This window comes from Canis aureus, chromosome Y, assembly GCF_053574225.1.
Source record: "Canis aureus isolate CA01 chromosome Y, VMU_Caureus_v.1.0, whole genome shotgun sequence".
In the NCBI taxonomy this organism is placed as follows: Eukaryota; Metazoa; Chordata; class Mammalia; order Carnivora; family Canidae; genus Canis; species Canis aureus.
Window position 1 is genome coordinate 2,836,439 of NC_135650.1, and position 72,089 is coordinate 2,908,527.

Consider the following 72,089-nt stretch of genomic DNA (forward strand, 5'->3'; position numbering starts at 1 on the left):
AGGGATCCCATGGGGGGAGTTTCTTAAGCTATCTTTTCATTCCAATAAGGGACTTTCTGTCACGGACGTTTTGCAGTGTTTTTTTTTGTTTTTGTTTTTGTTTTTTTTTGTTTTTTTTTTTTTAACTGACTTGGGCTACAGGCCTTATCTAGGGGCTTAAGATGGCTGCCAGAGGTCTTATCTCTCTCGGCCTCTACAGAAGCCTAATGTGGGACTTGATCCCAGGACTAGGAGATCACACCCTGCACCGAAGGCAGCCGCTTAACCGCTGACCCACACAGGTGTCCCTATACCAGAATATTTTTTAAAGGTTTTATTTATTTATCCATGGGACACACAGAGAGAGACAGAGAGAGACAGAGACAGAGAGATAGAAAGGCAGAGACACAGGCAGAGAGAGAAGCAGGGTCTATGCAGGGAGTCCAACTTGGCACTCGATCTCAGGTCTCCAGAATCAATCACACCCTGGGCCAGAGGCGACACCAAACCACTGAGCCACCTGGGTTGCCCCAAAGTATTTTTAGCTGTACATTTATCAATAGGTTGTTTGACCACATGGTATGGTCCTTACTTTGGACTGAGGAATCTTTGATTACCCAAATGTTACCCTGTGGGTGAGAACTGTGTTCTTCTTTTACTACCATATATACTGCTCTGGCCTTGCCCATTGCACAGACTTATCCTTATGTACATCAGATAGTCTCACCATCCACAGTGCAAATAGCAGTAAACTTTGAGATCAGGTCCTGTCCTATGACAACTAAGTGCTAAGTGTATTTCTTTTCTTCAGTTGGGGAAATATACAGGGTCCAGAACATTGGGCTCTACAAAGGAGGTAGGTCCTCAGGTTGTTCTACTACTACCTGAGATATGATTTGAAGTTTTAGGTTCTTGAATGAATGGCTTAGAAAGAATTCTTGTGGAGTTATTTTTGGGCAAAATGGTAATTTTATTATACAACAGGGACAATATCCTTGGGGCAGAAGAGCTGCACCTGGAAGTATGCCAGGTGGCTGATATCATATTTTACCTGTTGTGGAGGGTGAGGTGGTAGATATAATGTAGGTTTCTAAGGAAGTTCTGCAGGCTGAAAGCAGGGTCTTATGGGACATTGAAGATTTGGCTATTGTCAAGATAAGGTCACTTCTAGTGTTTAATGAAATATAAACATAAATCATTAAGGCACCATGAACTCCTTGAGGAATGTTATGTTCTGCATGTCGCAGGTATGTATCAGTGAGTTGCAAGCTGTAAGGAGATTTCATTTAGACTACATTTCTTTTGCCTTTTGTTCTCATCCACACTATTTGGGTTGCTGCCCAAATCTCTACTCTGGGAGCTGCATTTCTGAGACCCCAAATATGATTGTGATTTTATTTTGGCTTTGCCTCTTCTCTGAGTGGATAGGATATATATACAAGGGGCCACCTCTATGCCCTTCATACATTTTAAGCAACTTAATTTTTATATATTTTGAAATTTACGGGGAAAATTCTAGCACAGCAAAAGCATCCTTGTATATTTTCCACTGAAATGCATTAACTTTATATTCTCTATCCATTTTTACAACAAATTGCACACATTTACTATATACATCGTGATCCTGATGGATTGGTCCTATGTACATACCTACATACCTGTGATACCATCACTATATCCAATGTACTAAAAATATACATCATCTCCAGAAATATCCTTGTGTTCTTTTGTGGTGATTTACTTATTTATTTGGGTCGGAGCATCTAGCATGAGACCTACCCTCCTGGAAGCAGAGTTGTGGGGGCAAGTTCAGTGAAGGATACATGAAGGCAGGAGGGAGAGAGCGAGTAGTCAGGGTGATTTTACTCAGGATGGTGTAGAATACCATTCCTTTTACCCAGGTTTCTCTATTAATGTGCAGAGGCATGCTATGTTCTCATCATCCTTTTCCTCTCTGTGATCATTTCTTCATTCTCTTTTCAAAGATTCTTAGCATTTTCTTTATGTCTTAGTTAGCCTGCCATATAGTTTGGCAAGAAACCAATTACCTCGGTTTCTTAAAGAACCACCTCTTTATTTAATCTGTATTGTGTTCACCTTTGGATTCATTGATCACTTCCATTGGTTGGCTTCCAATAGGTTCATTTTGGTATGTGTGTTTGCTCAATGCAAGTGTAAATACATACATACATACATAAATGTATATAAATATGTGTGTAGATCCAAGATATTTACAAATTATTTTTCAAATTATATTTAGCTATCTACCACGTTTTGCCTGTGTATCCCTAATTTTCCAGCTATAAATACTACCTTCTCTCCAACTGTATTCCCCTTGTTTTCTTAAAAATCATTATTTATTTATCTTAAAGAGAGAGAGTGAGAGCAGGGTAAGGGCAGGGGAAAAGAGGGAAGGAGAGGGAATCTCAAAGGACTCCATAGTGAGATCAGAGTCTGGTGCAGCACTCAGTCCCGTGGGCCCAAAACCAAGAGCCATATTGGTGTGCCTTCTGTCTTTTTTTTTTTTTGCCAGGAGAAAACACTGGGATATTCCTATAAGTCATCAGGAACCTCATGATAATCAGATCCGCTCTGGCATTTTGGGGTGTTTATAAGAGTTATAAATTAGTCACATTTCCCATTGTATTCATCATCAAATTGAACCATTCATGCATCCATCTATTCTCTTTTGAAATGTGAATTGAGCACATAGTTTTGACCAGACACTATCCTATATACTGGAGAAAGAGCAGGGAAAGAACAGACCCAAATTCCTTTACTTAAGGCCCTTACATTCTGCTGGTCAACACCAAGCATAAGCAGTGATGTAGACTCTAAGACATTCAGGAACAAATCCGTTGTGTGACCTTTAACATTAGTGGGCAGGAAGTGGTAAAACTTCTTTTTACAAGGCATGAAAGACCTACCAGAAAGAGTCCCAAGTGCCATGAAGGGATAGGTGTTAACAAAAAGATGCATTCCAGGTGTGCTTATTTTTTTAATAATAAATTTATTTTTTCTTGGTGTTCAATTTGCCAACACACAGAATAACACCCAGTGCTCATCCCGTCAAGTGCCCCCCTCAGTGCTCATCACCCATTCATCCCCACCCTCTGCTCTCCTCCCCTTCCACCACACCTAGTTCATTTCCCAGAGTTAGGAGTCTTTATGTTCTGTCTCCCTTTCTGATATTTCCCACACATTCCAGGTGTGCTTAATGCGGGTTCAGGAAATCTTTACAAAGAGACTGCTATATCCAAAGACTGGGCTAGACTCAGGTCAGGACATGCAACAAGTCCACAAGTGATGTCTCAGAATGACTCAACTGGTTCAGTTTTCTAGAGGATTCTCCTGCGATCTCCTTCTCTTCTTCCTAAACCATCTCACCAGACAAACAAAAATATTTTTTTAAAAATGATTCTGGCTTTTGAGTTACTGTTACAACTATTATTAATTCATAATTAATCAAAAGAATACATATTATAAATTTTACTAAATAGCCATTAAATTTAAACATTTTATTAAAAAGTATAGATATTAATAAGCTGAATGGGGCTATTTTTTCCCAATTAGTTCAGCAATTTGTAAATAAGATTACAAATGGATTCATGTCTATTTTTCTTTTTATAATTTGAAATACTAAATACATTAACCAACACAAATAAGTAGATAGAAGCAAAAGAGGTTTTGTTAGAACACTGGCACCCGTTTCCTTTAACTCCTCCAGTCTCAAAACAAATAAAAAATTATGTAATGATCTAAAAAAATAAAAAATAAAAATAAAAAACATTCTATCTCTCAATCCATGAGAGAAAGAAAGAGAGAGAGAGAGAGAGAAACAGAGACTCAGGCAGAGAGAAGCATGTACCATGCAGGGAACCCGATGCTGGATTTGATACCAGGACTCAAGGATCATGCCCCGGGCAGAAGAGAGGCTCTCAACAAATGAGCCACCCAGATATCCCAAGAAATCGAAATCTTAAAGAAACCATAATATGCACTACTTACGGCCCCTATTCAGAGGGCAATTGGCCAGTTTCTATGGTGCTATCTACACAGCAACATGGACACCCTCAAACATCTTCTTTTGGAATCACTTATCAGTACAAGGATTTTCCTGGAAAATTTTCGGGAGGGCTCTACAACTCAGAAGAAGTAAATCATTGTCTAAATTGAATCCAAAAGCAAAGTAACAGGTCAATAGAATTTATTATATTCTGGAACTTAAAGCAAAGACCATAAATTTGATTTGAAAAAATAGCCATGCATTTTCAAGTGTTTCATCATTTAGTTTTCTAGTCTTTAGAATATTTTCAAGATAGAGCAAACCAAACATTGTGTTATAGGCTCATCACATAATGAGGAACTGAGTCTGGAATTATGGCTAAGGGAACACCCAGGTTTATGTAGAATTATGATAGGACTTCATTGCAGCAGGCAGGGTTAGGATTATTTGAGAAAAAATTCCCTTTTTTAATTGCAGCTGTCCAGGCAGACTTTTATTTTATTTTTTATTTTTTTTATAAATTTATTTTTTATTGGTGTTCAATTTGCCGACATACAGAATAACACATAGTGCTTATGCCATCAAGTGCTCACCTCAGTGCCTGCCACCCAGTCATCCCCACCGCCCGTCCTCCTATTTCACCATCACTAGTTAATTTCTCAGAGTTAGGAGTCTTCCAAGTTCTGTCTCCCTTTCTGATATTTCCCACTTATTTTTTTCTCCTTTCCCCTTTATTCCCTTTCACTATTATTTATATTCCCCAAGTGAATGAGACCATATAATGTAGGTCCTTCTCCAATTGACTTATTTCACTCAGCATAGTACCCTCCAGTCCATCCACATCGAAGCAAATGGTGGGTATCTGTCATTTCTAATGGCTGAGTAATATTCCATAGTATACATAAACCACATCTTTTTTATCCATTCATCTTTTTTTCTTTGTTTTAAAGTTTTATTTTTATTTCTGTATTTATTCATGATAGACAGATAGAGAGAAAGAGAGAGAAAGAGGCAGAACACAGGAGGCAAAGCTGGCTCCATGCCGGGAACCCAACGTGAGACTCAATCTTATGATGCCAGAATCGCGCCCTGGGCCAAGGGCAGGCACTAAAACGCTGAGCCACCCAGGGATCCTGAAAGACTCATCTTTTGATGGACACCTAGACATTGTAGTACCTTCAATAGTTTGGCTATTGTGGACATTGCTGCTATAAACATTGTTGTGCAGCTGTCCTGGCATTTCATTGCATCTCTAACATTGGGGTAAATCCCCAACACAGTAATTGTTGGGTTGTAGAGCAGATCTATTTTTAACTCTTTGAGGAATGTCCACACAGTTTTCCAGAGTGGCTGCAACATTTCACATTCCCACCAACAGTGTAAGAGGGTTTCCTGTTCTCTGCATCCTCTCCAACATTTGTGGTTTCCTGCCTTGTTAATTATCCCCATTCTCACTGGTGTGAGGTGCTATCTCATTGTGGTTTTGATTTGTATTTCCCTGATGGGAACTGATGCAGACCATTTTCTCAAGTGCTTGTGGGTCATGTCGATGTCTTCCTCTGTGAGATTTCTGTTCATGTCTTTTGCCCATTTAATGATTGGATTGTTTGTTTCTTTGCTGTTGTGTTTAATAAGTTCTTTATAGATCTTGGAAACTATCCCTTTATCTCATACGTCATTTGCAAATATCTTCTCCCATTTCATAGGTTGTGTTTTCATTTTGTTAACTGTATCCTTTGCTGTGCAAAAACTTCTTATCTTGATGAAGTCCAAATAGTTCATTTTGGCTTTTGTTTCTTTTGCCATTGTGGGTGTATATTGCAAGAAGTTACTGTGACTGATTTCAAAAAGGGTGTTGTCTGGGTTCTCCTCTAGGATGTGGATGGAATCTTTTCTCACATTTAGATCTTTCATCCATTTTTAGCTTATCTTTGTGTATGTTGAAAAAAGTGGTCTAGTTTCATTCTTCTGCATGTTGATGTCCAATTTTCCCAGCACCATTGATTGAAGAGACAGTCTTCCTTCCAGTGGACAGTCTTTCCTCCTTTGTCAAATATTAGTTGACCATAAAGTAAGGGTCCACTTCTGGATTCTGGATTCTGTCCCATTGTTCCATGTGTCTGTTTTTGTGCCAGTACCACACGGTCTTGATGACCACAGCTTTGTAGTACAACCTGAAATCTGGCACTGTGATGACCCCAGATATGGTTTTCTTTTTTAAAATTCCCCTGGATTCTGGAGTCATATCTGATTTCACACAAATCTTAGAATAATTTGTTCTAACTCTCTGAAGAAAGTCCATGGTATTTTGATAGGGATTGATTTAAATGTGTAAATTGCCCTGGGAAACATTGACATTTTCTCATTATTAATTCTTCCAATCCATGAGCATGGAATATTTTTCCATCCCTTTTTGTCTTCCTTAATTTCTTTCACAAGTGTCCTATAATTTTTAGGGTATAGATCCTTTACCTCTTTAGTTAGGTTTATTCCTAGGTATCTTAAGCTTTTGGGTGCAATTGTCAATGTAATTGACTCCTTATTTTCACTATGTTCAGTCTCATTCTTAGTGTATAGAAATGCTACTTCTGGGCACTTATTTTTTATCCTGTCACACTACCAAACTGCTGTGCTTTCTAGTAATCTTGGAGTGGAGTCTTTTGGGTTGTCGATGTACAGTATCATGTCATCAGTGAAGAGGGAGAATTTGACTTCTTCTTTGCCTATTTTGAATGCTTTTTATGTCTGTTTGTTGTCTGATTGTAGAGGCTAGGACGTCCAGTACTAAGTTGAATAGCAGTGGTGAGAGTGGACATCCCTGTCTTGTTCCTGATCTTAGGGGAAAGGCTCCAAGTGCTTCCCCATTGAGAATAATATTTGCTGTGGGCTTTTCTTAGATGGCTTTTAAGATGTCAAGGAAAGTTCCCTCTATCCCTACACTCTGAAGAGTTTTGATCAAGAATAGATGCTGTATTTTGTCAAATTCTTTTTCTGCATCTAATGAGAGGATCATATGGTTCTTGGTTTTGCTCTTGCTGATATGATGAATAACATTGATTGTTTTTATGAGTGTTGAACCAGCCTTGTGTCCCAGGGATAAATCTTACTTGGTCTGATGAATAATTTTCTTAATGTGTTGTTGGATCCTATTGGATCTCAATCTTGTTGAGAATTTTTGCATCCATGATCATCAGGGATATTGCTCTGTAATTCTCCTTTTTGGTTAGGTCTTTGTCTGGTTTTGGAATTAAGGTGATGCTGGTCTCATAGAATGAGTTTGGAAATACTCTATCTCTTTCTATCTTTCCAAACAGCTTTATTAGAATAGGCATGATTTCTTCTTTAAACATTTGATAGAATTCCCCTGGAAAGCCATATGGCCCTGGATTCTTGTGTCTTGGGAGGTTTTTTATTTTATTTTTTTATTTTTTTATTTTTTTTAAATAAAATATTTTTTTTTATTTTTATTGGGAGGTTTTTTATGACTGCTTCGGTTTCCTCCCTGGTTATTGGCCTGTTCAGGTTTTCTATTTCTTCCAGGTCCAGTTTGGTAATTTGTGGTTTTCCAGAAATGTGTCCATTTCCTCTAGATTGCCTAATTTATTGGCGTATAGCTGTTCATAATATGTTTTTAAAATCATTTGTATTTCTTTGGTGTTGATAGTGATGTCTCCCTTCTCATTCATTATTTTATTAATCTGAGTCCTCTCTCTCTTCTTTTTAATAAGGCTGTATAATGGTATATCTATCTTATTAATTCTTTCAAAGAACCAACTCCTGGTTTTGTGGAGATGTTCCACAGTCTTCTGGTCTTGATTTCGTTGAGTTCTGCTCGAATCTTTATTAAGTCTCTTCCTCTCCTGGGTGAAAGATCTATTTACTGTTTTTTTTTTTTTCTATAGCTCCTTTTGGTGTCAGGTTAGCTTTTGTATTTGAGTTATTTCCAGTTTTTGAATGGATGTTTGTATTGCAATGTATTTATCTCTCAGGACTCCTTTTGCTGCATCCCAAAGATTTTGAATGCTTGCATCTTCAGTCTGATCAGTTTCCATGAAACTTTTTAATTCTTCCTTAATTTCCTGGTTGACCCTTTCATCTTTTAGCAGGATGGTCCTTAACCTTCATGGGTTTGAAGTCCTCCCAAACTTCTTGTTGTCATTTAGTTCTAATTTCATGGCATTATCGTCTGAGACTATGCAGTAGATGATCCCAATCTTTTGGTATTGGTTCAGACCCGATTTGTGACCTATGTGGTCTATTCTGGAGAAAGTTCCATGTGCACTTGAGAAGAATGTGTATTCAGTTGAGTTTGGATGTAAAGTTCTGTAGATATCTGTGAAATCCATCTGGTCCAGTGTATCATTTAAAGCTGTTTTTTTTTTTCCTTCGGAGACTTTGTGCTTAGAAGACTTATTGAGTGTAGAAAGCACTAGATTGAAGTCTCCAAATATAAGTGTATTAATATCTAAGTATGTCTTAACTGTATTGGTTATTAATTGATTGATATACTTGGCAGCTCCTACATTCAGGGCATATATATTGAGGATTGTTATGTAGTCTTATTGGACAGATCCTGTAAGTATGATATAGTCTCCCTCTTCATCTCTCACTACAGTCTTCCAGGTAAATTTTAGTTTATCTGACAAAAGGATGGCTACCCCTTTCTTTTGAGGACCATTTGAATGGTACATGATTCTCCAACCTTTTATTTTCAGGATGTAAGTGTCCTTCTGTGTAAAATGAGTCTCTTATAGACAGCAAATAGATGGGTCCTGCTTTTTTATCCAGTCTGAAACCCTGAGCTTTTTGATGGGGCATTATGCCCCTTCACTTTCAGAGTTACTAATGACAGATATGAGTTTAGTGTCATCATGATATCTATTCAGTCCTTTTTTTTTTGTGGATTGTTCCATTGAACTTCTTCTAAAAGGGGAATTTTAAGAGTCCTCTTAAAATTTTTTGCAGAGCTGGCTTGGAGGCCACATATTCTTTCAGTTCCTGTCTTGGAAGCTCTTTCTCTCTCCTTCCATTCTGAATGAGAGCCTTGCTGGATAACGTATTCTTGGCTGCATGTATTTCTCATTTAGGACCCTGAATATATCCTGCCAGCCCTTTCTGGCCTGCCAGGTCTCTGTGGAGAGGTCTGCTGTTACCCTAATACTCCTCCCCATAAAAGTCAGGGATTTCTTGTCTCTTGCTCCCTTAAGGATCTTCTCTTTATCTTTGGAATTTGCAAGCTTCATTATTAAATGTCGAGGTGTTCAACAGTTTTTATTGATTTTAGGGCGGGATCTCTCTATTTCTTGGATCTGAATGCCTGTTTCCCCTCCCAGATTAGGAGAGTTTTCAGCTAGGATTTGTTCAAATACATATTCTGGACCTCTGTCTCTTTCTGCTCCCTCAGGAGCCCCGATTAAACGTAGGTTTTTCTTCCTCAGGCTGTCATTTATTTCCATTAATCTATCCTCATGGTCTTTTAATTGTTTGTCTCTTTTTTCATCAGTTTCTCTCTTTGCCATCAACTTGTCCTCTATTTCACTCACTTGTTCTTCCACCTTATTATCCCTCGTCATTAGGACTTCTAGTTTGGATTTGCATCTCATTCAATTGATTTTTAATTTCTGTCTGATTAGATCTAAATTCCACAGTCATGAAGCGTCTTGAGTCCTTTATGCTTTTTTCTAGAGCCACCAGTAGCTGTATAATAGTGCTTCTAGGGGATCCCTGGGTGGCGCAGTGGTTTGGTGCCTGCCTTTGGCTCAGGGCGCGATCCTGGAGACCCGGGATCGAATCCCATGTGGGCTCCCGGTGCATGGAGCCTGCTTCTCTCTCTGCCTGTGTCTCTGCCTCTCTCTCTCTCTCTGTGACTATCGTAAATAAATAAATAAAATTTAAAATAAATAGTGCTTCTGGATTGGCTTTCTGACATTGAATTGTAATCCAAAATTTGTAACTCTGTGAGAGAGAGGAACGTGTCTGATTCTTTCTTTTGAGGTGAGGTTTTCGTTCTAGTCATTTTGATCAGTGCAGAGTGGCCACAAACAAGTTGTATTGGGAAAAGAAATAAAAGAGAGGAGAGAAAGAAGGAAAGGAAAGAGAAAAAGAAAAAAATGAAGAAAGAAAGAAGAAAAAGAGAAAGAAAAAAAGGAATGAAAGGGTGGGGAAAGCATACAGAAATCCAAAAGCAAAAATAAATAAACAAACAAACAAACAAACAAACAAACAAACATACACAGGGGAGTGTCTTCTGATTCAGTATACTTTAAGTCCCTTGACTTCCCCTGGAACTTGTCTGTCTAGCTGGTCTTCCGGTGGAGGGGTCTATTGTGCTGATTTTCTGGTGTTAGCAGTTGGGGGAGCTGCTCTGCCCTCTCCCTGGTGCAGGGCTCAGTGGAGGTTGTTTACCCCAAGAGACCCCAGGAGGATCAACCACAGTGGCGTTAGCCAGCTATGGAGCCCTGGATTCATCTCCAACAGTAACTACAGAGTTCTCTGTAGGGGCCTTGATGCTCTGGGGGCAGGGCTACTTATCTGCTCTGCTCAGGTAGTGAAGGCCCTTGTTGTCCTTGGCCCTTCTGGCCTCTGTCTGTCCTGGGGGGAGTTCAGATCCTGGGCTGTATCCCTGGCGCCATGTGCTCCCAGGCCTGTGTTGTTGGATACACGCTCCCAGCCATGCAACTCGCTCTCCACGGACCTGCCAGCTGAGCCTCTCAGAGCTGCTCCCGGGGCCATGCAGCCCCCTCTCCGCAGAGCTGCTGCTTGAGTCCCTCAGAGCTGCTCCCGGGTCAAGGCAAGCTGCTCCTGCGTCAATCCGTGTGCTCTCTGCAGCCCTTAAGGGAGCTCCGTGCACTCTCCCTGTGGTGCAGCTATCTGTTAGTGTCCCAGGGAGCCTGATGGCATCCCCACCCTCCTGGGGTCTTGCTCTAACTCTTTGGGAGCCCCTTTCTCTCTGGGAAGGTTGGTGAAGCTCCTGTTTCTCTGGAACGTTGCTTTCCTGTCCTGGAGGCACTTGTCCTTGCCTTAGCCTGGCTCCTCGTGGAGCCCCTCCCCCTTGGATGCCTTTTGTTTCTTTATTTCTGGTTTCCCCCGTCCTCCTACTTTGATAGAAGCATGAACTCTTCTCACTGTAGCATTCCAGGTGTTCTCTCTTTAAATTGAGGCCGAATTCATAGATTTTCAGGATGATTTGAAGGTTATCTACGTAATTTGGTGGGGACGGGTGACTTGGGGACCCTACTCTTCTGCCATCTTGCCCCTCCACCTGGTGCACATTTTAAAATGGCTAATGGGGATTAGTTCTGGCATGAAGAGGACAAAGCATAAGCAACATTAATGGGATAAGTGAGAATGGTGCAGTCTTAGCTTTAAGGGACTGTCCTTGTCTGGTTGGCCTTTTCATTCTGGAACAAAGTTCTTGAGAATGGCAGTTTGGTCAGCTTACCGGATGTGTGTGTAGTGGACCAAGGGAGTAATCCCATTGACCTTGAGAGTGGTGGGAGTGATCAGGATCCCAAAGTAGGGTCCCTTCGAGAGAGGATGAAGTGTCTGATGTTGGTATCCCCACACGTACACCTAGTTACCTGGCCGATATTGATGGGGGCCCAGGGTTGTCCCAGTCTTCTAGAGGGCCTCAGCTTGGGCCATACCTGCTCATGGGTTCATTGTAACGTTTGGAGGGAGAAAAGGAGTTGATGATCATCAAATTCAGCAAGCACCTCAGGTTTTAAATTGGGGATAATAGGTGGAGGAAGACCTAACATGATTTCGTAGGGAGTCAGTCCGATTTTATGTGGGGAGTTCCTTACCCTATATAGGGCAAAGGGGAGGAGAGTCACCCAGTCCCTGCCAGTCTCCAGGGCTAATTTAGTTAAGGTCTCCTTTTCATCCTCTCTACGTGTCCTGAGCTCTGGGGCCTATATGCACAATGTAATTTCCAATCTGCACCAAGTACTAGTGCCAGTCCCCATATTACCTTAGAGATGAATCCTGGTCTGTTGTCTGATCCAATTCTAACAGGAAAACCATACTTCGGTAAGATGTCTTCCAGCAGTCTCTTGTTCATGGTCTGTGCTGTTTCATGTTTGGTGGGAAATGCCTCTGTCCATCCTGAAAAAGTATCTACAAACACTAGTAAATACCTGTATCCATATATTCCAGGTTTTACCTCAGTGAAGTCCACTTCCCAGTGGGCTCCTGGGTGGTCTCCCCAGAGCCAGGTGCCTGGGTTAGATCCATAGATGATGGCATTAGTTAACTGGCACTGCATGGCAGCTTTCCACAGTCTGCTCCATCTTTGTTCAAGAGTCTTTAATAGTGATCTTTGCATGTCGTATGAGGCCTCCCATCTTTCTTCTTCCCATATGAGTACTCCAATGCATTTTGGATAGGAATCATCATCCTAGTTCCTCTGGCAGGATGATGCTGGAATCTGTGGCCCTCCACCAGCCCCGCAAGCACTAGGTCATATGCAAGTGTTTTATCCATTGTAAGTCATTGTCAGTATAGTAGGGGGTGCCAGGCAGGGTTGGTGCCCCCGGATAGGGTAGTGTGGTTGTTAAAACGTGGGTCACCATAAGGGCTGGCTCCTTAGCTTCTGAGTCAGCTAGTCGGTTTCCCCTGATTACTGGTGTGTCTGCTCTTTGGTGTCTTGGACAATGGATGATAGCTAGTGCCTTGAGCAGCCAGAGGGCCCTCAGGAGTTCAAGAATCACTGGTTTGTTTTTAAGAGTTTTTCCCTTTACTGTCAGAAATCCTCTCTCTTTGTAAAGAGCTCCATGGTTGTGAGTGGTGGCAAAGGCATACCTGCTGTCGGTGTAGATGTTTATTCGTTTACCTTCTCCCATGGTCAGCGCCTTGGCCAGTACAATCATTCTGCCCATTGATAAGATGTTCCAGCTGTCAATGGCTCTGCCCAAATGGTCTCCGTTTTCCAGGTTATGGCTGCCCCTGCTTATCTGACTCCTTCTTGGACAAAACTGCTGCTCTTATCAAGAGAAGACCGACAAATCAAGGAAACATTTGAACAGAAAGTAGACTTTTAATCTTATACTCTTGTACTTTAAAATCCATTTACTTTGATCTTAGTCTGTCCTGACTACATCTAAAATTCCTTTCCAAGGATTTCCCTTCACAACCCGTTTACACCTTCCTTTGCATTCAGAATTTGTCCCAAGCTGTTTCTTTCCAGTCAGTCTCATTTAGGACAAAATCACTTTCTTTTACCTTGAACAGAAATATATTCCCATTCTTTATATATATATTTTTTGCCTATTGTCTTTTCTACATACAGAGTTGCTTTCTTTACCAGTCATCAGTCTTATTTTAGCAGTTTTTCCATTCTTAGGGACCTTCATCTCCAGCGAACACTAAGGAGTAACTGATTCTTGAACACCAGAACTCCATAGACGGCAAATTTTTGAAACAGTTAAGTACAAAGCATGTACACCAACAGATTCAAATAAACTTTTCAGCACTTTTTCCTGTTTGAAAAAGACCTAGATGTCTGATGAACTTAATTCCATTTATTGGGATCCCTGGGTGGCGTAGCGGTTTAGCGCCTGCCTTTGGCCCAGGGCGCGATCCTGGAGACCCGGGATCGAATCCCACATTGGGCTCCCGGTGCATGGAGCCTGCTTCTCCCTCTGCCTGTGTCTCTGCCTCTCTCTCTCTCTCTCTCTCTGTGTGTGACTATCATAAATAAATAAAAATAAAAAAAATAAAGTTAAAAAAATTCCATTTATCATCAAAGTGTAACTAAGGTTTCAGGTTACCAAGGGTTTTGAAAGTTAGCTTAACAATTACTTATGAAAACTTTGAAACAGACAATTAACCATCATTTTAGCCTTTTTTAAACTAACAGATTGCAAAAAGATATCGGAGCTTATGTGACCTTCACTAAACCTCAATAGAAGAAAAGTTTCAGGTTTAGTGATAATTTTCAGGACCTATTTATTATGTCCCACCTGGATCCATTTAAAGTCAATCAATTTACTCCCCACAATTAATTTTTATCTGAGACACTGGTGGGGGAATCTGGAGGGGGCAGTGTTAAGTAATTGGTGGTTTTCTTGCTATTCGTCTTCTAAACTCAGGACAAGCACCTGAGTTGGGTGCCCCTCCTTGTTTAGGACTTTAGCTTCTTCAGGGTGGAAGCAAATTTGTGCCCCTATCTTGGTGAGAAAATCCAGACCTAAAAATGGGTAGGGACACTCAGGGATGACCATGAAGGAGTGGGATACTTGGCCCATGCTGAGATCTACAGTTCTTCGGGTAGTTTATCAGTACTGTTTAGTCCCCATGACCCCTTGCATCCATGAAGTTTTGAGTTTTGCTTGCCAATTTCCTGTGGGGTTGTAATAAAACCGAGTGTTGTGCCCTAGTATCCACTAGGAATTCAATGGCTTTCCCCTCCACTCTGAGAGTGACCTTGGGCTTGGGGAGGGGTGCTGAACCCCAGCTCCCCTAGTCATCCTCCTCCATCTCCAAGATCTTGGCAGGAGCCATATAGGTCTTTTGTTAAGACAGTCTTTCACCCAGTGGCCCTTTTCCTTGCAATAGGCACATTGGTTTTTGTTCAGTTTAGGGCACTCCTGATAGGGACCAGTGCCATGCTCCTTTCCTGTCCCTGAAGCTAGCTTCTTAAGGTTCCTCCGTCTTTCCCATGGGTCATCCATGGTTGTGCCAGCAGGATCTTGGCCAGGTTTCAGGTCTGCCAGTCACTTAGTTTGGTTTACTGCTCTTCCAAACTTTCTCTATTATTATAGACTTTCTGCTACTCTTACTAAGTCCTGCAAGCTCTTCTATCCTAGTCTCCCTACACTGCAATTTCTTTTTAATGTTCAGAGCAGCCTGGTTAACAAAGGCCATGATATTTGCAGCCTTTGTTTCCAGGCTTCTGGGTTCATAGGGGTTTTTTGCCTAAAAGCCTTTATGATTCACTCTACGAAGGCTGCTGGACTCTCATCCTTGTCCTGTCTTACACCATACACCTTGGTCAGATTGGTAGGCTTGCACGCGGCAGCTTGGATACCTGCCATTAGAGTCTGGCGGTGGACCCGGAGTGTCTCCTTACCTTCAGCCAAGTTGTGTTCCCAGGTGGGGTGGAATAAGGGGAAGGCAGCATTTATAGGACTGGGTTTTGAGTTGGCTGTCTGTTCTTTCACAGGACAGACTTCCGGGCTTCCACCTGAATTTGTTCCCTCTCTTTGGTGGTAAAGAGAACCTGCAAGGTGATGAAGAGAACCTGTAACATCCCAAGTAGCCTGGTGGGTAAAGAGAACAGTATCTAAAAGCCCCATTAGATCTCTTGGATTATCAGAGGACTTTGCATTTTGGGTTTTCCAATTATATAAGTCACTGGTGAAGAACAGCCAAAATAGCATTAGCTGTCTACCAGCCTTATTTGGGGACCCCATGCTATGGAGGGGAAGGGTGGTGGAGTTGGCTGGCCCTGCATTAGGGGTGCCCATTGGGTCCATCCATGCATCCCCCCCACTGGTCTGTGCACAGGATTTCCCTCATCTGGGAGGGGAACTCCCCTCCTGCAGCCCCCAGTACCTCTGATGGGGGTGGGGAGAGGGTTACCCAATAGGGTGATGGGAGGATCAGGTCCTCTGCAGAGGAATCCTGTAAAACTGGATAAAGAGGCGCTTTTATCTTAGAGTCATTCTCCTTCTTGGGGTTTCTGCAGGGCTAGAGTCTTGGTAGGTCCTGCTTTGGGGGGGTGTAAAAATAATTTTAGCTAAGGAGAAGGATTCTTGATCATATCCTGCCAGGCCAGGATATAGGGCACCTGGTCAGGGTGGCCATCGGTTTGTCCCTGAAGATCAAGACCTTAACATGTAAGATAATAGGTAGGTGGAAAGTTCATTCTCGGGGCCATCGCACATCAAAGATTGGCCATTCAGACATGCAGTAAGTTCAAAATTTCCCTTTTCTTATATCTGTGCTCAGTTTGTGAGCTCTTTCCTTAATGTACAAGTAGGAGAGCATAAGGGAAGGGGGAGGTTTTTTGTGTCTGCCCCATTATGTTCCCCATCCACACTAAGACACAGACAGTTATGACAGTTAACAAACAACACAGTCAAATGCACAAGCAGTTAACAAGAACACAGTAACACAGACCAGTATGCAAAATGGTTAACAAGAACATAGTAACAGCCAACCGTTCCAGTGTGGCCATGGAGACAAAAAAGTAACCCGAAAGGCTAGCAGCCGGCCTTCCTTACAGATGAGGACCTTGACCTCCTTACAAATGAGGACCCCATCCTCATTTCAGATGAGGACCTTCTCCTACCATTGCGGGCAAGGGTCATCTCCTCAAGACCCTGGTTGACAGCTCACCAGCACCTCTACCTAAGCCAGTGCCTACCCAATACATATTGGAATTCCTACAGGTAAAAGTACAGTACAGAGCTCTGAGAGAATATGCATGCAAAACGTGGAAAAAGTTGAGTGCACTCACCACGTGTGGGACCCTCCTGATAAGGTCCTGGAGGTCTCTCAGATCCCAGACGAACCCCCAAATGTTGTACCCAAGATTATGAATCCGAGAAACCACCAAGGAGCCAACACCAATGCAAACACATGAGGGTTTATTTAGATGCTCGAGCTTGGGTCCAAGTATGCTCCATAAAGCAGAGCATGTTTTGGACCCCAAAATGGTTACAGTTGGGTTTTTTATGGGCTGGTCTAGGGGATCTTCAGAAGGGTTGGAGGAATTTTTTCCATTCCAATTGGGGAAAAGGGTGGGGGAGTTTCTTAAGATCTGGTATGGTATTCTCTGCTGAGAACTTTCTGAGCTTTATTGTCTTTCTGATATGGGATTCCCTGTCTAGGACATTCTGCAGTTTTCCTGTAAAGTTCATCTCTTATTCCCAGGGGCCTAAGATGGCTGTACTCGTGCTAATGCTAAACTTGAGGTGGAATTGCCTTAATTTTTCTTGGCCTCACATGTTCCAATTAGTGACTATGGCAAGATCTCTCCCACTATGGCTCAAGAACTTCCCTGGTTATGTAATCACTGAGGTGACCTCATAATGGTAGACAATGTTGGGATTTCCTTAGGAATATGTTGTTCCTGACACACACAGAAGCTAGAGCTCCTTTACACAGTAACCAATGATCAATCCTATGCCTGAATAATCACTTCAGTGTAATTCAATAATAAGACTATGAAATTTTGGACTACAAGCTTGGATTCATATCCTAGCTCCTGAATTCAGAGTTCATGAACCTCTTCACTGTGCCTCTATTTCTCCACCTGAGGAGGATGGAGAGTGAACGATACATAACATATGCATTTGATGAGCATTAAATGAATAAATGTATGGATAGTGGTCAGGAAGTTTAAGTAGAAGCGAAATATCAGGTCTGAGATTTCACATTTCACAAGTTCCAGAGCTTGACTGAAACCTAGGAATATGACTTCCCAGACTATTGTCTTTTATGTAAAATGGCTTTGTCTAAATACACCTTAAAACAATGTATTACTGACAATATTAAGAGCCTTAAAAAAGAAAAAAAGAAAAGAAGGAAAGAAAAGACAAGAAAAAAGGAAAGAAATGAAAAAACAAGAAAAAAGAAAAGAAAAGAAGAAAGAAAAGAAAAGAAAAGAAAAGAAAAAAGGAAAGGAAAGGAAAGGAAAGGAAAGGAAAGGAAAGGAAAGGAAAGGAAAGGAAAGGAAAGGAAAATTGTTTGTTACCTCCCTGAATATACTTTTGGTACCCCTGATCTAAAAGATACATGACTGTCCTGTTCAATGTTCCAATTCTTGAGTCATCATCAGCACATCAAATGTGATGAATCGTAGTTGCAGGAAACTAGACTCACTAGTAAAAAGTCTTGTGTATTTAAATGGGTAAAACAATGTCATTGTGCATTATTTATTCCTCACTCACAAATATGTGCATCAAAACTGTGCCTGAGACCTTGGCATGTCCTAGAATAAACTATAGCTTAGCTTTGGACTGAGTTCTGGAGGGCAGTTCAGGAAAACTGAGTAACACGTTATATGAAAACCACTCTAATAAAGTCTCCTTCTGTTTTCTACTGATCTTCCAAATGCAAATGCTTGCCATTCTCTACTTCTGTAAAATTTTCTTTATCTACTCATATGTGTACATCACCTACTTTTCTTTGAGTATGACTAATAAGTGTTTACATGCTTATCTCTCACTCACTGATTAATTTATTAGCCAGTTATCCATGCTTCGATGTAAGTAGAACATAATTTCTCACATAATTGAGAAAACTGTCATCATACTTACATGCTTACACCTTAACAGGATAGGAATTAGATGAGGGTTAGCATAAAACTGATATCTCTATAAAGTGTAATTTTGGATAATGCCCAAAGTGTAAAAGGAATTGTGTATTTGGGAACATACATTGAAATAGATAGTCATAATCACAGGGTGGCTTTGGGCAACCATTCAGATGAAGGTAGCAACATGTCCCCACAAATACAGAATTCGATACCCAATTTGGAAGAAACAGTAAGGAAGACATTGAGAAGCTGTATCTGCTTCTCATATCCTACTCCTTGATCCTCACAACTTCACCAATGATGTTTTGGGTCTTCAGGGCTAACTCTGGATCACTGGAACTGATCGAAATTTCTCTAAAGAAATCTCTTAGAAAAGAAGTAAGATAGATGGGCAGAACCATCAGTTGATACACTGAGGCCTCACAAAGGATTTATGTATCAAAAGTTGTTTTATTAACCATTTTTTGGCCAAAGCTAAAGAACAGTTTGACAAGGCAAGGCTAGAATAAACTAGAACCACCCTCCCCCATTCCTCCAGCTGTTTTTCTATCTCCAATTCTGTTCTTATTGTCCTTGTCACTCTCCCTCCTGCACCTCCAAACTGGGGGACTGCAAAAAGAAGACAAAAATGGGCGGTGGCATGACCATAGATAATATTGGATACTGGCGTGAACTCATCACCAATCCACCAAGAAAATCAACCTATTCTCTAGGCTTTCCTACCTAGAGTAAGTCAGAACAGTATCTTGAGTAAGCAGCCAAAGGAGCTAACAAAAAACCCTTGTCATATTTGGGTTCATAATATATTAAATAATGGCATATGGAATCCCATATGCCAAACACTCCCTTCTCGCATCACCCACAAACCACGACTGGCTATCGGGCAGCCTTTCCTCAAGGGAAGCCATTTATGAAATTTGGTAGCCTTTTCTGAAGCTAAATATTAGACCTTACTGGGTGAAATGTGGACAAAATTGCTCCTAATCTGTCTAGATAGTCTTCCTCCTCTTCAGATCCTTCCAGAGATGGGATTAGAATGTAACTGCAACTGGGGCTGCACCCAGCAGCACTCTGGGTGAGGGAGAGGATTTTTTCTCAGGATCCTTTAATCAAAGAGTTTGGGAACAACAGGAAGAGCAGGAGGGAAGTATCAGTGGGGAAATGTCGCTTTCATTCTGAAGGAACTGGTGAAGCAAGGATCCTGGGATCAGAGTAGTTTCCAGTGTGCAGAGAGTCCCACATATGGAGGATCAGGAGCAAGGCTTAAATGTATTACTGATACCAAACATAATATATAAGTTTAGAGTTCCCCACACAATGTAGAGATGTGGACAATGTGCATTGGATTTTGTTTAAATGGCCTTGTCCCAGAGACTTCCTCCCCATCTGCTGCCACATAATGTGAGATTTTCAACAATTTTGCCCCCATACCTTCAGTAACACTACCTTCTTATTCCTGTAGGAACTCCATGCTGTGGAACTTAAAATTTTTAAGGTATACGAGGCATGCACTTTCAAGTTGCTATCAATTTTTGTTCATCTTTTGTTTTCCTATTCCTCTTGAGATAATACAATATCTCCTGATCTGTTTCAATGTTTACTGTCTACTTTGTTTCTTTGTCATATTCCTGTGCCTAATCCAGTGAATTTTCAAACTGGATAGTGCATGTCAGGTTTTACAATTTCCACCTGGTCTTCTGACAAGAAGATATCCATAGTTCTTTCTATTGTAACGAATTTCCCATGGTCTACAATCCAAATGCTAAGGCAACAAATGTTTATGAAACTGATTGGGTCTCTGTGGATACAAACCTGGACCATAGTACTTCATGGTTGGGGAAAACCAAAATACAACCCATAAATGAAAAAATTGAAAGTAACTAGGATATTAATTTCCTAAGGTGATTCAAGGAAAGGTGTTCCAGGGCATTAAGTTTATTTATTCACATATGTGTCTGCCTCCTGAATTCATCTAAAGTCATGACCTAGGTCATCCGATTATCCTAGTTTCTTCTACATGTTGAGGGTGGAGCCTCCGTAATATTCGATTTCCTTTTTCCTGTACTCCTCTACTCCTTACACTTTCTCTTTTACTCTCTCTGTCTCTGTCTCTGTCTCTCTGTCTGTCTCTCGAAGAAGAAGAAGAAGAAGAAGAATCATTCTTCTACTGAACTGAAAATACCATAAAGAAGACAAAAAATACTAAGCGATATTATTTATGTTTCACATGTGAAATTTGTAATTTAAATGGACAGTCACTAGTTTATAGCCAAAAGGGTAAAACTGCTTTTAGCACTCAAATTTGGTCAGATTAAAGGTCGGTGTTTTGAAGCTAATATTTGGACACTAGTGTCTGTAAAATATTAACAACATAAAATCTCTGATTATGTTTTTAAAAACAGACTTTATTACTGAGATTAGGGTTAAAATGGTGTCATAATGCAGCATATAATTTATAAATTTCCATATTACCTTATCCCTTGGAACACAATTCCCATGATCATACATGCTTACTTTAGTGTGGAAATTTTATCACAAAAAGCAAACAAGTATGGAGACATTATCAATTAAGTTGACTACAGATATTAAGGACTCCTCCGTGTTGTGAATTCATGTGTGTTTTGACAAATGTATAATATTATGTATCCAAGGACCATGGGATCATGATATGAACCCAAAGTAGACACCCAACCCAAGGAACCAGCCTGGTGCCCACATTATTACTGTTATTTTAATTGAAGTCGAGATGGCACACAAGGATATATTTGTATCAGGTGTACTAAACAAGGATTTGAAACTTATATAGGTTAATACTGTGCTCACCACGAGTGTAGATATATGTGTCACCCTGGAGCACTATTACATTTCCATTGATCATATTTCCATGCTGTACTTTTGATCTCTGTGACATCTTTAATGGATAATGGAGAGCCTGTACCTCCCACTCTGTTTCACTGCTATCGCTATTGGTAAATGATATATTTCCAGTATTTAAATCTCTCCAGGATGGAATATTTTCATCGAATCTGAATAGCGGTACACTTGGGTGGTTCAATGATTGATTGTCTTCCTTTGGCTCATGTCATGGTCTCATGGGTGTGCGATCAAGTCCCACATCAAACTCTCCACGGTTACATTGCTTCACCCTCTGCCTATGTCTCCGCCTCTCTCTGTGTGTCGCTCATGAATAAATTAAATAAATAAATAAATAAATAAATAAATAAATAAATAAATAATAAAAACTTAAAAAAAACTGACTAGGGGAAACCCTGGGTGGCTCAGCAGTTTAGTGTCTTCCTTTGGCCCATGATGCAATTCTGGAGTCCCAGTATCAAGTTACGCATCGGGTTCCTGGCATGTAGCCTGCTTATCCCTCTGCCTGTGTCTCTGCCTCTATCTATCTATCTATCTATCTATCTATCTATCTATCTATCTATCATCTATCATCTATCTATCTATCTCTTCTTGTCTATCATAAATAAATGAAAAAATATTTTTAAAAAAACCTGATTAGCAAAAAAATACAAGAGACAACTATGCTAAATAGGAAAAAAGAGAATAATTGGTACCACTAAATCAAACCTATGAAGATTATGGGTAAAATCAAGTGAGAAAACTTACAAAAGAGAGAGCATGTGGATCAACAAGGACAGAAATGATATTTCCAGAAGACCAGAAGGTAGGAGATTTTAGCTGGGTTTCACAACAAGCTAGATGAGCCATGGGGACTTATCATTGGAATCGATGTGCAGATCAGTTCTGTTCATGCATTGAGTATGTCAGGCTATTTGAGGTTGCCATTGACTTTTTTTTGAAGATTTTATTTATTTATTATTTATTATTTATTATTTATTTATTTGAGAGACTATAAGAAAAGAGAAAGACAGAGGGAAGGGGAGAATAACATTTTGAACTGAGCAAGGCCCCAAATAGTGTATGGATTCCAGGACACTGGGAACTTGGCCTGAGCTGAAGCCTTTTTCCCTATTCCCCAAGGAGGATGCCCCCCCCCCAGAACCTAATATGATGCTTATTAATCACTAGCTACAATACAGTCTTGCCCTGTATCCATATAAACAGTGATCTCTCAGTAATTCCTGAGAACCACACCCAATGCATTGGCAGTTACTCTTTGTCCTTATAAATACCACAGTGTGTAGTGCAGGAATTTTTCCACAGGAAGTCAATGAAGGAGTCTCCAGTTTCTTCTATGGAATGCTTGTCTATTCTGAATTAGAAATGGGACTTTTTTCTTTCTTTGGAATTAATTCGGATATGACCAGGAACAGTGTATCTTTTTGGTTGTAAGGACCATTTCCATCGGGTGACAGAAGGGGAGGTTATAAACAGTGTAGGAGGGGACCTGTTTCTCACATAGAGTTTTTCCTTCTTGAGTTAAGAATTTCATGTTGCTCCTTCAGTGAACTGGAGAGATATATCCCCCCAGGAATAACTTGTTCTTTTTTATAAGTGCAAAATAGGCTTCCTTTGGAAGTCTTTTGCTTTACAACTGTTGCTCATGTGCTGTTGAATAGTCTCCAGGAGAACCAGTTACAAATACACACATGACCTGTTTCACATGGTATCCTGTTTGGTGTAAGTTCAGGTCATCTTAGAAACCAGCGAAAGTGGTTTGTATTCTGGAATCAGTCTCTTGCTGAAGAAAACCTCTAAATAATATACCAGATGGGGCAACCTTACTGTTCTCAGGACAGCCACCTTGTTCCATCTTCCCAGGGCTTGGCAGAGAGATAGGCAACTTTTCTAGGTTAGAAAATATATCCATGATTCTACCATTCTTGGAAGCTACTATATTCACTCTTTGGTGGGGTGTGGTTGTGATTGCATGAAGCTTAGGTTTGACTGACTTCTTTAACACTGTGCAGTGCAACAGAGTTGTGTATGAGTGTGTGTGTGTGACACAGAGACACTTAATTGACAGAATGAGACACAGATATAGACACAGAAATCCAGAGAAAGAGAAGGAGAGATAAAGAATAAGAGAGTTCTCCAGGATGTATGTCCCACTGACACTGCACGATGGCCTCTCTCATCATTCTCAAAAAATAAAAAATCCCATAACACAGCATATTTTACAGCCCTAACACCATTAGTGCCCCAACAGTGGTAGTTCATCCTAAGCTTCGTAAACAAAGCCATCATGTTCAGTAGCCATCTAATCATAGTGATCCACTGTCCAAGAATTATTCTTTTAGCTTAGTAAAATTCTTCTTTATGTATCTGAGAGAAAGAGCGAGGAGGAGAAGTGAGAGGGGTAGTTGGACAGAAAGGCAAACCCGTTACTGATAAAGCAGACCCACGCTAGGCTGATTTCAGATCTAAGACAGCCTGATCTGAATCAAAGGAAGACTCTTAGCTGGCTGAGTAAGCCACCCCTACCTGAGTTATTCCTGAGTATGATAACCAACATGCTCATGGGTACTATGTGTCCTGCTAGAAGCACCCTATTATCTGAATGAGAGTGTTCATCTCAAACTTCATAGAAGAAGATCAAATAAATATTGTCAACATGAGCCTCAGTATCTTTGAACGAGGATCTAATGTTGCATTCTTGCTGCTTTCCACAGAAATTCTGATGAAAATCAGACATTTTCCATATGAGATGAAATACATAATCTTCCTGGTGGAAAGAGTGCTGAGTCGTTGTCTCTTGCCAAGCATTACCTTATTTGAGAGGATGCTTACCATTGGCGACACTGAAGCTGTTATATATTGTGTGATGGGGTATTTTCCCTCAACAACAGTTTCTCCTGCCTCATTGAGAAATGTAGTCACCATGCTGAGTGGACTGGAGAGACATATCCTTCAGAACAAACAACATCCTCCAGGTGTCCTTTCACTTACTTTGGTGCCATTATCTTAAACACTCTATTCCATCTGGCTTCCTAAATTCATTCAGAGTAGTAAAGATAAGTTTTATTCTATGCAATATCACCTATTGATTAAAAACAAAAAGAGACATATTTGCTAATGTTTTACAGATTAATATCCAAATATTAGATTCAAAATAAGTAACATTAATGATGATCACATTTGAGTTGTAGGGTCCTAGTTGAAGCAGTCACTTGATTGTTCACCCTGGGAACAGTACATGATCCCATATTCAGGATTCAGCTCCATGTTGTGCCTCCCCCTTGTGGGTAGCCAAATTCTCCTTCTAAACATGTCCCGACTCATATTCTCTCTCTATTTCCATCCCTTTGTCTTTCTCTCCAATAAATTAATTAATTTATAAATCCTAAGTAAAAATGACTAAACCTGATTTGAAAATGAATATTGACTATTCTGGTTATAGATTAATGTCTCACCAGTTAAGTTGATTCATTTACATGTAAAACAATAAAAATGTGGATCAGTACTTCTCTCCTAATAATGGGACAATGGGCAACTAAAATAATGATTCTTTTTTTTTTTTGGAGTGACAGAGTGATACAACTAGTGTGAGCACTGGAGAGAGAGAGGAAAAGACCAAGGGAATCTTAACAGATTCCATATGCAGCACAAAGCTACTCCCAAAGCTACCTCTCATGAACATGAGAATATGATCTAGGGAAAATCAAAAGTTGGACACTTACATGAATGAGACAACCAGGTGTCACTAGCATACTTATATTTAAATCCATGATTGAATTTCCATGGTAACTTCAAATGAGTCATTTATATGATGTCCTTTGTTTTCTCAACAGAAAGAATGTTCTGACTCACTTGAAGAGGCACACAGGTTTACAACGTTTGCTATATATTATTTTAGAGGCTCTTGAACTTAGACCCTTCTAAATTTAATGAAATAGAATGACATGTTAATATCTTGCTTTCAGAAGATCATAAGGAGTGACTGATAAACTTTCTAGAGTTCGAAACTTTGACCCCATTCTTCATTGTTTGTTTAGAGGAGCCACCTGAATCAGAGGTTTTGATTCATTGGGGTTTTAAATAGGATATATAATTGCTCTATACTTAAAAGACCCAAGAGAGAATGTAAAATGATGCAGTCACTATGACAAACAATATGGAAATTCCTCAAAAAAGTTTAAAAACCACAATATACAGCAGCATAATGACTTTCAGAAACACATCTCAAAGATTGAAAACTGAGCTTCAGAGAGATCTTTTTGAATGTTTTGCACTAAACACAACAGATAAGATTATAGAAACAAATTTGTGTCTACTGATGAGCAAATGGATAAAGAAAATGGAGTCTATACAGGAAATAGGATATTATCCCGCCTTTATGGAAGGAAACCTTAACATTGTTGACAACATGGATAGCGCTGGAAGCCATTATGGTAAGCGGAATGAGTCAGAATTTTTAAGACAAACACCGAATGATGTCACATATTTTGAATCTCAAATAGTCAAAGACAATTTACGAAAGTAAAATAGTGGCTGGGGGAAAGGACAAATGAGGAAAAAGGAGGTGATAGGAAATAAATATATTTGGGAAGGGCTCTTTACAACATAGAACCCTTGATTAATAAGTTGTATTATATTTCTGAAAGTCACTGGGATATTTCTAAAGGCAGGGCCTAAAGTAATGAAAAATATGAGCTCTAGCAGGTACTGTGTGGGCAAATCCTTCTATTCTGTGATACAATAGAGAATGATGGAACAACACATTAATTGGGAGCATAATGTTGGTGACTTACCAAGAACTACCAAACTGAATAGTCATGAGTCCAGAAGAAGAATGGAGTTGCTTCGGTTTGAAGAAGTTTTTCTTAACACCTGAAATGTCCCTGATTTACTTGAGTTCACAGAAAATACCCTTAAACCTGGATCTTTATTAGTCTCATCTTCAATTTCTCCTACACTAGGTTTACTGCAGGTGATACTACATACCCTGGGGGAGGTCCCTGAGCAAAGAGAAAGGTGCAAATACTAAACCAGCCTCCTCCTCCCACCCTGCCCCCACCACAATGCACTTAAGTCTCTTAAATGGCCAGAGAAGACCAAATGTGGCCATCATCCCCAGCATTGACACTACCAGCTGTACCACATAGAGGTCTCCCAGGTACTAGCTGACCACCCTCAGTGACCAGTGAGTGGTCTGCCCATCTGCCAAACTCACTCAGAATCCATGACATTCCAAAACAAAGTCAAATAGCTCTGACAGAAGTTGGATTTCCATCAATCGACCAAACCTTGAGGAACACCTATTAATGAATTCACAAGGAAAGTGGTTACTTAGGCTATAGACAGGTGGCTTAATCGATGACATAGAAGCCACACAAGGTTCCACTGACTGTGGGTCTCAGTAACAGTGTGAGCAGTTGGGGATAATGTCTGGCAGGCAGTGGGCTTTGGCTGCCCTAGATATTAGTGGGCCCCTTTCCTGCTCCTTCCATGATCCCTCAGATCCACTCTACACAGACTACTCATCCTTCTGTAGCCCCTATAATAGAAGTGTACTATGTCCCATTCCTTTGTGCAGGGCCCTTCCTGGAGGCTTGGGTGTCTAAGGAAATCAAGCATCTGACTCTGTTTCAGTACATTAATTCGGGATATGGGATCCTCAGTTGGGCCCACACACAATTAGGAATAGATGTGCCCCTTCATATTCGGACAGGTTTAAGCAGAGGTTGAACCCAAGGAAAGTATTCACTCTTGGCATCATCAAAAGACTAAATTAACCATGGCACTTAGAAAATGTTCTCTTGTATCGGTCATTATTTTAGGTGACCACATGGCTTCCTTAACACAAAATTAGGATCTTATATAAAGGAAGAAGAAGACATAAAGGAAGTGATCAAAATCTGTTTTGAACTCCACCATTATATTCTAAAACCAACTTTTTTCCCCAATACATGGGGATATCCTGCAAATCCACTATCATTAATGAAATAACTACACAGCAAAGTAATTAAATAATCAGGAAACTAAAAGTTCCAGGCAGAATAAGAAGTACCTTTCCATTTCACTCATTAGTTGAAAGGGGTGCTGTTGGAATAGTAACTCTTTCATCTACTGCTGTCAACTGAGCTAAACTCAAAACTGGAGACCTCACTCAAAAAACATACATGAAAAAGGACATGAACCCCTTATGTGTACTACAATATACTGGTAGGTGTTTTGCAAAGGGCTTTAATACAAAAAAATAGATGAGAGGAGCAATGGAAGGGCCTGTAGAGACACACCTTGGTGTAATGTACCGTAATGAAGTACCTAGGACATCTGTAAACAGTAGAACAAATAAAAACAGCAGAAAAGATACATTTACATTGCAAAAAATGACAAACACTTAAAAAATTCTCAGTTAAAAAAACGGAAGGTACAAAAAAAAAAAACGGAAGGTGTTATAAGGAAAGAGAAAGCACTCAGATACCTCTGTAAGCTTATGGATTTAAGGTGAATTATCTAGAAATATACACATTCATCCTCATGAACTCCTGGTACATCCTGGTGCTCCTACTTGTTTCATAATGGCTACCCATGTAGGTCCTGCTCATCCTTGGAGGAGATATATCCTGTATGCTGTAGGTCTTAAGTAGCATACAAATTTTCCTTGACCCCCCACTTAAGGGTCATCACAACCTGTGACCCCTTATCTGAAAACACTTCTGTGTTTGCTTCTGTGTGATTCCAGCATTGCGGATTTACTTGGGAGAGACTTTGCAAATTTAACTGTAATGTTGAATGTATACCACAATGACAATGACTTGAGGTCCCATAGGTCTATTTATATCTGAGATATATCTGCTCTGGATATTATTTTACCTCCTCCATTGGAGGGAAACAACTTTCCACAAGGAATTTGATTGTGTATGTGACATTCCCAGGCTACAAATCCCATTGACACAGATAAAATAATCACAGCACAACTTATAAATCAGAAGAGGGAGCCAACAAAACCATAACCTAAACTTCCCCAATAAATTAGGAAGTGGAAAGTAAGGATCACACTCCTGATTGAAAGCCTTTTACATAAGACTTCATATACCCTCCATTTGTGCTAGTACCATCATTGTACTGCCAGGAAAGGCACCAAAAGAAGAAAGATACTGATTTGTTCAAGACCACAAAATCAACAAAGTTGATTTTTCTTCTTTCTGGTAGGACCTCGCCCAAATGCTGAGCTGTTATCAATTCTTCCAAAGCTACCTGCGGTGTTCTACTGAATATTTGGTCTCATTTCTCAGTGTGCCTCTAGATCAGAGAGTTAACCCATTTCCATCTCTGCAGAACAGTACAATGGTATTCCTGGACACTCATGGCCTAAGAGTTCACCAAAGGCCCCTTTGGAAAACTAAAGTTTTGTGCCTAATCAAGACTTAATTAATCAGATTCCCTTGTCATTCAGTTCTTTTAATTTTTTGAAGATTTTATTTATCCATAAGAGAGAGAGAGAGAAAGAGAGAGGCAGAGACAAAGGTAAAAGGAAGGACTGGGTCCCTTAGAGAGCCTGATGTGGGGACTCCATGATCATTAACTGAGCCAAAGGCAGATGTTTAATTATTGAGTAATTATTGAGTCACCCAGGTGTTCTTGTAATTCCTTTCTTATACAATGAGTGGACTATATTCCACTTTGTACAGAGAACAACAACAACAAAATACAAGTAAAAATGTTCCACATGGGATCCCTGGATGGCGCAGTGGTTTGGCGCCTGCCTTTGGCCCAGGGTGCGATCCTGGAGACCCAGGATCTAATCCCACATCGGGCTCCTGGTGCATGGAGCCTGCTTCTCCCTCTGTCTGTGTCTCTGCCTCTCTCTCTCTCTCTCTGTGTGACTATCATAAATAAATAAAATAAAATAAAATAAAATAAAATAATAAAATAAAATAAAATAAAATGTTCCACATATTTGCTCCCAAACATGTAAGAATTATAAAGATTCAGAGGAAATTACAGTTTTACTAAATAATTTCATTATTCTATATATAACCCATTTAAAGAGGGGAAATTATTTTCATCTGTCCATTAAGATAGGCAGAACTTTCAAAATCCTGTCAGTACCCTTGGTGCAAATAGACACCAGCAAGGAGGGCTATCCAGTCCATTCCCTTCAGTACATACTGATTCTTTCATGTAAATTAGGAGCTGGGAGTTTCACAAGTCTAGGAATTTCAGCACCTTGACTAGAGGACACTACTGTACTATATGCAGATATGGTAAAATCTTAAAGAACGCTTAGGATATTGCTCAAAATTTTCAGCACCAAGTAAAGGCAAATGTTCCTCAAATTTTCCTAGCAGCCTTTTCCTGCTCTTCAACAGGAGATATTTCTGAAGGAAGACCAAATATGAAAAGCTGCCCTGACACATCATGGAAAGGGAACCTATTGGCCTATTTAAAAACAAAACAGTGAATCTCTAGGAAGTTCAACCTTTAGTTACATTTTTAAAAAATTCAGAATTGGACAAAATAAAAAGGCTCTCAATCTCCTCAGAGATCTTCTGGAAGCAGTCAGTCTTAGGAAAAGTCAGTTGACTAATCCTTTCGGAATAGGAAAATGATGATAGATAGTGGGCAACTTCCCCCCAAGATAATGGGACAAGATTTTCATCTAAATCTTTCTTGTTTTTTTATCCACTCAGCTAAAATAATTTTTCTTACTTTCCACAGACCTCCATAGCTCTTCACCCAGAATAATCCCTTTTAACCTCTTTTTTTCTATACTTTTTATACTAAATATAATCATTATTAGGTCAGAAGATAGCCAAGCAGGTTCCATGGCTCCCTTTCTTTCTGATTGCTGAATATGCCATCCATCACTGTAGCTCGTGGTAAATCCCTCTGGGAAAAGTGGATTGCATCCAATGAAATGAAACACCAAGGCTGGAATTTCCAACTTATATGTGAGTTCCCACATAGGACCACTTCCGTTGTTCAGACACAGCACTCAGAGTATTTACAATTTACTCCAAATTTTAGAAAACTCTTCCAATGAGTGGAAATTGAGCAAATCAGAAAGCCAGTATAACACAACTTTCATTTTTGGTAACTGGTCACATATCACTGATGATAAAATATATGTCCTACATGGAATATGGACTCCATCAAATCCTATTGGCATGAATAGTGATGGACAGTCACATTGCCCTAGATTTCTTAACTGGTGGTTGTAGTACCATGTGTGTCATTATTAGCACCTTCTTCCCTAGGACCAATAAAATCATGAGGGCACAACAGGATGTGAGGTGTCATAATGAAAAACTTCTCTGGCTTTCAGGTTGATTCTCATAGCTTTCAGGATTTGGTTTCTTGGTCTGGGTTGGGCAAATGGGGTTGCTAAGTTTGAGGCACTTTTTCTGGGCTTTTAACTTGTTCTTTGGTTGCTTTGTTTGCTTTCATTGTTGTCATAGTTCTGGTTCTTTGCCTTCTACCTGGAGCGTTAACACATTGTATAGAAATGTACTCATATAGATCTCTCAAATTGACTAAAGCAGCAATTCCAAATTCAGTATTCCAGGCAAAGAAAGCTGATCAAATACCCCCTACTGTACATTTTAACATCTTCCCCTTCCAACACCCCACCAACGTGGTCCATACTCCAAAAAAATACACTGTTCCTTATCATATGTGTATTCACTTCAAAAATTAGAAAACTACTGAGCAGCATTTCTATATCAGGCAAATGAGGCAGACTTACCAAGACGTGGGTGGAGAGTCATTCATGGAGTTTGGTACACAATATCCAGCACCACAGCCTTTGGACATCTAGGAGAACACAGAATTTCAGTGCATTTGTGGTGGTGCTCAGGTATTTGTGAAATTATTGTTTATATAGATACAGGAGAAGACTGGTTGGTAATAACTAGGTAATAAGCATGAAGTGAGCTACTTCTAGGCCATCCTCATTGGTGGATGAGGAAACCTTCAGCTTAGGCCAAAGGCCAAGGGCCTGGGATCATATCCTCTTTGGGCACCCTGCTCAGTGGGGATGTTTCTCCCCTTCCCTCTGACTTCTCCTTGCACATGGTCTCTCTTTCTGTCTCTCTGTCTCTCACTCTCAAATAAATAAAAACTTTTTAAAAAAGGCATTGGCAACTTTATGTAACATGAAATAATCTAAAATAGAACTAATGTGTGCATCGAATCCAAAGACAGGTTCCCTTTACTCAAAGTGCTGTTGTGAAGCCCAGATAAATGTTCCAACCTTCGTGACATCTTCCAAAATCATTTCTGCCTCTGTAGATCCACAGACTGGTCATCCTCCTCCAGTGTTCACACTGTCAGCTATATCAATCGGAGCCATCTTGGGAACCAGTGGACCACCCTCAATTACAAGTGCACTGCTCCCAAGCTGACTCAGAACCCAGGTCCTTCCAAGTTTAGTGTTCCATGAGGGCTCTGTGAAGAAGGAGCTACCCTTCAACTGATCAAATATGATGAATAGTTCTTGTGAATTAGCGACGTTCAAGCATGTTTTAGACCTCAGGGTGAATGTGTTATCAGACATATTACCACGTGTGTCTCATAATTTTTTTCCATAAGAAGGCTCCATACCCAACATAGACTAGACACATGACCCTAGATCAAGAGTCATATTCTTCACCAATGAGGCAGGCAGGCACTCTCCGCTCTGCTATAAATTCTTAGTATATTTGCACCATGTCCTGAAGTCAGACCATGTCTTGATACTGATTGATCAGACACTGATCATCTCTGTATCTCAGCTGTACAAACAAATAGCAATAAGGAGGTGGTGGATACCAAGCTAAACACAAACTGGCCCTTGAGCCTGATCTTTCCTTGTCCCAGGGGTTGGTCACAGGATCAGCATTACTAGCACTTATCATACAGACAATGTCCTCAATTACCATGAAAGAATCTGCACAATACTGAGAAGATCAAATCACGTGCTGAGGAACAGCTTAGCACTGACAGACTTAGACCAGGTAATCTAATTGTGCCCCCAAACTCTCAGAATCTGCAAACCGACAACAATCATGGCTTAAATTGACCACTATCATAGCTTTAAGATGATGGTAATATTGCTTTGAACTGACCAGATTTATGACTTGGGATTGACCAGGCCTCTTTGTCCTTTTCCTGTTAGTAACTACAGCAAGATCTGTACCAGTATGGCTCAAGAGTATCCCTGGGTATGTAACCACTGAGATGACCTCATAATGATATACAGTGTTGGGATTTCCCTCAGCACAGGTGGTTCCTGATATACACACAGATGCTAAAGCTCCTTTATACATTAACCAATGATCCCATGCCTGAGTAATCACTGAAGTTTAGTTCAATACTTAGAGTCTGAGATTTGGGACTACAAGCTTCAATTCATATCCTGGCTCCTTAATTCGGAGTTCTTAAAGTTATCACTGCCCCTGTTTGTACACCTGTGGAGGAGGGAGAATCAACAAATCATCACATATGTGTTTGTTGAGCATTGAATGAATAAATGTATGGATAGTGATCAGGAAGTTTAAATAGAAGCTAAATATCCTGTCTGAGATCTCACATTTTCACAAGTTCCAGAGCTGAATTGAAACTGGGCAGTCAGGATCCCTGGGTGGTGCAGAGGTTTGGCGCCTGCCTTTGGCCCAGGGCACGATCCTGGAGACCCGGGATCGAATCCCACGTCGGGCTCCCGGTGCATGGAGCCTGCTTCTCCCTCTGCCTGTGTCTCTGCCCCTCTCTCTCTCTCTCTCTCTCTCTCTCTCTCTGTGACTATCATAAATAAATAAAAATTTATTAAAAAAAAAGAAAAAAAGAAACTGGGCAGTCTGAGTTCCCAGACCATTACTCAGTAACACAAAGCAGCTTTGCCTAAATACAAGTATTTTATCTTTACACAGTTTAGCATTGACAGAATAAAGGGCATTGGAAAAAAAAAGCTAATTGCTCCCACCCTGAATATAGTCTTGAGACCCTTAAACAAAATTATACATGACTGTCCTCTACAACTTTCCATTCCCTGAATTATGATCAATATATCAAATGAGATGAATAGTAGCGTACAGGAAAGTAGAGTCATTAGTATCAAGTCTTGTGTTTTAAAAAGTGTGAAACAATGTAATTGGGTATTACTTATTCCTCACACAAATACACTTCCCTCAAAATAGTGCCTGAGACCAAATATAATCATATTTCACCTTGCTTACACCTTACATGAGGAGGAATTGGATGAGGGATAGTATAAAATTGATCTCTCTATAAAGTGTAGTTTTGGGAAAATGCCTGATGTGTCAAAGGAAATGTGTGTTTCGGACATAAATTGAAACATAGACACTCATATTCACAGGGTGAGTTTGGGCAAACATTAAGATGAGGATAGTGGGATCCCTGGGTGGCGCAGCGGTTTGGCGCCTGCCTTTGGCCCAGGGCGCGATCCTGGAGACCCGGGATCGAATCCCACATTGGGCTCCCGGTGCATGGAGCCTGCTTCTCCCTCTGCCTGTGTCTCTGCCTCTCTCTCTCTCTCTGTGACTATCATAAATAAAAAAAAAATAAAAAAAAAGATGAGGATAGTAACATGTCCCTCACAAATACAGATCTCCATACCCATTTTGGGAAAAACAATGAGGAAACATATTAAGCATTGATAAAACAATGACAATTATCCCCCATATCATACTTTCTGGATTCACAATTTCTGAAATGAATAATTTGAATATATATTTTGGACCCTAAAAAAACTGAAAACAGGGATCCCTGGGTGGCGCAGCGGTTTGGTGCCTGCCTTTGACCCAGGGCGCGGTCCTGGATAGCCGGGATCGAATCCCACGTCAGGCTCCCGGTGCATGGACCCTGCTTCTCCCTCTGCCTGTGTCTCTGCCTCTCTCTCTCTCTCACTGTGTGCCTATCATAAATAAATAAAAGTTAAAAAAAAAACCTGAAAACAAACGTGGTCATACTTCCCCCTATGAGGACATTTGTGGTGACAAATGAGGGTGCAAGATATACATTTTTCTGAATAGATGCACAATATCCAAGGCAGCTATTTTGGTAGAATAACGAAAAATAGAACTGGAAGACTAGAAGAAATGAAAACATGTTGGTATAACTCCGCATGAGAATTTTGGAAAAGGAAGTTTTAAACAATGAGAAAAATAGTTTGAGAAAGAGTTAGCTATCCAGTTGGTAGAAAAGAGCATTCAGTAGATATTTAGGAACATACAATCGCAGCAGCATCAATTGAGATTGCCCAACTTCAAAGACGCTAGGTAGAGAGCTGAAATCTCAGGCAATATCAACTTTGGACTGCTCCCCTCAAAGAATGACAGTTGTGAAGAGAGGCAGAGGTACATTTCTCATCACCATGGCAACATGTGACATCATAGTGCTTTCAAAGTGAATGAAAATGCACAGCAACCAACTTCTGCTGTCTATATGGGGATGTATCTGGGGATTCAAGGGTAGTATTTGAGAGGAAACACTTTGTATCAGAAACTCTGTGTTGAGCTTCCTGAGGACTCTCCACACCATTTTCCATAGTGACTATTCCAAGTTTCATTCCCACCATCAGTGTCAGAGGGTTCCCCTTTTCTCATCATCCTCACCAATGATAGTTTTTAAATTTAGCCATTCACACCAGTGTAATTTGGTATCTCATTGTGGTTTTTATTTGTATTTTTTATTCATAAGTAATATGGAGCATTCTTTCATGTGCCTTTTGCCTTTTGGGCATGTGTGGGTCCTCTTTAGAGAAATTTCTTCTCCAATGCTGTGCACATTTTCAAGAGCTATTAAAATATGGCTTTAAATTATAATAATTAAAAAACAAATGATTTCAAAAAGAAAAGGCGATAAAACAAGGAACTGGGTTAGATAAGAATAAACAAAAAAGAGGACAATTTTATCTTGAAAGAAAAATCATAAAAGGAAAACCATGAGTTGCTTTACTTTCCCCCAGTGCTGGAGGTTCCAATTCTGTTTGGTCAGGAAATGTACTGGTCACCTGTTCTTCCAAGTAATCCTCCCAGGAATTGCCTGCTGCACAGATTCTCAGGAGGCTCTGCCTGGGTAGTGTTGCACTGATATTGTCAGGGGGTCAGGCCCACAGTAAACTGTTTGCTCTGTGAGCGTTTTGTTCCATGAAAACTTTCATACCCCTTTTTGGGGTGAGAGAAAAATGAGACCACGCCTTGATCTCCAGCCCTGGAGATGAGTAAAGTGGTGATTGACAAATCTGCTGACTCCAGTGGTGCCTGCCTCCTGCAATTCTCCCCTAGAAGATGTGGGAGGACACTCAAATGTGCAGTGTTTAGGTTTCCTCAGGGAGAGTCTTTGCTGCTCTTGCTCTCACCCAATCTTCCTGTAGAAAAGGGAAGTTTGGGATCCCTGGGTGACGCAGCGGTTTAGCACCTGCCTTTGGCCCAGGACACGATCCTGGGGACCCAGGATCAAATCCCACATCAGGCTCCCAGAGCATGGAGCCTGCTTCTCCCTCTATGTCTCTGCCTCTCTCTCTCTGTGTGTGACTATCATAAATAAATAAAAATTTAAAAAAAACACTTAAAAAAAAGAAAAAAGAAAAGGGAAGTTTGTCCCTTTCTGTGGTGGCTGGTCCCCCACAAGGAGAATGTTCAACCTGTCCAATGGTCACACAATCTGCCTAACAGAGGAAGGGGAAGGATGTGTTCCATTCCCTTGTGTGGACCCAAAATGGACCATGTACTCCTGGCCAAGCCTGAGACCATGAATGATGGTATCTCAAGCTGAACATTCTCCTAGTCTTGCTGATCTAAACCCATTTTCCTGAACCAATACATGGGAACTCTGCTGGCTCAGGCACTAATTTGTTTCTGGTCTTTATAAATTTTGAGACCCCACTCACCTACCTGTGGTTCTGCACCCTTTCACCTATGCAGGGCAGGGAATTTTCTGGAGAAGCACATTTCTAAATATCCCAATTTTGAAATTCAGAGATCTTTAACTTTCAAGTAACTGGCTTACACATGCTACCTCCTCCACCCCACCAATTATCCTTTGATAAATAGCTTCCATTTTGTATTTCCATATCCACCGGGCAAAAGTTTTTCACTTTTCTATTTGTAGAGCCAGCCATTCTTGCTTATTTCAGCCTGAATTTACTGGTGTTCAGAATGGCTTGAGAGTTATTTGGCTAAATTTAGGGAACTAGCTGACATGAAGACCTCTAGTCCACCATCTTCCATCCATCTGTGGACTGTATAAATCCTCCCACATGTACCCTTGGTTGCCTTACCCTTTCATCCCAAACTCTTCACATTTCCTCTTCTAGGTAGTTTTTGCTTCAATCTGAATTTTCTGATCCTTCTCTTGAATAGTGTACTAGGGGAATTCTTGATACCAAGAAAGAAATGAAGAATGAGACATTCCAGACCCCACAAGGGAAGGAAAGCCCTCCACTGGAGAGAGCCGGACAGAGCCTGACTTTGGAGGACTGGCCATGTATGTGTGGGGGGGGTGGTGCTCAGGCCTTCCAGATTCCAAGCCTGATTACTGCTATGTGCTCATGGCTGATCAATGATTTTCAGTTGTCCAAAGCGAGATCAGGAGTCAGGGTGACTCCAGTACATTGGGTGAGATGAGCAGTGTCAGATATACTATAGAAACTGGAGATGCAAGGTGCACCAGCGCCAGGTTGGGGCTGTGTTCTCCAGAATGGTAACTATCCATGAGAAACACACAGAGAGAGGCATAGATACAGGAAGAGGGAGAAGCATACTCTGTGAAAGTAGGCCGATGTAGGACTTGATCCCTAGTCCTTGCACTAGGCACTAGAGGCAGAGAGGGAACTAATGGTTAAGCAAGAAAGAGAAGAAAGTATTGCTAGAATAGAGATGCGTCATGTATATGGCTGTGTCCTGTGTCCTAGTACTCAGGATTTGTAAGACAGGCTTCTATGTACATTGGGGCTGTGTCAAGACCTTGGAAAATAGAGAATGGAGTCACAGATGGTGAGATAACTTGGATCACTACTCCTGAGATTGTGGCCCTGACACTGGTGCACCATTCTGTCCTTGGCACTACATTCTTCCAGGGACCAGGATCTGTTCTCCCAAGGGGGAGGGGGAGGGGAGGAGGGGATCCATATGTCAGGATCCTTTTCTCTCTCAGATTGTAAAACTGAGGTCAGCCAACAGGACCTGAGTCAACTTGTCCCTCCAAGAATAGTCACTATCCCCATGACATTAATTTGGTCCTGTCAACTGCTTCCATATTCAACCCCCACCCTCCACAAACAAATTCCTGTCATGTGTTTCATGCCCATTTCTCTTCTCCGAGTTGGCCTATGTCTTTATGTTTCTCTTCAATATCAGAAGAGCAGAGGAGTGCTCATGGGTATGTTATCACACTCCCTTACCAAACAATCGATTAATGAATGAATCCTGCCAAATCCAGGGGCACTTTCATGATTTGCAAGTCTCCTTGGAGAACTTCTTAGTAGCATGTACCTTCTCTACACTCAGTATCTTGGGAAGCAAGGGAGCTTCTCCCAACCCCTTCTTCCCCATGGCACCTGTGGCCATATAGAAAGATGAATACGATATTAGAAGTAATATATCTTGTTCAAAGACCCCCAGTCTATAGGTGAAGTGAAGGAAATGCAAAGAATTTTCTCCTACCCCTGGGAGGGATACCAGCTTTTGGCCTGGACATTGAAAGGATTGGAGAGACACTAGCAGGCTGAAGGGAAGGTCGCAGGGTCGGCCATCATCCTGATGTTGGGAACAGACCTGTCACTCAGTAGCTAGACTAGCAGAATCACAGGGAATCAGAGAACCTGGCCCTTTACCCAAGAGCCTCAGTTCTCAATGTTGGATCCTAGGAGACCAGTTTTGTGGGAACATAAGAGAGAGTGTTTATGGCCATAGGAACAGGGTCACACTGGCCTGTAGAATTCCCAGGCCATGAAGGACCATGAGAGGCTACAATTGGGTCTGTGTAGAAAGAAAGATGTAAAACTACCATATTCTTAAAAGCCGATAGTGTTGTGCAAATATAACTCTTGTATGCACTGAAAACAAACCAAAAACTCTTTGATTCACTGTATGGGTACATTTTATTTATTATGTTAGTCTCTACAGAACCTACCCTCTCTTAGACATGTGCCTGTATCCTTCTACAGACCACCATGGCTGGCCTTGAGTGAGGATGCTGTCCTCTTGACCTTAAAACTTTGGAATTGCTCACCCTCTATACTCATGTGCCCTGCTTGCTCTCTTTGGCCTCCTTTTGACCCTCTCTGTCTTTTTCCTCTTAAGCTTCAGCTCATGACTCTGAACTCTTTGATCTCCTATGGAATCCATGGGGCAGCTATCTCTGGATCCTTAGAACTCTCCCTCTTGTATCACTCATTTTAACAGTCACATGGAGCCTAGATCTCCAGAAAGCACCATTGGGGAACTGAGCCATAGATATTAAGGATCTCTGTTGAGAAGAAATATGATTCCAAGGAAAATAATTGCCATTTTCAATGAAGGAGCCCATCTTTTTCTCCATGGTGGAAATATCAACATCTGTAGTGCAATTCAGTTCAATTTGAGGAGTATGTGTTTTTCCTGCGGGAGTCAAATTACAAAAGGATCCTCGAATCACACTTAATTGATATTATTATTAATCATTATTACTTGATTGTAATGATTCCTAAAACAACTACCCTGAGTTGTTTCCCTGTAATGGTCTCCTGGACAAACCAAGAATCCGATTCATTCCGTAGGTCTTCCAGGGATGTGAATGGCTATTCTGCCATCATGTATTGAGTGTCTTTGGGCTTGCAACATACTGCCTTCCATCTGTCCTCCAAGGCGGGGACCCAACTCTCTACACTGAAACTCAGACCATGGACAAGACCTTGTGCTTTGCTTCATCTGACAGAGTGTTTCTTGTCCCATCACCCAGAAACCACAACTGGCTTGGTGAAGACAGGCAGTTTTTCCATGGGGAAAGCCATTTCTGATGTTTGGCACCATTTTCTGAAGCAAAATATTGGACCATAGTGGGTGAAATATGGACAGAAATTGCAACAACTCCATCTGGATATCCTTCCTTCTCTTTGGATCATGCCAGAGATAGCTATGGTATGTAGCTGCACCTGGGGCTACACGTGCAACAGCCTTCTGGCTAAGGGAGAGGCTTCTTTCCCAGGATCCTTTAATCAAAAAGTTATGGGAACAAGAGGAGGGGCAAGAGGGAAGTATCAGAGGGGAAATATCCCTTTCATCCTGAAGGAACTGATGAAGCAAAGATTTTGGGACCAGTGTAGTCTCCAGTGTGCAGAGTCCCACATGTGGAGGATCAGGAACAAGGCCTAAAAGTATTACTGATACCAAACATAATGTAGAAATTTAGAGTCTCCCACACAGAAAGTGGAGATGTGGACAATGTGTATTGGATTGTGGTTAAATACCCTCATCCCAGAGACTTACTTCTCATCTGCTGGTCGAGCACCTCTGCATGATTCCCCACCATTCGCAAGCCTACTTTTCTCATAAATCCTATAAATAAAGCCTATGTTTTTGTTGTAATGTAATTAAACAAAATGTCCCATGGTGACTATAAGGGCTGATTCAGCCTTGAGTTTTATTATCCAATGAAGTGCTTATTGACACAGTAAGAACATGAGTATGTGACAAAAGGAATCCTCACTTGAGATGGAATTGGTGGGTCAGAGGAGGAAGCTCTCCTTGCACCATTTTACAGACCCAGGAAGAAGAGAAGGAAGTCTAGCACTATGAAGATACATGTATTCCTACCATGGCAGTAGAGCAGCAATTTGGGCACTGTCACGACTGAGTCAATGAAAGGCCACTGCACTTGACACCCCCAGGTCATTCCAGTGGGTTTTTGTTTCCAACAGCCTGCCTAGTCCATGCCCCCACTTCATAAGGGAGAGATCTTCTTCTCCTTTCTCTCTGCTTGTCCATAATCTGTCATTGCGTCCCTGTTCCTAGCTGCAATTCCTCTGCTAGTTCTGATTCTACCCCTTTTCATTGTAAAATAACCAGCTCTTCTATTTCCGTTTCTGATAAGGGATTGTGAGACTCAACCTCACCCATTTATAACTCTGTGAACATATTCCTAAGATGTGACAGTGTTCTCTTCCTTGGATTACTGGGTGGACCTGGTAGACAGAATAGAGCACTTAATTAAGGTTTACAACTCAACAAATTTTGACGTATATGCCTACCGAAGAAAAAGGAAGATGAATGGGCAGCACCGCTGGTTGACACACTGAGTCCTCCCAAAGGAAATCAGCATAGAGATCTGTTTCATTAACAAGTTCTTTGGATCAAGTTAATGAACAATTTGATAACACTAGGCAAGGATAAACTACACACACATCTTTAGTAAATGTTCTCTCTCCTGTTCCTCCAGCTGTTTGTCTGTCTCCACTTCTATTCTTAGCGTCCTGGTGTTTCTCCATCCTTCACTAGCTTCCTATTCCTCTTCTTCTCCAGATACCTCATTTCCCCCCCGACAATTCACCTGAGGCAACAAAGAGCCACTTGCCTCTAAAAATCCACGCCTCCCGTATCAAAGTGTGACACATCCCTTGAGCCTGAGCTTAATGAAGAGATGCACTTAATATTTTTCCCAACCCAAAGCATGCCAAGATGTATTTCTATACCATTTAGAATTCTTTGAGGTGCACATATGACCCGGTGTTAACAGACTAATATCAGTTTATACACACACATGGTTTGAACACTCAGATGATCAATTTTGACTAGCAAAGCTGATTGGACTGATCTGGAAAGACACCTACAATAGCCCCTTTTCTACAGTAAATGAACAGTCAAGAAACATACAGGAAGGGCAGCCTTGTTGGCTCAGCCATTTAGTGCCAGCTTCAGCTGAGGGGCTGATAATGGAGACCTGGGATTTTGTCCCACATTGGGCTCCCTGCATGGAGGCTGTTTTTTCCCTTGATTCGTGTCTCTGCCTCTCTCTCCCCTGCTCTCTCTGTGCCTATCATTAATAAATAAATAAATAAAATATTTTAAGATAAAGATTCTCTCTTTCTCCTCATCTACCCCCACCCCATCCATACTTACACACATTCCGCCTGTCAAGAAGAATACAATAAAAATAATGGAGCTTTCATGCCATCCAAAAAACCTCAGTGAATGGTATGTGTATTCATCAAAGTGTAAGAAGTGAGTCTGAAAAACCAAAATGGTTCATGATTCCAAACGACGAAATTTAATAAAAAGGGTGGAATGTAAAAGGGATCCATGTATTTGCTCTCAAACTTCACAAAAAGTAATATACAGTTCACAATAAATCAAAATTTGCTAGAACCCTGTTCATTATTTAACTTATAACTTATTTAAAGTGGGGGAAATATTTTTATCTGATCACTAAACTAAGAAAAACTTTCTCCAGTCCATTCCCTTTGGTACATACATTTCTTCTACTGAAAATTAGGACCTGGAATATCCATAAGTCTAAGTATTTCAGCCTGCTGACTAGAGGGCACTACCTGCATATATGATAACATGTTAAAGAACTCATCGATATTATCCAAGTTTTCACCATCAAGTTAAGGCAACTGTTCCTCAAATTTTTGGAGCAGCCTTTTCATGATATTTAACTGGAGATGTTTCTGAAGGAAGGACAAATGTGAAAAACTGCCCTGAAAAATCACCGAAAGGAAACTTGTCAGGTCTATGTAAAAAACATCAATGAAACTCTAGGAAGTTCAACATTTAACTAACTGAAAAAATTCAGTATTGGACAAAATAAGAAGGCTACTCAAAATGGCTCCTCAGACATCATCTGGAAGCAGGCAGTCATTGGAATAGGGCATTGAACCAGGACTTTCAGAACAGGCAAATGATGATAGATGGGCAGCTTCCACCCAAGATAATGGGCCAAGATTTTCATCTAATTAATTTTCTCTTTCAATTCACTCAGTTAAATGTCTTCTCACTTTCCTGAGACCCCTTGTGGCCCTTCACACAGAATGACCCCTTTCTCCTTATGCTTGTAATAGTAATTGTAATCGTTAGGTCAGAATATAGTAAAAAATATGCCATGATTCTGTCTCTCTGACTACTGGATATGCCATCCATCACTGAAGCTCATGGTAAATCCCACTGCGAAATTTAATCCAATTAAATGAATCACCAAGGCTGGTATTCCAAATTATATGTGAGTTCCTAAATAAGACCACTTTTGTTTATTCAGGCACAGTAGGAGGAGGAATTTATCTTTATGCCAAATATTAGAAAACTATTCCCACGGGTGGAAAATGCACAAATCAAAAAGCTGGAAAAACAGTGACCTCTAATTTTGGCAAATGTTATTGATACAATGTATGTCCTAGATGGAATGCGGATCAGTGAAATTCTATTGGCTTGAATAGTGATGGACTGTCACATTGCCTTACTTCTCTTGTTGGCTAGGTGTGGAGGCATTTGTGTTATTGTTAAGACCTTCTGTCCTTGAATCAATAAAGTCATGTAGGGCAAACTAGCTGTGAGGTGCCTGAAGGAATAACCTGTCTGGCATTCAGGTGGATTTTCATTGCTTCCAGGATTTGATTTCTTCATCTGGGTTGGGCAAATGGAGTTCTCCATTTTGTGGTACTTTTTACGGACTCTTAACTTGTTCTTTTCTTGTTTGGTTTCATAGTGCTCATAGTCCTGTTCCATTGCTTTCCATCTGAAGTCTTTTTTAAGATTTTATTTATTTATTCATGATAGACAGAGACACACAGAGAGAGAGAGAGAGAGAGAGAGGCAGAGACACAGGCAGAGGGAGAAACAGCGTCCATGCAGGGAGCCTGATGTGGGATTTGATCCTGGGACTCCAGCATCAAATCCTGGGCTAAAGGCAGGCACTCAACCGCTGAGCCACCCAGGGATCACCCATCTGGAATCTTAAGTACTTCTATAGAGATGTTCTTGTATGACATGGATGGTCAAGAAGATGTTCCAATTCAGTTGAATACGAAGATGACTAGACCATGTGCAGCAGCACAGCATGGGATCTCCGTTTCCTTGAGCAGCTCAACCTCTCACAAGTGAGATAAGGATCAAAATGAAGGATTGTGAATGGAAAACACAAATGAGCCATGGCGTGACCATAGATAAACTTGGACTCTGGCGTGAAGTCATCAGCAACATACCAAGGATGCTAATCATTATCTAGGCTTTCCTGCTTGTAGGAAGTCAGAACAGTATCATGGGAAAGTAGCTCAAGGACCTACCAATAACCCCTGTTCTAATTGATCCCAAATAGTTGGGACTGATTTGCTGCTGATATGGTCCCTGATTGTTCTACCTTGGCAACAAACCACCATTAGATGAAAGAGTCCAAACCATGATATGGAATGCCCTGCAGGAAGGGTGGAAAGAATTTTTACACTGGGCATCTGACAGTTTCTTCCCATGACACATGGGAGGGGAGTTGAGATGAGACAGTGAGAGGAGAGCGGAATTGGTATTGAAGAGCAAGGTGGAAGGAGAGGGAGTGAAAGCAAAAGATGGAGGATAAGAAGGTCAACCACCATTTTTTCCTATTGAGGTTCCTGGTGTGGATGAGACAGAGAGGCAATCTGGTCAGTCCCACATTTTCCAAGCACTATAGTACAGAATATTTACCAGAGATCTGTGATATGTGGTGTCAACAGTAAGTCAAAAGATTAGCACTTATCATGTATCATGCTCTGTTTCTAGAATAGCTACTTAAGCCCTCACAAGACCTCAGACATGGTGTAATAGATCTTGGAAATTAAGTCTTTACCTGATACATCATTGCAAATATCTTCTCCCATTCTGTAGGTTGTCTTTTTTTTATGGTATCTTTTGCTGTTCAAAAGCTTCTTATATTGATGAAGTCCCAATAGTTCATTTTTGCTTTTGTTTCGTTTGCCTCCGTGGATGATTCTTGCAAGAAGTTACTGTGGCTAAGTTCAAAAAGGTTGTTTCCTGTGTCCTTTTCAAGGATTTTGATGGAATCTTGTCTCACATTTAGATCTTTCATCCATTTTGAGTTTATCTTTGTGTATGGTGAAAGAGAGTAGTTTACGTTCATTTTCTGCATGTGGATGTTCAATTTTTCCAGCACCATTTATTGAATAGACTTTTTTTCCGGTGGGTAGTCTTTTCTCCTTCGTCAAATATTAGTTGACCATAAGTTGAGGGTCCACTTCTGGATTTTCTATTCTGTTCCATTGATCAACGTGTTTGTTTTTGTGCCAGTAACAGTTTTCATGGACACAGCTTTGTAGTACAACCTGAAATCTGGCATTGCGATGCCCCAGCTATAGTTTTCTTTTTTAATATTAGGCTGGATATTCAGGGTCTTTTCTGATTCCACGCAAATATTAAAATAATTTGTTCCAACTATCTGAAGAGAGTCCATGGTATTTTGATAGGGATTGCATTAAATGTGTAAATTACCCTGGGTAATGTTGACAATGACACAATATTATTTCCTACAATCAATGAGCACTGAATATTTTTTCCAAATCTTTGTGTCTTCCTCAATTTCTTTCAGAAGTGTTCTGTAGTTTTTAGGGTATAGCTCTTTACGTCTTTGGTTAGGTTGATTCCTAGGTATCTTATGCTTTTAGGTGCATGTGAATGGGATTGACTCCTTAATTTCTCTGTCGTCAATATCATTGTTAATGTATAGAAATGCCACTGATTTCTGGGCATTGATTTTGTATCCTGCCACACTGCCAAATTCATGTATGAGTTCTAGCAATCTTGGGGTGGAGGCTTTTGTGTTTTCTATGTAGAGTATCATGTCATCAGCGAAGACGGAGAGGTTGACTTCTTCTTTCCCAATTTGAATGATATTAATATCTTTTTGTTGTCTGATTGCTGAGGCTAGGACTTCCAGTACTAAGTTGATTAACAGTGGTGAGAGTGGACATCCCTGTCTTATTCCTGATTGTAGGGGGAAGGCTCCCAGTACTTCCCCATTGAGAATTATATTTGCTGTGTGCTTTTTTCGTAGATGGCTTTTAAGCTGTTGAGAAATGTTCGCTGTATCCATACACTCTGAAGAGTTTTGATCAGGAATGGATGCTGTATTTTGTCAAATGCTTTCTCAGCATCTATTGAGAGGATCATATGGTTCTTGGTTTTTCTCTTGCTGATATGATGAATCACATTGTTTGTTTTACGAGTGTTGAACAAGCCTTGTGTCCCAGGAATAAATCCTACTTGGTATGGTGAGTAATTTTCATAATGTACTGTTGGATCCTATTGGCCAGTATCTTGTTGAGAATTTTTGCATCCATGTTCATCAGGGAAATTGGTCTGTAATTCTTTTTGGTGAGGTCTTTGGTTTTGGAATTAAGGTGATGATGGCCTCATAGAACGAATTTGGAAGTACGCCATCTCTTTCTATCTTTCCAAACAGCTTTATTAGAATAGGTATGGTTTCTTCTTTAAACGTTTGATTGAATTTCCCAGGGAAGCCATCTGGCCCTGGACATTTGTGTCTTGGAAGATTTTTGAGGACTGATTCAATTTCCTCCCTGGTTATTGGCCTGTTCAGGTTTTCTCTTTCTTTTTGTTCCAGTTTTGGTGGCTTGTGGCTTTACAGAAATGCATCCATTTCTTCTAGATTGCCTAATTTACTAGCGTAAAAGTGTTCATTATATGTTTTTTAAATCATTTGTGTTTCCTTGGTGTTGGTAGTGATCTCTCCTTTCTCATTCATGATTTTATTAATTTGAGTCTGTCTCTTCTTTTTAATAAGGCTGGCTAACAGTTTATCTATCTTATTAATTCTTTTTATTAATTTGAGTCTGTCTCTTCTTTTTAATAAGGCTGGCTAACAGTTTATCTATCTTAATTCTTTCAAAAAACCAAATCCTGGTTTTGGTGATCTGTTACACAGTTCTTCTGGTCTTGATTTAATTGAGTTCTGCTCAAATCTTTATTAACTCTCTTCTTCTGCTGGGTGTAGGATCTATTTGCTGTTTTTTCTCTAGCTCCTTTATGTGTAAGGTTAGCCTTTGTATTTGAGTTCTTTCCAGTTTTTGGATGGATGCATGTTGCGATGTATTTCCCCCTTAGGACTGCTTTTGCTGCATCCCAAAGATTTTGAACGGTTGTATCTTCATTCCATTAGTTTCCCATAATCTTTGAATTCTTCCTTAATTCCTGGTTGATGCTTTCATCTTTTGGCAGGATGATCCTTAACCTCCACGTGTTTGAAGTACTTCCAAACTTGTTGTGTTTTGGTTCTAATTTCAAGGCATTATGGTCTGAGAATATGCAGGGGATGATCCCAATTTTTGGCATCGGTTCCGACCCAATTTGTGACGCAGGATGTGGTCTATTCTGGAGAAATTTCCATGTGCACTTGAGAAGAATGTGTATTCAGGTGAATTTGGATGTAAAGCTCTGTAAATATCTGTGACATCCATCTGGTCCAGTGTATCATTTAAAGCTCTTTGGGGATGTTGTGTTTAGAAGACCTATCAAGTGTAGAAAGTGCTAGATTGAAGTCACCAAGGGTAAGCGTATTATTATCTAACTATATCTTAACTTTGGTTATTAATTAATTGATATATTTGGCAGCTCCCACATTCAGGGCATATATATTGAGGATTGTTAAGTCCTCCTGTTGGATAGACCCTTTAAGTATGATATAGTGTTCCTCTTCATCTCTCATACAGTCTTTGAGGTAAATTTTAGTTTATGTGATATAAGGATGGTTACCCCTGCTTTCTTTTGAGGACCATTTGAATGGTAAACTGTTTTCCAACCTTTTATTTTCATTCTGTAGGTGTCCTTCAGTCTAAAATGAGTCTCTTGTAGACAGCAAAAAGATGGGTCCTGCTTTTTTATTCAGTCTGAAACCCTGCGCCTTTTGATGGGGTCATTAAGCCCATTCACGTTCAGAGTTACTAATGACAGATATGAGTTTAGTGTCATCATGATATCTCTTCAGTCCTTGTTTTTGTGGATTGATCCAATGAACTTCTTAATGGGGAATTTTAAGAGTCCCCCTTAAAATTTCTTGCAGAGCTGGTTTGGAGGTCACATATTCTTTCAGTTCCTGCCTGTCTTGGAAGCTCTTTATTTCTCCTTCCATTTTGAATGAAAGCCGTGCTGGATAAAGTATTCTTTGTTGCATGTTTTTCTCATTTCAGACCCTGAATATATCCTGCCAGCCCTTTCTGGCTTGCCAGGCCTCTGTGGAGAGGTCGGCTGTTACCCTAATACTCCTCCCCATAAAAGTCAGGGATTTCTTGTCTCCTGCTGCTTTAAGGATCTTCTCTATATCTTTGGAATATGCAAACTTCACTATTAAATGTCAAGGTGTGGATGGTTTTTATTGATTTTAGGAGGTATCTCTCTATTTCCTGGATCTGAATGCCTGTTTCCCTTCCCAGATTAGGAAAGTTTTCAGCTAGGATTTGTTCAAATACATATTCTGGCCCTCTGGCCCTTTCGGCGCCCTTGGGAACCCCAATTAAAGGTAGGTTTTTCTTCCTCAGGCTGTCGTTTATTTCCCATAATCTATCTTAATGGTCTTTTAATTGTTTGTCTCTTTTGTCCTCAGTTTCCCTCTTGCCATCAACTTGTCTTCTATGTCACTCATTCATTCTTCCACCTCATTAACCCTCATCATTAGGGCTTCTAGTATGGATTGCATCTCATTCAATTGATTTTTACTTTCTGCCTGATTGGATCTAAATTCTGCAGTCATGAAGTCCCTTGAGTCCTTTATGCTTTTTTTCTAGAGCCACCAGTAGCTGTATAATAGTGCTTCTGAATTGGCTTTCTGTCATTGAATTGTAATCCATATTTTGTAACTCTGTGGGAGAGAAAACTGTTTCTGATTATTTCTTTTGAGGTGAGGTGTTCCTTCTAGTCATTCTTCTCCGTGCATAGTGGCCAAAAACAAGTTGCATTGGGAAAAGGAGAAAAAGAGAGAGAGGAAAAAGGAAAGAAAAGAGAAAAGGAAAAATGAAAAAAGGAAGAAAAAAAGGAAAAAAGAGAAGAAAAAGAGAAAGAAAAAGAAAGAAAGGGAAAAAGGAGTTGGGGAAGCAAACAAATCAAAAAGCAAAAAAAAAAAAAAAGAAAGAAAAAACACGGGGGAGTATCTTCTGATTCTGTATACTTTAAGTCCCTTGACTTCCCCTGGAACTTGTCCCTCTAGCTGGCCTTTGGTGGGAGGGGCCTGTTGTGCTGATTTTCAGGTGTTAGCACTTGGGTGTGCTGCTCTGCCTTCTGCCTGGTGTAGGGCTCAGTGGCGGTTGTTTACCCCGTGAGGCCCCATGATGAAAAACCCCAGTGTTGGGGACAGCTCTGGAGCCCTGGATTCAATTCTCACAATAACTCCAGAGCTTCAGTCTGCAGGGCCTGGAGTCTCTGGGGCGGGTTTGCTGATCTGTTTAGCTCGGGTCAGGAGCCTCCTTGCTATCCTGGGCCCTCCTGGCATCTGCCTGTCCTGAGGGGGGAGGTTGGATCCTGGGCTGTGTCCTGGTGCCCAGTGCTCCCGGGCCTGCACTGTTGGATTCGCCCTAAGGCCGCGCAGCCCCCTCTGCAGAGCCGCGCCCAAGCCTCTCAGAGCTGCTCCCCGAGCCATGCAGCCCCCTCCACATGGAGCCTCTTCCTCTGCCCGATCTCCTCTGAGATGCTCCCAGGCTGCACAGCCCCCTCTCTGCGGAGCCACCGACTGAGCCCCGCTGAGCTGCTCCTAGGTCCAGCTGAGTGCACGCTACAGCCCTTCAGGGAGCTTGGCACACTCTCCCCGGGGTGCAATTGCTCTGTTAGTGTCCCAGGGAGCCTGAGGGCATCCGCACCCTCCTGGGGTCCTGCTCCATCTCCTGCAAGCACCGTTTCGCCCAGGAAGATTGGTGAAGCTCCTGCTTCTCTGGGACGGAGCTCTCCTGTCCTGGGGAAACTCACCCTGGCCTTAGCCCAGCTCCTCACGGGGCTCCTCCCCTTGGAGGCCTTTTCTTTATTTCTTTTTCCCTGTCTTCCTACCTTGATAGATGTGTGAACTCTTCTCACTGTAGCATTCCAGCTGTTCTCTCTTTAAATCTCAGGCTGAATTCATAGATTTTCAGGATAATTTGAACGTTATCTAGGTAATTTGGTGGGGACAGGTGATTTAGAGACCCTACTCTTCTGCCATCTTGCCCCTCCTCCTCCAGACATGATATCATAATTTAAAGATCCATGCAACAAGAGGAACTAACAATCATCAATATTTATGTCCTGAATGTGGGAGCTGCCAAGTGTATCAATAAAATAATATCAAAGTTAAGACATACTTAGATAATAATAATACACTTATACTTGGTGACTTGAATACAACTTTTTTTGCAATCAACATGTCTTCTAAGCCCAACATCTCCAAAGAAACTGGACCACATGGATTTCAGATATCTATAGGTCTTTACATCCAAACGCAACTGAAGACATTCTTCTTAAGTGCACATGGAACTTTCTCCAGAACAGACCATATACTGGGTCACAAATCAGGTCTTCACCAAATCCAAAAGATTGGGATTGTGCCCTGCATATTTTCAGACCATAATGCTTTGAACCTAGAACATAACACAAGAAGAAGTTTGGAAGGATTTCAAACATGTGGAGGTTAAGGACCATCCTGCTGAAACATGAAAGAGTCAACTAGGAAATAAGGGAAGAATTAAAAGTTTCATGGAAACTAATGAGAATGAAGATACAACTGTTCAAAATCTTTGTAATACAGCAAAAGCAGTTCTGAGGGGAAAATACATTGCAACGAAAACATTCATCCAAAACCTGGAAGGAACCTGAATACAAAAGCTAACCTTGGACCTAAAGGAGATGGATAAAAAACAGCAAATACATTCTACACCCTGGAGAAGAGAATTAATAAAGATTCAACCAGAAAACAGTGAAATAGATACCAGAAGGAGTGTGGAACAGATAAACAAAACCAGGATTTGGTTCTTTGAAAGAATTAATAAGATAGATAAGCCATTATCGAGCCTTATTAAAAGAAGATAGAAAAGTCAAATTAATAAAATCATGAAAGAGAAAGAAGAGATCACCACCAACATCAAGGAAATACAAATGATTTTAAAAATTTATTATGAGCAGGTAATGCTAATAAATTAGGCAATCTAGAAGAAATGGATGCATTACTGGAAAACCACAAACAACCAAAACTAGAACAGGAAGAAATAGAAAACCTGAACTGGGCGATAACCAGGAAGGAAATTGAAGCGGTCATCCAAAACCTCCCAAGACACAAAAGTCCAGGACCTGATGGCTTCCAAGGGGAATTCTATCAAAGGTTTAAAGAGGAAACCATACCTATTCTACTAAAGCTGTTTGGAAACATAGAAAGTAATGGAGTACTTCCAATCTCATTCTATGAGACCAGCATCACCTTAATTCCAAAGGCAGACAAAGACCCCATCATAAAGGATAATTATAGACCAATATCCCTGATGAACACAGTTGCAAAAATTCTTAAGACGATAATAGCCAAAGCTGGTTCAATACTCAAAACAATCAATGTGTTTGATCATGTCAGCAAGAGCAAAAAAAAAAAAACCCATATGATCCTCTCAATATATGCAGATCAAGCCTTTGACAATATATAGTATCCACTCCTGATCAAAACTCCTCAGATTGGGATCCCTGGGTGGTGCAGCAATTTGGCGCCTGCCTTTGGCCCAGGGCGCGATCCTGGAGACCCAGGATCGATTCCCACGTCGGGCTCCCAGTGCATGGAGCCTGCTTCTCTCTGCCTGTGTCTCTGCCTCTCTTTCTCTCTGTGTGACTATCATAAATAAATAAAAAAATTTAAAAAAAATAAAAAAAACTCCTCAGATTGTAGGAATAAAGGGAACATTCCTCAGCATCTTAAAAGCCATCTATAAAAAACCCACAGCAAATATCATTTTCAAAGAGGAAACACTGGGAGTCTTTCCCCTAGGATCAGAAACAAGACAGGGATGTCCAAAGACACCCTGCTATTCAACAGAGTACTAGAAGTCCTAGTCTCAGCAATCAGACAATAAAAAGACATAAAATTCATTGGAACAGTCAAAGAAGAAGTCAAACTCTCCCTGTTTGCAGATGACATGACACTGTATGTAAAAAACACAAAAGGCTCTACCCAAGATTACTAGAACTCATACAGCAATTGAGAAGTGTCGTAGGATAGAAAATCAATGCTAAGAAATCAGTGCATTTCTATACACTAGCAATGAGACTGAAGAAAGAGAAATTAAGGTGTAAATCCCATTTACAATTGCACCCCAAAGCATAAGATACCTAGGAATAAACCTAACCAAAGGATCTATACTAAAACTACAGAACACTTCTAAAAGAAATTGAGGAAGACACAATAAGATGGAAAGATATTCCCTGCTTGTGGATCAGAAGAATTAATATTGTGAAAATGTTCGTGCTACCAGGACAATTTACACATTTAATGCAATCCCTTTCAAAATATCATGGACTTTCTTCAGAGCACTAGAACAAACCGTCCTAAGATTTTTGTGGAATCAGAAAATACTGAGTAGACAGGGAATGTTAAAAAACAAAACCGGGATCGCTGGGTGGCACAGCGGTTTAGTGCCTGCCTTTGGCCCAGGGCGCGATCCTGGAGACCCGGGATCGAGTCCCACATCAGGCTCCCGGTGCATGGAGCCTGCTTCTCACTCTGCCTATGTCTCTGCCTCTCTCTCTCTCACTGTGTGCCTATCATAAATAAATAAAAAATAAATAAAAAGAAAAAGAAAAAAGAAAAAAGAAAACCATAGCTGGGGGCATCACAATGCCAGATTTCAGGTTGTACTACAAAACTGTGGTCATCAAGGTAGTGTGGTACTGACACAGAAACACATAGATCAATGGAACAGAATATAGAATCCAGAAATGGACGCTCAACTTTATGGTAAACTAATATTCCACAAAGCAGGAAAGACTATCCTCTGTCTCTTCAATAAATGGTGCTGGGAAAATTGGATAGCCACGTGCAGAAGAATGAACCTAGACCATTCTCTTACTCTGTACACAAATATAAACTCAAAATGGATGAAATTTCTAAATGTGAGACAAGATTCCATCAAAATCCTAGAGGATAACCCAGGCAATACCCTTTTTGAACTTGGCCACAGTAAATTCTTGCAAGATACATCCATGAAGGCAAAGGAAACAAAAGCAAAAATGAATTATTGGGACTTTGTCAACATAAGAAGTTTCTGTACCACAAAAGAAACAGTTAACAAAAATCAAAGACAATCTATAGAATGAGAGAAGATATTTACAAATGACGTATCAGATAAAGGGTAGTATCCAAGATCTATAAAGAACTTATTAAACTCAACAGCAAAGAAACAAATAATCCAATCATGAATTGGGCAAAAGACATGAACAGACATTTCAGAGAGGAAGATATAGACATGGCCAAAAAGGGCATGAGTAAATGCTCCACATCACTGGCCATTAGGGAAATACAAACCAAAACCCATTTGAGACACCACCTCACACCAGTGAGAATGGGGGAAAATTAACAAGGCAAGAAACAACAAATGTTGGAGAGGATGTGGACAAAAGGGAACACTATTGCATTTTTGGTGGGAATGTGGACTGCTACAGCCACTGCAGAAAACTGTGTGGAGGTTCCTCAAAGAGTTATAAAGAGATCTGCCCTAAACCCAGTATTTGCCCGGCTGGGTATTTACCCCAAGGATATGATGCAATGAAACCCTGAGACACCTGCAACCCAATGTTTATAGCAGCAATGTCCACAGTAGCCAAAGTGTGGAAGGAGCCTCAGTGTCCATTGAAAGATGAATGGATAAAGAAGATGTGGTATATGTATAAAATGGAATATTGCTCAGCCTTTAGAAACTACAAATACCCACTATTTGTTTCAACATGGAGGGATCTGGAGGGTATTATGCTGAGTGAAATAAGTCAATCTGAAAATGACAAACATTATATAGTCTCATTCATTTGTGGAATATAAAAATTGGTGAAAGGGAAAGGAGAGAAAATAAGTGAAAATCTCAGTGAGGTTGACAAAACATGAGAGACACCTAACTGTGGAAAATAAACAATGGGTAGTGGAAGGGGAATTCAGCAGGGGTTTGGGGTATCTGTGTGTTGGGCAATGAGGGTGACACTTGGCGTGATGTGCATTGGCTGTTATGATATATGTTGGCCAATTGAACTCCAATAAGAACAATTTTAAAAATAATCATCAATACCATACATTGTGCTCTCAATGACTTTGTTATCCTGTCTTTGTATATTGTCTCATGTAAAGAAAGGTATGTCTCCACACAGTGTCTGCTAGCAATTTTCTTGTTCTTTGACATTAAGTGCATTTGATATCACCTAATCTCGTCATGATTTTCAAGCATATAATAGAGTGTTGCTTATCATAGTCCCTTGGGTGCAGATAGAATTCCAGAACACATTGAATTTGTATTATTGAAGCTTTGTACCCTAACTGCATCATTTGCCCCTTTGTTCCTCCTTTTGGCTCCTCTTCTATTTTCTGATGCTGTGTATTTAATATTCTAGGTTCCACATATAAGTTCCATTATGCACTATTTGTCTACACTGCTTCCTTATTTCTCTGAACATACTGGCCTCCCTGGGCATCATGTCACAACACCGTTGTGATGTCCTTACTCTTAATGTGGCACAATATTTCATTGTACAGGTTGACTAATTTTACTATCCTTTTGTTCATCAATGGATGTGACACCCTTTCCTTTTTTCTTATGTGTTGTGCATGATGCTGCATATCATGCACAGATATCTTTGTGAAGTTAATATTTCAACACTTTGCAACCAATTTTCCAAATTTCAGATTGGTAATTTATATGACAGATCTTTTGAAATATTGGTGGGGAGTCCATGTTGTTTTTCATCGTGTCTTTATCAGTTTATATTCTCTGTTGGGTACTTTAAGAATGTGGCTTCTCCAAAGCCTTTCAGCACTCCACTCTGATTAATGTTTCTCTGCAAGGCAAATGACCAGTAATGGGATCAAATTTGGAACTCTGATAATGTGATTATTCATTTTAGATGGTCTTATAAGATAAAGATATCAGCAGTTCTTTTTATGGTCACTCATTTCCCAGATTCCACTGTCAAAACTCAAAACAAAAAAGATTGATGAAACCTCCTGCTTACACCTGGCCTGAAAAGTGAGCAAAAATTTTCAAGTTTGTAGAAACAGAAATTCACCAATCAAAGGAGCCAATGGAAGGTAACATGAAAGTTCATCCATTAAATTGACTCAAGAAATATTTTTGTAGGGGCACCTGGGTGTCTCTGTCATCTAAGTTTCTACTTCCTGGTTTTCAGCTCTGGTCATGATCTAAAAATCATCAGATCCACCAATATTCAACATGGAACCTGTTTAGTATTCTCTTCCTTTCCCTCTGCCTCTTCCTTACACTTTCTCTTTTGCTCTCTCTACAAAAAAAAATAACCATTATTCAATTTTTCTCAGGGTGCCATACTGAAGACAAATATACTAAGGCATGTATAATAAGCCACATTCTTTATGTTTCATGTATGAAAATAATCCAATCATGAAATGGGCAAAAGACATGAACAGAAATCTCACAGAGGAAGACATAGACATGGCCAACATGCACATGAGAAAATGCTCTGCATCACTTGCCATCAGGGGAATACAAATCAAAACCACATTGAGATATCAACTCACACCAGTGAGAATGAGGAAAATTAACAAGGCAGGAAACCACAAATGTTCGAGAGGATGTGGAGAAAAGGGAACCCTCTTACACTGTTGGTGGGAATGTGAAATGGTACAGCCACTCTGGAAAACTGTGTGAAGGTTCCTCAAAGAGTTAAAAATAGACCTGCCGTATAAACCAGCAATTGCACTGTTGGGAATTTACCCCAAAGATACAGATGCAATGAAATGCCGGGACACCTGCACCCTGATTTTTTTAGCAGCAATGTCCACAATAGCCAAACTGTGGAAGGAGCCTCAGTGTCCATCGAAAGATGAATGGATAAAGAAGATGTGGTTTATGTATAAAATGGAATATTACTCAGCCATTAGAAATGACAAATACCCACCATTTGCTTCAATATGGATGGAACTGGAGGGTATTATGCTGAGTGAAGTGAGTCAATTGGAGAAGGACTAAGATTATATATTCATTTGGGGAATATAAATAATAGTGAAAGGGAATATAAGGGAAGGGAGAAGAAATGTGTGAGAAATATCAGAAAGGGAGACAGAACATAAAGACTCCTAACTCTGGGAAATGAACTAGGGGTGGTGGAAGCGGTGGAGGGTGGGGGGTGGGGGTGAATGGGTGATGGGTACTGAGTGGGGCACGTGATGGGATGAGCACTGGGTGTTATTCTGTATGTTGGTAAATTGAACACCAATAAAAAATAAATTTATTATAAAAAATTTTAAAAAAGAAAATCTTAATTTAAATTGTCTGCCATAAAAAAAATAAGGAAAACTTCAGTCATTAATTTATAGCCAAAATAGTAAAATGGCATTCAGAACTCTTATTTGGTCTGACTTAATGGTAGATATTGCTATCATTTGGACATATTAGTCCTTGTTAAATATTAGCAAATAAACTCTTATAATGTTTTAATAAATAGACCATATTACTGACATTAGGGTCAGGTTGATCTAAAAATGCAGCATATAATATAAAAATTACCCTATCACACTATCCTTTGGCACACAATGTCCACACTTATTCACACCTACATCAGTTTGGAACAGTTATCACAAAGAACAAACTGGTGTAGAAATATTATTATCATTGATATTGACCACTTATATTAAGTACTGTTCTGCATTAGGGATTGTTTTGACATTTACATAATATTATGTAACCCAGGAACCTGGGAACATGACCTAAGCCAAAGGGTGATGTTCAACCAAAAGAGCCACCCTGGTGACTAGATTATTACTGCTTTTAATTCGTGGTAAGATGACCCACAAAGCTACATTATTTAAGGTGTACCATCTATGATTGACACTTGTTTATTGAAATTGCACTCACCCCAACTTAGATACCATGTGTCTCCATAGAGTACTATTACCATTACATTGATCACTTTCCCTCTGCTTTACTTTTCACCCTATGACATTTTTAATGGATATGTGGAAGCTGACCCTCTCCCCTCCTTTTCACAACTATGGATATTTGTAAATGGTATATATTAAATCTTTAAATCTCTCTCATAATGGATGATTTTTATAACAACAGGTTAGAGAATAAATAAAAGAGAATATACTAAATAGAACAGATTGAACGATTGCCAAACATTGCTCAAGATCACCAAAGGATGTTTAAAATCAAGTGCAAAATGGGACAAAAGAGATGACAGCATATGTCAATCTACAGAGGCATAAATGGTTTTCAAAGATGTCAAGAAGGTAGGAACATTTAGCTGTGCTTCACAGTAAGCTCTGTGAGCAAAGGGACCTCATCATTACAATTGATGTGTACATCAGTTCTATTTTACATTAGTTATTTCATGTTACTTAAAGTTGTGATTGCATTTTTTATAGGTTTATTTTTAATTATTTCTGATAGACATAAAGAGAGAGAGAGAGCATGGGAGAGACACAGGCAGAGGGAGAAGCAGGCTCCATGCTAGGAGCCTGATGCGGGACTTGATCCCAGGACTCCAGGATCACGTCCTGGGCCAAAGGCAGGCATGAAACTGCTGAGCCACCCAAGGATCCCTTTCATTGCCTTTTTTAAAAAAAAGTTTTATTTCTTTATTCAAGACAGAGATACAGCAAGAGAGACCATACACACTGGAGAAGACCAGAGGAAAGGTGAGGACCACAACCCTGCTGAGCAGGGTGCCCAAAGAGAAGATGGATTCCAGGACCTGGGATCTTGGCCTGAGCTGAAAGTCTTTCCTCATCCACCAATGAGGATGGCCTAGCAGTAGCTCCCTTTATGCTTATTATCCAGTCATTACCATGCAGTCATCCCCTGGATCCATATAAACACTGATATCACTAATACCTGAGCAGCACCACCAATGCAGTAAATTCTGTGTCCTACATGTTGCCAAGGCTGTGATGCCAGATTTTGCCCACCAAATATCAATGACTTTCCATGCACTTCTTGGATAAGCCTGCCCAGTTTTGCGTGAATTTGAAATGCTGGTCTCTTGATTTTCTTCTTTTTGAATTGAATACACGTAAGATAATGAAAGGGTATTTTTTCGGTGCAAGGACCATTTTGTTGGTGTGTTGGAAGGGGAGGATATTAACTGCAGTGGGGACATTTACTACGAAGCAGTTTCTTGCCTTGAATCTAAATTTAGAATTGACAGTTTCAATCAAATAGAGATATCTATCCCCCAGGAAATGCTCAGGCTTTCTCCATCCGTGCAATCTGTGCTTCCTCTTGTGGTCTTTGACACTACTATTTTTGCCCCTTTGGTGTTAAATAGTCACCAGGAGAACCAATGACAAAGTACACACATGAACTGACCCCCCATCTTATCCTCTTTTGTGTGAATGCAGGTCATCTAAGGAAGCACTGAAACTGGTATGTATTCTGAAATCAGTGTCTTACTTAGGAAAATCTATTAATAGTAAGGCAAATGGGGCAGCATGTTGTCCTCAGTCTGGATAGACACCCAGATTCCATGTTCCTGAAGCTTTGAAGTGTATGAGATAGGTAGCTCTCCCAGGTAAGAAAATAGGTCCATGTTATTACATTCCTAGGAGACCAACATATTCTCTGTGCATGAAGTGAGTATGAATGCAACAGGCTTGGGGGAGGTTACTAGTTGACTCTGCAGTGTGTGATACAGAAAAACAGAGGGAAAGCAAGACAGAGAGACAGAGAGAGGGAGTAGAGACAGAGGAACATAGAAATACAGAGAAAGTGAGAACGAGATAGAGTGAGGTAGACTCCCCAGGAGATATGTCCCACTGACACCACAAGATGGACCAGTCAACATTCTCAAAAGAACAAAAACAACTAAAAAAAGTCCTCACACAGTACATTTTAGAGTCCTAAGACCATGGGTAGTCAACAGTGCAGTTCAACCCATGCTGGTAACCAAGTGTCTCCATACTCTGTAGCGCTCCATTCATAGTAAGCAACAGTCCCAAAACTAGTATTTAGTATGGGTGAACTAAAACTTCCAGGTCATTGCAAAACAGAAGTGGTGAAAAGAGGCATCTTTGTCGTGTTCTTGACCTTAAGGGAAAGCCTTCAACCCATCATTGATCATTATTCTGTAATCCTCGGGGTCCTTGAATCTGTCCACTCTCTATCCTCTTTTAAACTCCTTGCACTCTCTAGTCACTTGCTGGGACCACCACAACCACCTACTAAAGTGAGTTTCCAAGAAGCCTGAGTGGCTCAGTGGATGAGCTTCTGCCAATTGTGTAATCCCGGTGATACTGGGATCAAGTCCCACATCAAGCTTCCATCAGGGAGTCGGCTTCTCTCTTTGCCTATGACTCTGCCTCTCTCTCTTTCTCTCTCTCTTTCTCTGTCTGTCTCATGAATACATAAATAAATAAACTCTTGAAGAAAAGTGAGTTTCCTTTCTTCTTCCCCACATTGAAACACATAGGGTCAGTTCTTACACCTATGGATCTCTTTTCTCACCCTGGAGTACAGAGGATCAGCCCTATCTGGGCCTCTTCTTCCCATGTTGCTTCTTTCACAGTCCCTATCCTTATTTTGTTCTATATTTGTTTTTTTTAAAGATTTTATTTATTTGTTTATTTAATTTATTTATTTATTCCTTAGTTATACACACAGAGGCAGAAACATTGGTAGAGGGAGAAGCAGGCTCCATGCAGAAAGTCCAATATGGGACTCAATATCGGGACTCTGGGATAACACCCCAAGTCAAATACAGACACTCAAGCACTGTGCAACCAGGCATCCCTTGCTCTGTATTTTTATTTGTAATTTTATAAAGATTATTTCTGAGGCTACACTATAGATCAGTTCTGCCCTAATTGTTCAACACTGAGGCCTTTCTATCTATCCTGTCTGGGCCCTCAGTTGTCCACTGTTTCATGCTGCACTCACTGATGTGCCACTGGACCTAAAAGTCTACAAATTGCTCTTACAGTCATCACTTGCACTTCACGTGGACCTAGTGAGGTAAGCATGACAATCAGCTGTTTTCTCATTCTGTACACAAGGAAACTGAGGTCCAGGACATGGAGTAAGGACAGACTACTCTGAGGCCACAGAGCCAGGGAGGACACGAAAGCAGGAGGAAGAACACATGAGGCACTCAGCGGTGACCATCACATCATGCATTTCGGGAATGCATGTTGTTGAGGAAAGAGTTGAATATAGGGGTGTGGGCTACTGGGGTGGCCTAGGGTTATGTGGGGTCCACTAAGAAAGGCATCACCATGTTGCAGTTAAAAACACAGTCTCTGGTCAGACATACATACAACTGTACCTCATCCTTGCCCAACAATGAGCCCTGGATGTTCTATACAGAGTGATGGGGAGGCACCAACAAAATGGCGGTAGACTCATGACTTTGTTGCCATCATGGCAACTTGTCATATAAAACCATATTTTATGCAGACCCCATATAAGGGCATGGGCAGTTATTGCCCCACACTGACTTCACCAGTAATGTGCCTAACACCTATCACTCAGTAGAGACACACCACCCCTTACCCATCCCCTCTTAAAAAGCCCGCTTGCACTCCTCTCTAAACAACTTCCTGGCCCATTACTTCCCCACTCTCTCCCTCCCCTGCAGGCCACAACCTGGTCCCAGAATCCATCCCATTTGAAGCCTGTTTAAACCAACTTTCGCCTGGCCTCTCTATTTCATTTTACTACCGATCAGATTAAACCTGACACTCATGACATGACGTACCCTCCTTAATGCCCATCACCCAGTTACTCTTCCCCCCACCCAACACCCCTCCAACAACCATCAGTTTCTTCCTTGACTTAAAGGGTCATTCATGGGATCCCTGGGTGGTGCAGTGGTTTAGCGCCTGCCTTTGGCCCAGGGCGCGATCCTGGAGACCCGGGTTCGAATCCCACGTCAGGCTCCCGATGCATGGAGCCTGCTTCTCCCTCTGCCTATGTCTCTCTCTCTCTCTCTCTCACTGTGTGCCTATCATAAATAAATAAAATTAAAAAAAAACATAAAGGGTCATTCATGGTTTGTCTTCATCTCTGATTTTCCCCCAGATTCCCCTGCTTCCCTTATGCTTTAGAAATAAGTCTTTACTTATAGCCAGAAAAGGGGAGTTATTTCTAAAACATTTACTTTTCAGTTCACTTCCTTCATGACAAATTTTCCAACAGCATCCCATTTATCTAATATTTTAATGTTAATTTTATTCTCAGAGATTTTATTTATTTATTCATGAGAAACACTGAGAAAGAGTCAGAGACAGATAGAGGGAGAAACTGGCTCCATGCAGGAGCCCAATGCAGGACTCCATCCCAGGAGCCCAGGATCACTTGCTGAGCCAATGACAGAATAGCCACCACTGAGACACCCAGGCACCCTATCTAATATTTTCAAAGTCTTTTATGCTAACTTGTTTGGATTAGGTTGGGTTGGGTTGGCTTATTTGATTTAAAGAGAGTCAATGCCTTTTCCTCCTTTTCATATTTTATATCAGCAATTGTCTGATTTTGGTATTATGATCACAGAGGTCTCATAGGATGGATCAGAAAGTAGCCCCTTTTATGATTTCATGGAAAATATCAAACTTTGTCTGATTTTATCTTGATTTTTATAGACTTTTGCATTTAGAAGTAGTATGTTTTAGTTCTCTCCCCTACCCCTATGATCATCAGTACTATTTCCACCTGAGTGAAACCATATGATAACTGTCATTCTCTGATTGAGTACTAAAGTCATTTAAAAATAGGATGGGTATAGAAAAAATAAGTCCAATAGAGCAAAGGCATTCATATTTTAAAGGAAATTAATAGCAAAGATAATGAGCTTCATTTCTACTTATAGTAGTGTGTCATGTCCCCTAGCATGCAAGGTTTACATTAATTCCAAGTACATTTTTTTCAAGATCAGTGCCTTATCTCACAACCTTTTAAGAATTCCTGACACTCCCTAGTGATTTTACAAAAAAAGAAAAAATCATTAGCCTAGTTCTCAAGGTTTGTAAATTAGGAGGAATGGACTGAATTTATAGAATAGATGTCCAAATTATGGAATCTAAAACCGCAAATTTCTAATTCTATATCCTTAATATCTCATTTCCTTCCCTAACAAATTTTGTTTGCTTAGTTTAGTTCTTATTGAATTAAGATTACCCTACAAAAAAATGCACAGTTCTTACTTATAAAATGTGATGACTCTTGGCAAAGACATCCTTAGTGTAATCAGTACCTAATTAAGGTATAAATTTCATCATCCCAGACTTTTTGCCTCATGACTCCTTGTGATCTATACTCACGACTTAGTTTAAAATCTTATCCAAATAAGATCATACAACCAGTATGCATAGAACGAGTTTGGAAGTATTCCATCTCTTTCTATCTTTCTGAACAGCTTTAGTAGAATAGGTATGGTTTCTTCTTTAAACGTTTGGTACAGTTCCTCAGGGAAGCCATCTGACCCTGGGCTTTTGTGTCTTGGGAGGTTTTCAATGACTGCTTCAGTTTCCTCCCTGGTTATTGGCCTGTTCAGGTTTTCTATCTTCCTAATCCAGTTATGGTAGTTTGTGGTTTTCCAGAAATGCATCCATTTCTTCTATATTGACTAATTTATTGGTGTAAATTGCTCATAATATGTTTTTAAGATCATTAGTATTTCCTTGGTATTGTTGGTGATCTCTCCTTTTTCATTCATGATTTCATTAATTTGAGTCTTTTCTCTTTTCTTTTTAATAAGGCTGGTTAATTGATTATCTATCTTGTTAATTCTTTCCAAGAACCAACTCCTGGTTTTGTGGATCTGTTCCACATTTCTGGTCTCCATTTCATTGAGTTCTGGTCGAATCTTTATCAACTCTCTTCTTCTGCTGGGTGTAGGATCTATTTGATGTTCTTTCTTCTGCTCCTTGGGGTGCAAAGTTAGCTTTTTTTTTTTTTTTACTTCATTCCTGTTTTTGGGTGGATGTCTTGTATAGTGATGTATTTCCCTCTCAGGACTGCTTTTGCTGTATCCCAAAGATTTTTAAAGGTTGTAACTTCATTCTCATTAGTTTCCATGTATCTTTTAAATTCATCTCTAATTTCCTGGTTGACCCTTTCATCTTTTAGCAGGATGGTCCCTAACCTCCACATGTTTGAAACCCTTCCAAACTTCTTCTAATTTAATTCTGATTTAATTCTAATTTCAAGGCATTATGGTCTGAGAATATGCAGGGGACCATCCCAATCTTTTGGTATTGGTTAAGAACTGATTTGTGACCCAGTATGAGGTCTATTCTGGATAAAGTACCATGTGCACTTGAGAAGAATATGTATTCAATTGCGTTTGGACATAAAGTTCTGTAAATATCTGTGAAATCCATCTGGTCCAGTGTGTCATTTAAAGTTCTCATTTCTTTTGAGATATTGCGCTTAGAAGTTTTGTCAGTTGTAGAAAGTGCTACATTCAAGTCACGAAATATTAGTATATTATTATCTATGTATATCTTAACTTCGTTAATAGTTGATTGATATACTTGACATTCCCATATTTGGGGCATAAATATTCATGAGTGTTAGGTCCTCTTGTTGGATAGATCATTTAAATATGATATAGTGTCTCATTCATCTCTCACTACAGTCTTTGGGATACACTTTAATTTATCTGATATCAGAATGGCTACTCCTGCTTTCTATTGAGGACCATTTGAATGGTACATGGTCCTCCAACCTTTTATTTTCAGGTTGTATGTGTCCTTATGTCTAAAATGACTCTCTTATAGACAGCAAATAGATGGGTCTTGCTTTTTTATCCAGCCTGAAACCATGTGCGTTTTGATGGGGTCATTAAGCCCATTGACGTTCAGAGATGCTATTGAAAGATATGAATTTAGTGTCATCAAGATATCTATTCAACCATCTTTTGGTGGATTGTTTCCTTGGACTTCCTCTTTCTATTGCAGAGTCCCCCTTAGTATTTCTTGTAGAGCCGGCTTGGTGGTCACATATTCTTTCAGTTTCTATATGTCTTGGAAGCTGTTTATCTCTCAATCTATTCTGAATGAGAGCCTTGCTGGATAAAGTATTCTCAGCTGCACGTTCTTCTCATTTAGGACGCTTTATATATCCTGCCAGCCCTTTTTGGCCTGCCAGGTCTCTGTGGAGAGGTCTACTGTTAATATTTCTTCCTTGTCTCTTGCTGTTCTAAGTATCTTCTCTTTATCTTTGGAATTTACAAGTTTCACTATTAAATGTATTTATTATTTATTTATTATTATTTAAAAGAGTTTATTTATTCATAGAGACACAGAGAGTGAGAGAGAGGCAGAGACACAGGCTGACTGAGAAGCAGGCTCCACGCAGAGTGCCTGACATGGGACACACTCTAGTGTCCTCAAGGATCATGCCCTGTGCTGCAGGCTGGCTACAAACTGCTGCACCACCACGGTTGCCCTCACTATTAAATGTTAAGTTGCTAAGTGGTTTTTATTGATTACAGATGGGAATCTGTGTATTTCCTGGATCCGAATGTCTGTTTCCTTTCCCACTTTAGGAAAGTTCTCAGCTATGATTTGTTCAAATACATATTCTGGACCTCTGTCCCTTTCAGTGCCCTCAACAACCCCAATTAAACATAGAGTTTTCCTTCTGAGTCTGTCAGTCTGTCATTTCTTTCCGTTAACCTATCCTCATGATCTTTTGTTTTTCTCTTTTTTCCTCAGTTTCCTTCTTGCCATGGACTTGTCTTCTCTGTCACTCATTCTTCTACCTCGTTAAACTTCATCGTTAGGAACTCTAGTTTGGATTGCATCTCCTTTAATTGATTTCTAATTTCTACCTGATTAGATCTAAATTCTGCAGTCATGACATCTCTTGAGTCCTTGATGCTTTTTTCTTGATCCACCAGTAGCTTTATAATTGTGCTTCTGAATTGGCTTTCAGACATTGCATAGTAATCCAAACACTGTAACTCTGTGGGAGAGAGGACTGTTTCTGATTCTTTCTTTTTTTTTGAGGTGAGTTTTTCCTTCTAGTCATTTTGTTCAGTGCAGAGTAGCCAAAAACAGCTGTACTGGGAAAATGAGAAAAAGAGAGAAGAGAGAAAACAGGAAAAAAAAAAGAAGAAAAAAAGGGAAAAATGTGGGGGAAGCAAATAGAAAACAAAAAAAAGGGGGGGGAGTAGACTTTGAATCTATATACTCTAAATATCTGGACTTCCTTGGAACTTACCAGTGCTGCTTGGTCAATAACTTTTTTTCCCTTGTCCTTCAAGCTGGACTTCTTGGGGAGGGGCCTGCTTTGATGATTCTCAGGTGTGAGCACCTGGGGGAGCTGCTCATCCCCCTTACTGGAGCAGGGTACACTGGGAGTTGTTTATCCTGTTTCTTTTGCATTTTCATGGTACTTTTTAAAAAAATCATAAAAATATGTAGTGTTTTAGAAAGATTTCATAACAGTGCTAATAGTTTGGTAGTTATATTTTTAAAAATTCCATTATCCAGAAAATTCACTTTTATGAAACATCTTTTTTTTCCCGATAACAGACTAATATGACATTATTGTGAATAACCTGTAAGTTCTAAGTTCTCACAGTGAGGCCACTGTGAGGCTCAGTGCGGTTGTTTATCCTGTGAGGCCCCAGGAGTAACAGCAATAGTGGCAGTGGCCCACTCTCCAAATCTGGATTCAGCTCCTGCAGTAACTATGTCAGCTTTCAGTCCACAGGGACCTGGGTACTCCAGGGGTCGGGGCCACAGATCTGCACAGCATGGGGGCTGCTCAGTGGCAGGAGCATCCTTGCTGTCCTGAGCACTTCTGCCCTCTGCCTGTCCTGGGGGGAGTGCAGGATTGTGGGCTGTGTCCCTGAGCACCCTGGGCTCTGGGGACTGCGCCACTGTAATTGTGCTCCTGGGGCTGAGGAGCCCCTCTGTGTAGCGGCCGCCTGAGATGCTGCTGAGCTGCTTCTGGGCCTCAGCAGGGCACGCTGCAGCCCTTTAAGGAGCTTGACCCACAGTGTGTGTTGCGCTCGTCCCTGAGGTGCAGGTCCTCTGTTAGTGTCCCTGGGAGGCTGAGAGCATCCCCGCCCCTCCTGGGATCTTGTTCCAACTTCCTGAAGGCACCTTTCCATCCGGAATGATTGGTGAAGCTCCTGTTACTCTGAGGCTGGAGTTCCTTGTCCTGGGGGTACTTGCCACATGGCCTTAGCCTGGCTCCTCATTGGGCCCCTCGACCTTGGATGCTTTTTTATTTCTTTATATATTTTTCTGTCTTCCTACCATGATAGAAGCACAAACTCTTCTCACTGTATCATTCTGGCTGTTCTCTCTTTAAATCTCAGACCAAATTCCTAGGTTTTCAGACTGATTTGAAAGTTATCTAGTAATTTGGTAGGGATAGGTGAATTGAGGATCCTACTCTTCCACCATCTTGCCCCTCCACCCCCCTGCTTATTATCTTTCCCTCTCTCCAAGAATTTAAAAAACATCCTTGGGGATCCCTGGGTGGCGCAGCGGTTTGGCGCCTGCCTTTGGCCCAGGGCGCGATCCTGGAGATCTGGGATCGAATCCCACATCGGGCTCCCGGTGCGTGGAGCCTGCTTCTCCCTCTGCCTGTGTCTCTGCGCCTCTCTCTCTCTCTCTCTGTGACTATCATAAAGTAAAAAAAAAGAATAAAAAAAAAACATCCTTAAAAGTGTAAAATATCAAGGAAAACTCAGATTGGTCTTTGGATCCAGAAGAAGAACCTTGATGCCTCCATTTATCTATTTCTTTAAAAGGTTTTATGTATTTATTCATGAGAGGAACAGAGAGAGAGGCAGAGACACAGGCAAAGGGAGAAGCAGGGTCCATACAGGGAGCCAGATGTGGGACTGGATCACAGGACTCCAGGATCACACTCTGGGCCCAAGGCAGTCTAAATTGCTGAGCCACCTTGACATCCTATATTTATCTGTTTTTATTCTGTTGCCTGGACTTTTGTTGTCATATACAGAAATCATTGCCAAATCCAAGGTCATGCAGCTTTTGTCCTGTTTTATGGGTTTGCCTTATGTTTTGGCATTTAGTCAATTTTGAATTAACTTTCGCATATAGTGTCAGGTAAGGGTACAATTAAGTTGTGATGCCATGAATATTTATGGCTTTTCTCCCTGGTTTTGCCCCACATTGGCCAGCTCACCAGGTGCCCACCCACTGCCAGTCTTCAGATCCTCCATTCCTCCTTGCTGCACAGCAGCAGCTTGTCTGTACCTGGAATGAGAGCCTTTTTCTGGCACTGTTGCCTCATGAATAATGAAAGATTGCTCTGCCAGCTGCTGGAGCCAGCCAAGGGAGGGCTTTGGACAAGTTAGATGGCCTAATACTCCCAACCAACCTGATAAGGAGGAGGGAGGCACAGAGAGGACAGGTGGCTTACCTAGGATCACATAGCTGGGAGGTAATGGACAAGACTCAAATCTATAAACTAGTGACAGAAGTTACCACTTGACCCTGCCTGGAAAAGGCTATGGTTATTATTCTCTGAAGTTACATCTTTCCAACTCTTTACATGATAAGATGGTCTTCCTTTTAGAACTTATGAAGAAAATTGATATATAGTGCTTTTGTGGGAGTACATTGCATCCTTAATCCCCAAAGAAAACATTTGGTGTCCAATACTTTTTTCCTCTAATTTTCAGGCCATAAATATGCAAGATCTAGGGCCCCTTCCATTAATTAACAAACTGGAGTACTCAGGACATTCAGCTTCAGGCCAAGAGAATTATGCTATTAATCCATTCCTACAGGAATACACTCAATAATACATTATAGTTATAGTTATATAGTTATAAATGCACAAAACAATGACAATTATATAGTTATAAATGCACCAAACAATGACAATTATAACAAAAAGGTTTTTTTTCTTAGTAAAAGCAATCATACATGAAGAGGAAGAGTTAAATTGCAAATAAAATCAAAGATTGGGCATTCAGGTTATTTGAAAATTAAATTTAAAAAGAGTGGTAAGTTTTAAGCATATTGAAGAATAGATAAAGTTTCTCACTGGTTTATCATGAAATCAAGAAAATGGAAAACTCTTTACAGATCTCTTTACATTGAAAAACTACTTAATGACTGATCTTCCTACAGAGAATTAAAATTTAATCAGTTCACAAAGAAAACTCAAAATACACATATTATGGGTATTCTCACATGCTGATAGTTCAATAAAGTGTGTCTCACATATGACAACAATCTCAAAAATTTAGATAGTCTCACCACTGATGACAAATGACACATCCCTTTCTAAACTATGGCTAAGAAAGCATTAATTTCTCTCTTCTGTGTTAGAAGGAAGACTATCATTTTTCTTGTTCTATAGAACTTTTTAGAGGGACGCCTGGGGGGGCGCTCGGTGGTTGGGCTTCTGCCTTCAGGTTAACACATAAGCCCAGGATCCAGGATCATATTCTGCATCAGAGGCCCTGGGAGGATACTGCTTCTCCCTCTGCCTGTGTCTCCGCCTCTCTCTCTCTGTGTCTCCATGAATAAATAAATATCATTTTTTAAAAAAGGATTATATTAGAAAAAGCACTACCCTGGGGTGCTTGGATAGGTTAAGCATCTGACTCTTGATTTATGCTCAGGTCATAATCTCAGGATCATGGGTTCAAGCTCTTTGATACGCTTTCTGTCAGGGGGGAGTGTACTTGTCCCCCTCCCTTCCCCTCTTCTGCTCCCTAGCACACCTACCCAGACACTGTTCTCTGTTAAATAAATAAAACATTTATGTCCTATGGAGAACTGATCAAAGACCATGCCAGCAAAATATGTAAATGAATAAATCAGAAAAAGTGGTACATATGATAATAAATACACGAATATGTTATTTCCTGGGTTTTATGGTGCCATCATTATTTCAAAGTTTTCTTAAATCTGCAGATTGCCACTTTGGAACCAAAACTTGTTTTTGAAGTTTTCATTTTTTCCATAAAGTAGTCTAAAACTATGGGGAAGATTCAGACCCTGCAAAATGAGGATTGGCACTTCACAGCCAAGCATCATGTCATCCATGCTCACCATGTCTCAGCCAAACATGTGGTCTTGTTCACCCGACAGCCCCAGGGTCCCCACAGTGCTCCATACATATGTGCTCAATGAATGACTAAACCTTTTGTTAGTATTGGTTATTATTATTATTAGCAACAAAAAGGAGAGGAAGAGGTTTCTGACATTCTGCTGAGGAAGTTAGGATGAGGGTTGCTTTGAACTTGTAACATTAACAGCAGCTGAATTTTTTGCATGCCTGTAGGATATACTCTAGAGCAGAAGCACTAAGGAACCTGACTAGCACTCATCCATGCTTATCTTGGATAAGCCTGCTCCAGAAGACTAATATGAGAGGCCAGGAGAAGAAAAGCCCAGGCACCACGGAGAGGTGAAAATCTACAGACGCCCGAGAGCCCAGTCTGAGTCTGTGGGCTGAGAACCCAGGGACTGCTGAGCCCTGGTTCCCCGAGTGGCCTTCTGACCCACCTGGATGCTGCAGCTGTCCCCTGTGGTTACCAGCACCTAGCAGGAAGCAGAGCACATGGCGGTAATTAATAAGAATTTGCTGATTGAATAACCCTCTTCCTCCCTTTAAGAAGTGAATCTGTTGGCTTGAGATATCTGTGGCCTCCAAGAATCCTCTGCAGCAGAGACACTTATATTCAGGTCTAAGAAGGCCTGGAAACTGGAGGCAAAAAGTAGGTTTAAATATGTATTTCAGGGGAAGGCACCTAGAGAACTTACTATATTCTGCACAGGGATGAAGGCTCCAAAGAAACCTAAGAACATGGAGAAAATGAAGAAGCATGTACCACTGGAAAAATCACCCTAAACCAGGGTTTTTTTAAAGAGCAGTAATCCAGGACCCGAAGTGACTCTTGGGATGGCCTTGTGGTATTGAGTCAACAAACCCAAAGTAAAGGACTCAAAAAGATGCCTGGAGAGGACAAAGATGATGTTCCAGGACATCATCTGTGATCTACCGTCCCTGGAATGGACCACAGAAAATCTTCTGCCAGAGACACCTGAGTGGCTCACTGATTGAACATTTGCCTTCAGTTATGGTCATGATCCTGGGAGTCCTGTGGTCCAGTCCCACATCAGTCTTCCCCCAGGAAGACTGTTTCTCCGTATGTCTCTTTCTGTGTGTCTTGCATGAAAAAATAAATAAAATCTTATAAAAAAAGAGGAAAGTCTCTGACATAAGTGCAATTGATTTATTCCATAATAACTGAGGCATTACTCTGTGCCAAGCTGTGTGCTAGATACTAGAGAGAAATGGGGACAGGTTTCCCAGGAGAGTGGACACAGGGCAAACCATTTAGAGAGTGAGTCTGTCTTATTTATCTCTGTATTCTCCAGCACATCCTATAAACTCAATAATTAGCAACTGCCTTAGGCAACGGGACAGAAGCATTGTTAAGACTGTGGCATTTGGAATCTGGGGACCTCACTAGAATCATAACTTTTCCCCCTATGGGCTCTGTGACTCTGAATAGGTCACATCATCTCCCTGATATTCAATTTCCCAGCAAGTCAGGTGAGAACTAACTTCAAGGGTCCTTGGGGTGGTTAAGAAACTAACCGGCTAAGGAGATCCTGGGTGGCTCTGCTGGTTGAGTGTTGGACTCTAGCTTTCAGCTCAAGTCAGAATATCAGGGTCCTGAAATTGCACCCTGAGTCAGGCTCCCTGCACAGCAAGAAGTCAGCTGGAAATTCTTTCCCACTCCTCTTGCCTCCAACTCTGCCCCTACCATACCCCCACAGGCTGCAATTGTGCACTCAGTGTTCTCTCCATGAAATAAAAAGTAAAATCTTTTAAAAAAGAAATGGGGGGGGGGCAAGATGGTGGAAGAGTAGTGCCCCCAAGTCACCTGTCCCCACCAAATTATCTAGATAAACTTCAAATCACCCTGAAAATCTACGAATTTGGCCTGAGATTTAAAGAGAGAATAGCTGGAATGCTACAGTGAGAAGAGTTCATGCTTCTTTTTTTTTTTAAGTTCATGCTTCTATCAAGATACAAAGATGGGGGAAAAAGAAATAAAGAAATAAAAGGAATCCAAGGGGGAAAGGCCCCACAAGGAGCCGGGATAAGGCTGGGGCGAGTGCTCCCAGGACAGGAAAGCACCGTCCATGAGAAGCAGGAACTTCACCAATCTCCCCGGGTGGAAAGGCATTTGTAGGGACTTAGAGCAGGACCCCAGGAGAGGCGGGGATACCCTCAGGCTCCCTGGGACACTAACAGACACCTGAACCCCAGGGAGAGTGCCCGGAGCTTCCTAAAGGGCTACAGCGTGCACACAGCTGGACCCGGGAGCAGCTCGGAGGGGCTCGGGTGGTGTCTCTGCAGAGAGGGGGCTGCGTGGCCCTGGGAGCAACTCTGAGGGGTTCAGAGGGCAGATACACAGAGAGGGGGCTGCCCAGCCAGGAGCGTGAATCCAACAGCGCAGGCCCTGGGAGCAAAGGGCGCCAGGGAGGCAGCCCAGGATCCGACCTCTGGGTGGGACAGACAGAGGCCAGGAGGGCGCTGGACAGCAAGAACACTCCTGACCCTAGCTGAGCAGATGAGTGGCCCCGCCTCCAGGGAATCCAGGCCCCTGCAGAGGGAGAGCACTGTAGTTAGAGCGGAAGCTGAATTCAAGGCTGCAGAGCTGGTCACCACCACTGCGGTTGTTCCTCCTGGGGCCTCACGGGGTAAACAACACCTACTGAGCCCTGAACTAAGCAGGGGGCAGAGCAGTTCCCCCAAGTGCTAACACCTGAAAATCAGCACAACAGTCTGCTCCACCAGAAGAACAGCTAGACGGAGAAGTTCCAAGGGAAGTCGAGGGACTTAAAGTATACAGAATCAGAAGATACTCTCCCATGATTTTTTTCTTTTTGATTTCTGTTTGCTTCCCCCACCTTTTTTCCTTTCTTTCTTTTTCTTTCTCTTTATCTTCTCTTTTTTCTTCCTTTTTTTCTTTTTCTCTTTTCTTTCCTTCTTTCTCTCCTCTCTTTTTCTCCTTTTCCCAACACAACTTGTTTTTGGCCACTCTGCACTGAGCAAAATGACTAAAAGGAAAACCTCACCTCGAAAGAAAGAATCAGAAATAGTCCTCTCTCCCACAGTTACAAATCTGGATTAAAATTCAATGTCAGAAAGCCAATTCAGAAGCACTATTATACAGCTACTGGTGACTCTAGAAAAAAGCATAAAGGACTCAAGAGACTTCATGACTGCAGAATTTAAAACTAATCAAGCAGAAATTAAAAATCAATTGAAAGAGATGCAATCCAAACAAGAAGTCCTAAGGACAAGGCTTAATGAGGTGGAAGAACAAGTGAGTGACATAGAAGACAAGTTGATGGCAAGGATGGAAACTGAGGAAAAAAGAGACAATTAAAATACCATGAGGATAGATTAAGGGAATTAAGTGACAGCCTGAGGAATAAAAACCTACATTTAATTGGAGTTCCCAGGGGCGCCAATACGGACAGAGGTACAGAATATGTATTTGAACAAATCATAGCTGAAAACTTTCCTAATCTGGGAAGGGAAACAGGCATTCAGATCCAGAAAATAGAGAGATCCCCCCCCTAAAATCAATAAAAACCATTCAACACCTTGACATTTAATAGTGAAGCTTGCAAATTCCAAAGATAAAGAGAAGATCCTTAAGGGAGCAAGAGACAAGAAATCCCTGACTTTTATGGGGAGGAGTATTAGGGTAACAGCAGACCTCTCCACAGAGACCTGGCAGGCCAGAAAGGGCTGGCAGGATATATTCAGGGTCCTAAATGAGAAGAACATGCAACCAAGAATATTTT